Here is a 63,137-nt window from a genome sequence, read left to right on the forward strand (position 1 = left end):
TCTACTTTTAAGTAGGAGAATTTTTCTTTCCACCATCTATGAGGGACAAATGCTTATTTCATAAAGCAAGAGGGAACAACTCATGTTCCCTCCATTTCCCATTCACCCTATCAATTAAACCCAACAGTACATGTATATAAATTTTCTTAGTTAATCATAATTAATGATAATATTTTCACTTTAATTTGTAACTCTTACTATTAAACTAATTATTTGGTTTCGTATGAGACATCGAGTGGGTAAGTGTATTTCTCCCCTCTCAAACCTCGGATCTAGGACCGTTAAGAAAAATAAAATGGATTCACTTTCAATAATTTCATGTACTGTTATGGATACCCAATTTGAAAATTTTTTTCTGTGAGAAATCATGACGTACAAGGATAGCTTATGCATCGAGTGGTAAGTTCAAACTCCCACGAAATTTTACTCGTAAAATTCAAAACTTCAAGACAGTAATTATCTTTTTCAATGAGCTTGTACAATGAGCTTCACAAATTATACACGCAATGAATGCTTGTATCATGAGCTATATAACTTGTACACTTTATTCAGTTATTTTTATATCCCACGTAGACATATGTCATAGTACTTAATATTTATTCCCTTCTCGTGTATAGACGTATGTACTTCAAATTTTAATTCTCCTTCACAAATTTATTTCATCCGTTCACTTTAATATGTTCACTTTTGACTTTTCACATTCTTTAAGAATTAATAAATCCCACATGGATATATGCCATATTACTGAATATTTATTCTTTTCTCATGTATACATGTGTGCACTTCTATTTTAATTCTCCGACACATTTATTTTTCCTCAGAGCACTTTTACTTGTTTGCTTTTGACTTTTCACGTTTTTGCTGAATATTTATTTTCTTCCCATATTTCTAATATATATAAGTGGCTTGGGGGTATGAACACAGCTGCCCAAACTTGTACCAAAAGCTTAACAAATTGTCCACGCAATGAATGCTTGTACCATAAGCTATATAACTTGTACACTTTACCCAACTATTTTTTAATCCCACGTGGACATTTCCGTGGACAAATTGTACACTTTACCCAATAATTTTAATTCTCTGACACATTTATTTCCTCCGTGCACTTTTACTTGTTCACTCTTGACTTTTCGCGTTCTTGAAAAATATGATATGTGTGTGTCCAAATTACTTGTTCATTTATAAAACCAAAATAAAATTAACCCCATCTAATAAATATTCTTGAAAATAGTCTATTGGAGAGAGACTATGACAAATATCTAAGTGGGATAAAAAAGTAGTTGATTAAAGTGTGCAATTTATATAACTTTTGGTACAAATTTGCATTGCTATTGTTCGTCCTCTTTTCACGTTTAAAGTATTAAGAAAGAAGGAAACCCCGTTTTCCTTCTTTGTCAATACTTTACTTATCTTACTCTCCTTTGCATTCTCTGATTATTGTTTCTTTACATTATAAAGTGTATTACTTTATGTTTTCATTCGGAATTAAAATTTGGTGATTTACGATATAACATATCACATTTCTAATATGTCATAATACTTAATATTTATTCCGTAGACGTATGCACTTCAGTTTTAATTATCCGACACATTTATTTCCTCATATTTTTTAATTAATTTAATAAAAATATTTTATTAGTTTTGCTTTTAAAAAATCCAACATATACAACAATGGTTCTTATGTTTGGATTTGAACAGTTAATTGATTAAGATGAATATCAACTTGTCGGTATACATATAAGATATTAAACAATTTAAAAGAAAAAATCTAAAATCAAAATATTAATTTTCCCTCACCTTCTGACTAATTTTCTTTTTCACATTGATGAACAACTTTCATTGTCATGACTATGACAAATTTTTAAAAATTATTTACAAAATACAAACCTTAAAGACAGGTTAATTAAAGTAAATAAACATGTTCGGCCCGTGCATCACACGGGCATACACAGCTAGTTTCAAAAATAAGGCCGAAAAGTGATTTTCACCCCCTCCACCCGCCCCCACACGCCCAAATAAGTTAGACCTATTCATAGTTTGTTATTTAATCTCCATGGACAAGCTAAGTAACAAAGCTTCTCACATTGTGATAGTAAAGGGAAGAAACATTAGCTGAATAATAAGGACACTGAGATTATATTTGTTGCAATCCGAATTATAATATTTTACTTGACTTTTAATCATTTTTTTTCGTGGATTTCACTTCGTCTGGGGTGGTCTTTAATATTTGTCCCTCAAATTGGTGGTATTTAATTTTTGGCTTTCGCCTAATACTCCGAGGTTCTAGAATTGAACCCCAGCTCAGTTTAAAAAAAAAAAAAAAAATCGCAAGGCACAAGGTTGCCTTCAAAATACTGCCTAAGGCAGTATTTTAAGGCAGGCCCAAAACTCTACCTCAGGTAGAGTTTGAAACTCTGGACGAATCATGCAAAATTCTGTCTTAAGGCAAACTCTATCTTGTGAATCCAAACTCTACCTTTCGAATTTTATTTTTATTTTTTACTGAGCGAGATTTTCGAACCCGAAACCAAAGGGTTCTAACGAAGAGAAAAAATTAAAGACCACCAATTTAATGGCCAAATTAAAGACCACCCCAAAATAAGGGCATTCCTGCGGATTGCCCACTTTTAATGTGCACTGTAAATTTACAAATCATGCAGTATCCTTTTGTTGGGCCTTAGTTTGGGCCTAAATGAGAAAAGGTCCCTAGTACTAACCTGTATTAGCCTGTCGGGCCAGGTTTAAAATGGACAATACGTGAGATAAACAGCCCATAATGTTCTTGATTCCATTTTGGACCCGTCCAACCACTCTTTTTTGGAAGCCCAGTGGATGTCTGGATTGTGACAAAGGCCACTTTATAAGTTGTCTTGTCGAGGTGATCATGGAATTAACCACGTCTATATTGTCTTTTTGGTTCAAGCCTCAAAATAGAGAAATTCCTAGGAAAGGGCGTTTTTTTTTCCTTAAGCGATATTTGAGCCACGACGCAGTAACCAAATGAAAAAAAAAAATTGAAAAAAGGATTAACACATTTCTAAGTGTGTATGAAAAACAATGCAAAATGTTTAAGGTGTTACTATAATAAATAAATGGCAAAAGATATAAATTAACCCTTAAACTATATCTCAAATGTCAATATCACACTTAAATTTTATTGGTGACCTATTACACACTTAATATATAAAAAAGTGATATTATTTATTCCCTGAGAGCTGAAAACCAGTCACATGGTGAGAGGTGTTACACACTCTCTCACCATATCAGCGCCATGTCAACACTACGTCAGAAATCTTTTAACTTTTAATATTTTAATACTGAAATGAAAAATTATAATTAAAAAAAATAGATTTTAATAAAAACTCTTTTTATCATTCCTTCTTCTGCATTTCAACACCCGCCCCCCACCCCACCCCGCCCACTCCCGACCCCCCAAACCCTTCATGCTTCACTCCTGCAAACCTAAATCTTCAACAGATAAAGCATCCCAAAAATGGAGCAACAACGTTTGACTTCAAATTAAATCGATCGTTTTACTTTATTAGTATTATTATCGAACAGTGTTTTAGTGGTTCATGTGTACTTCTAATTTGTAAAGATGCAAGCATATCGGTATTTGGCTTCAAAGGAGTCAAGATCCGATTCTTGCGTACTCTTCCATACAATAAACTGGAAGGGGTTTTATTTCTCTCCCAGATTTTGTAAAATTATGTTCTCCTATTTCGAGAGGAATTCGAACCTGAAATTTTGGGTTGTTTGGTTGAGAATTAAGGTGTATTGGTTGAATATCTGTACTATTATTATATGAAGAAGATGAGTTTGATGAGAAAAAAAAATGGATTGATGAAGAAATTAAGTTGTAGAGAAGTATGATGAGAAAAAATATGAAATAGAAGACGATGGAAGGTGAGGCGTGAAGAAGAAGAGGCGTGGGGTGGGGGGTGCTCGTCGGAGCTGACGGGGAAAAATGAGGAAGAAAGGGACGGCTGGGGGTAGGGTGGGGGGTGCTCACTGCCGGAGACGAGCTCGTCGGAGCTCCGGCGGAGGTGGAAATGAAGAAGAAAATGAGGGGTGGGGTGGGGGTTACAAAAAATTGAATTTTACAATTAAAAAAAAAGAAAAAATAAATAATATATAACCAAAATGCGCTTTTTTTTTATTATTTTTATATATTGTGTCACATCAATTCTCAGGGGGTAAATAATATTATTTTTTTTATATATTAAATGTGTAATAAGTTACTAGTAAAATTTAAGTATGATATCGATATTTGGGGTATAATTTAAGGATCAATTTATGTCTTTTGCCATAAATAAATAGAAGAATTGTTTTGAGCTTAATTGACCGAAATATGACTGGTATTTAACTCGGCTAGCTTCAACCAAAAGTATTTACTTCCTCCGTTTCAATTTATATGAACTCATTTAATTGGACATGATATTTAAAAAAGAGGAAAGACTTTTAAAATTTATGATTCAAAATAAGCTTTGAAAATTTATATGGCTATAAATCATTCATAAAGTAAATTTGTTTTCAAATTAGGAAAGAGATCGTTTATTTTGACATGAATTAAAAAGAAAATAAGTTCAAACAAATTGAAATAGAGGGAGTATTATTCAGATTCGCCAAAATTTGAACAAAATTAAAATAAAGGCATCCAAGGTCAACATTTTCTTATTGTCAGCTTAAATCATGCAAATGGAAAAAATCTCAGTTAGGAAACATCTTTTTATGTAATAATACTCACATGACTCAAATGTGAATTAACTGAATCAGTATACACCGAATATCACAAGGAAAATTTTAAGTTATACTATTTTTAAATATAAAAATGTTTTTTTTTTTTAAGGATAGAGATTATTATACTTTTTCTGTCTTATAATAAGTATCATTTTAGTCAAAAATATGTATATTAAGAAATTAATAATGCAAGTTTATTAAATTACCCCTATATTATTTTTTCTTCTTGATTAGAGCATGCACAATTATTAGACTTTTGAACATCAGGAATCCAGTATTACTATGCGACTTTCAATCATCATTTAAATGTTATTTTAATTTATTAATTTTTATTTAAGGGTAAAAATGAAAAAAGCTAGCCAATTTATATCTTAATTTCCTAAGTTGATACTTATTATGTGATAAAATATTTTTGTTAAGGTAATATTTATTATGGGACGGAGAAAGTAATTATTACTAAAATAAAAAGGAGTTGGTAGAATAGAAAGTACCAATAGGTAGGCAGTGTGCCTAAGAGATAGATGTGACAGTTTGGTCAAGAGAGGCAATCAATTTACATCTTTGTTTTTACTACTGCGTTGGGAATGTACTCCTCTGTTTTTGCTGACAAATGATCGGGGGAGTTCAGTTGTCAAGGGCGGGCCTAAAGGATTACCATTCATTGGAATGCGGGTGGGCCCAATCGACAAGTCCATCATGTGTAGTGTATCTTCTCTTCCAGAGTCCTATAAATCCAGTACAAAAATAGGCTATCATTGCCACATGCAGCAAGAGTTCATTTACTATACTAATGTAGTACATACTTCCTCCTTATTATTATTTAAATTTTATTTTTTGACTTTTAAAATAATTTAATTTAAATAAAATATTTTATTTATTACATTTTCGTCAATTCTTATCTGACTTGTTTTGTCATGTTTTTTCTTGAGCCAAGGGTTTTTTGAAAACAACATCGCTATCTCCCAAGGTAGAGGTAGGTATGAGGTCTGCGTATTATATCCTCCTCAAACACCACTTATGCCATTTACACTGAGTATGTTATTTTTATATTTTATTTTTAATGACATAATTTATAAATCTTTATCGTCTCTCGGTAGAGTGGTATTGTATAATAATATGTAAGTTAATAAAATACCATTAATCCTTAATTGCAAACTAATTTTTTTTATATATATATATATAAAGGATAAAATAAGAAAGTAGGTGGTGGGGTAGGGGTGGTCATTGGGTGGGTGGTTGTGGGGTGGGTATGGTTGGCAAAAGGTTGGGTTCGGTGAGCGTGGGGGGTGGGGTGGGTGGCTAGGGGGATGTGGGGGCGGGTGATGGAGGGTGGGGGTGGGATGGGTTTGGGTGTGATGTGGGTGGGGTGGGCTGGGGTGGGGCCGTCGGGGTGGGTGATAGAGAGTGGGGATTCGTGAGGATGGGGTAGGGTGGGTTGGGGATATAATGGACAAATAAAATACTTAACTATGCAAAAATTACTAAATCTATGGTGACAAAAATTGGGTTTTTTCATAATTTTATAATCACATAATTAAAATAAGCTTACAACACCATTCAAAATTTTTAAAATAATGAAAACAAACATGATTTCTTAGAAAATAATGAAACGCGAGAAACAACCATCCAATCATAGAAACATGATTTCTATTAATCAATGTGAATTTCGAGAGTGTTGATTGATTACCATCTTCTTGTCCTTGAAGTTCTTCGGCTAATGAGGGGCTTGTTTTTGTAGCAATTAATTTTACGGAAAAGGCTCAAATATGTCATCGAACTATCGAAAATGGCTCATTTATGCCACTCTTCCATTGTTTGGTTCATTTATGCCATCGAACAATCGAAAATGACTCATTTATGCCACTCATCAATAGTTTGGCTCATTTATGCCATCGCCCATTACCAAAATGACTCATCCATGCCATTTTTTATTAACGCCGATTTTATAATACCAGATATGACACGTGGCCTCCAATTATGGTTGTGGGTTTAATTAAACCAACCCAATTTTATTAATTTAAATTTAAAATTAGGTTGTTTAATTAAACCATAAGACCTCTAATTAGAGGTCACGTGTCATATACGGTATTGTGAAATCGGCGTTAATGAAAAATGGCATGGATGAGACATTTTGGTAACGGGCGATGGCATATATGAGCCAAACTATTGATGAGTGACATAAATGAGTCATTTCCACCCACATCACACCCAAACCCATCCCACCCCCATCCGATAATTCGATGGCATAAATGAGCCAAACTATTGACGAGTGACATAAATGAGCTATTTCCGATAGTTCGATGACATATTTGAGCCTTTTCCGTTAATTTTATACCACAAATGTTAATTTTTATTTTTTTCCCAGTCAAATAAGGCCATATAAAATGGAAGGATGGAACTACTATTTTATAGGAGTATCATATTATTAGCTCTTCTTATACTCTCTGTGTGTTAGTTTTGCAGCACCATACGCACATCTTTTGGTTTCATGTCAAATCTCTTCAGGATTTTTTTTTATTCAACTTATAAAGTGTTACGTTGAACGATTTTCTCATTTTTAGTAGGGAGAGTTGAGACAGCTTATAGTGGCCTTTTTAGCTTTATATCATCATATCTTTTCGGAAATTACAAAAGTTACACCTCTAAAAATAAATTCCCACTAAATCATTTTTCGTTCTTCACATTTCCTGTAAACTCTATGAACTAAAATTTGTTAAATGTTTGACGGAGAACAAGATTTACACTTTTACCAAACTTAAGGACCAAAACTGATCACGAATATAGTTAAAAGACAATTTTGAATTACTCCAAGCATAAGGTGTCATTTTTTTCATTAAAAAAAAAAAAAAAAAACGGACATAGGAATTCATAAACTCTAATTGATTTTAAGATTGAAAAGTTGTTGTTTTCAACTATTAAGAAGCATTAGATTGAGACATTGGAGCTGACAAAGTTTGATTCAAACTTATTGTTCTTGCAGACAAAACGAATTTATAACCATTGGTTGAAGTGTATATATTGTCTATGAATCAGATGCCACGACCCATAGGCCATGAACCTGTTGGAAACTGTCCATTTGATTAATTCCCTGCACTTAAAAGGTTGATGTAGAGAAATAAAAAATTCCATTAGAGTATCGAAACATGCTAAAAATCTATATATAAGGATATACTCCGTGTATAGCTGATTGAAGTGAAGTTGAAGGGAAAATTATTGCAGGGGAAGAATATTTATTCTAATCCCAAATTGAGATAACTACAAGACCAAATCGATCTTAGCCATTATTGGCAGTGGGCTTAACCACGCCACACAACACAAATTTAGTAGCAGTGAGAATCTCTTGAATATTTAGAGCATGTGCTAGAGGCTTGCACCTCTAATCCATGGGGTACATGGCTAGTGAAATTATTTTTGATGTTGCATGATTGCTCATATGAAAACCATTCTTATGTATATCTTTTTGTTTTTATAACCTAGAAATTTTCAAAGGTTAATCGCGTTCGACTCAAAACTCCATAAACAATGGGCTTACCTCTACACTTTTTCAGTTCTTAAATACCAAAAACTTTTTGTTTGGTATGCCTAAGCAACATATCCTTCTTTGCACTCTCATTCCTAGACCAAAAACTCTAGGTACAATAACTTCGAAACAACCATACTCAAGTATATATCATCTTTTTAAGGTTTAATACTAAAGAATTAACATGTTTTTTTTGTGCTTAAGTTAAAGAATTAACATTCTAACTTGAACGTCAATGTAAAAATCCATCCTTTTATTTGGACTTGTCTTAATTAAATCTAAGCTAAAAAATCTTAACGTTTTTGACAATTGACCATACTTATGCGGCATCAATTTAATTGATGACTTGATGTCACAGGACATAAATGTTGCATCTCATCGTTTATTGAGGTACACTTCTAATTTTATTTGAATGACGTGAAACGGTTCTAGTTTCTATTCTGACTTCTATAATATGAACACTAGTTTTTTCTTATTTTACAAATTATAAAAGGTACTTTATCAACTTTACTTATTTAATAAATAAAAATAGCAGGAATTTTCTTTCAACTTTGGAAAGTAATAAGGATTTTATGCACGACCATCACTAGCTGTCTGTATTCTCTCTCTTTCAATCTTTTTCGTTCTGTATGTATATTCTTTTTTCCTACATTTATTTGTTTGACTTCTTATTCTTTATCACTTCATAGGTAATTGATTATTTAAGGCACTACTTGTTTGTATTTGTTAGGTCAAGCAGTAACGTCTCTTCTAATAAACATTGTAAGAATATTAGTTAATAAAACTGTACTTGCAAGAAGATAAAATCATTGGCTCCCAAAAGGATCCAATTAGAATTTAATAATTACTTATTATAAAGCAAATCTATATTCTTTAATGGATCATCACCCAATTTGGATTTGCAAAATGGTAGGAGTATTTATTTTATTCTTAGATTCTAATACCTAAATTCTAATTACCCACTAAGACTTTTTGACAGAGAATACGAATCTGTTCTAGCTTAGCTTTCATAGTGGATTGAATTGTTGAAAGGATAAAAAACAGGGAATATATTCTACTTTTTTGGACACAATTTCTGCGGCATATAAATTCTCTTTAATGATATACTTAGGAATTGTGTGATATTTTTAATTTTCTTCTTTTTAGTAAGTATATAAGTATAAAGTCGTATGGTAAAGCCACTTTACTCAACTCTTTTATCAGTGTATAGCATCTATATATTAAATTAAATAAAAATATATTTCTGCGCATTGTCCCCTGCAACAAGGACGACCCAAAATAATCCTTTTATTGAAAAATAATAATAATAATAATAATAATAATAATAATAATCTGGAAGGATATGTGTAGAGTTGATTGTTGTGAATTATTTTTATAAGTGAGAGTGTCATCCAGCAAGTAAATTCTTTTCAACGCTTAGTGCCATTTGGATTGGGAATTGTTAATCAGTTCTAGTCTTCTAGAAAACAATATAATGTTCTTAGAAGTAATTTTTAAAAAAAATATTGTAAGTTTAGATAACCTCTTAAGGAGATGTTTGAGAAGAGTATTTGTGTTAGTTTTAGCATAAACTACAATTGATATTTTATTATTTAGAAGAAAGGGTATAGGAATGCAAAATCTCCCCACACACAAAACGAAAGGGTATAGGAATGCAAAATCCCCCAACACACAAAACTACTCCATTTTTTGTTAGTTTAGTTTTAAGAAAAAGAATGCTTTTTAGTTTTCCAAAAATTTGGCCAAACAAATTATAAGTAAATAAAAAGTAAAAGACTCATGATATTGCATACTCCCTCCGTTTACTTTTACTTATCCGCTATAGTAAAAATAAATTTTCACTTTTACTTGTCCACTTTAGCATATGAAGGAAAGACAAACTTTATTTTCTTGTTCTACCCTTAACATTAATTACTTATTTCCAAACTATTCTCCAAGTCCAATGAGACTATATACCAATTAATATGGGTGTTATAATAAAATACATACTTTATTTATTAAATTTAAAGGGACGTGCAAAATCATAAATGGACAAGTAAAGTGAATGGAGGGAGTTATGAGTGGGCATGATACGGTATTTAAAACTTCGGTACGGTAATTTCGGTTTTCGGTTTCTAAAAACACTATACCATTACCATACCAAATTATTTCGGTATGGTTCGGTGTTTTAAAGTTCGATTTTGATATTTTGCGGTACGGTAAATCGGTAATCATAGTTTATTCGATTTCGACTTACATATAATCATATCGTAGAGAATTACGACTTCGTCTATTCAAGAAACGTCTCAATTATATTGTACTAACACCTCACACATGTAAAATTTAAAAGATAATACAAGCAATCCCTTTCGTAGATCAATTACACAAAAAAGATAATACAACATGTAAAATTTAAAAGATAATACAAGTAATCCCTTTCGTAGATCAATTACACAAAAAAGACATTTCAATCAAGATAGAGTAGTCAAAGTTCCAACGTTTAAATAATTAGTTTGTACTAATACTAGTTTATATATTTGTTAGTATTATAATACTCCTTTCGTTTCAATTTATGTGAACCTTTTCGGGGGTATGAGGGTCAAACTTTATAAATTTGACCGTAAATTTTGACATAGATTTTTCAAGTTTGTAAAAATAAAACTTATATATTTAGAAACTACATAAAAAGTACTATAAGTCATGATAATTAATAATTCAAATAATTTAGAAAAAAGCTAAAAAAAAAGGTGGTCAAAGAACCACTTCGTAGACTCCCCAAATAGTAATAGGTTCACATAAATTAAAACAAAGGGAGTATATAGTAATATCTATGAATTGTATATTTAACTATGTACTTCGGTATGGTATTCAGTATTATGGTATTTTATTTATAAATATCGAATATCATACCGCATACCAAACTTTTTAAAAATGTATACCAAATACCTTACCAAATGTCATAATATCAAAACCGCGATATAAAAAAATTTAATTTCGATATAATAATTGGTATATACCATATCATGCCCGCTCTTAGAGGGAGTAATTGTTGTAGAGCATCTAGAAACCTGAAATTTGTTCCCTTTCGATGCAAGTCCCATGTAGCTTTTATGTTTATATTTTAAATTTAAATACGAGAATAAGAAAAAAAATTCCTACCAAATTTATGAAGGAGACTCTCGAATTAATTTATCGAGACAAAGGGAGTATAACCTTTTCATTTCTTCAAGATGATTCTCAGTCCATTAGCTTAAGTCAACTAAGTGGTCGCTTGGTACGTAGATAAAATTATTTTAGGATTATAATTCTGAGACTAATTTATTCTATCTCTTGGGATCAATTTATCCCATCTAGAAGATGACATAAAATAATCCTAGGATTAATGGGATATTCCATCTTTAAGTTTGTGATGCACTTTATACTTTGTTTGGTACAAGATATAAATTACAAGGTATAAATTTATCCCAAGATAAATTTATACCATCTATCAAATATGGTATAAAATTAATCGCACAATTAGTGGTGGAATATCCCAGCTAATACCGTTTATCAAACGACCCCTAATAGTATTGACTGATTGTCATTTTATTTTCTAGTAAGAAAATCAAATTTATTTAGTTAGTCAAAATCTAAACTTTAATATGACATTTCTTTCATCAAATTAGTTTTAAATGGACTCATATTATGACTTGACTAATTGGAGATTGATTAATAGTTTTAAATGGACTAATACTCCATCTGTTTCATAATAAGTGATTTTTTAGGCTTTTTTTTTCTTTTCAAAATAAGTGCTGCTTTAAAATTTCAAGAAGACTTTGGCCAGATTTCAAGATTACCCTTATTTAAATAGTCAAGATTCATTAACTTCTTTTTCTTTTTCTAAAAAGCAGTAAAACTTAATTAAGGGTAAGTTAGTAAAAACATTCATTCTCCGATGTGTATATAAATCAATGATGTAGGTTATTTGTCTTTCACACATGTATTATTACTTAATTATGATAAAGTAATGTATTATTGCTTAAATATGATAAAATAATGCTTCATACGTTTCAATTTATGTGTCATACATCCATTTTTGGATTGTAATATAATGCTATATTTTTTTATTTAAAAATAATTTAACTTAAATTTTTTTATTTTATCATTATTGAAATGACAGCCACATAAAAAAAAAAATTAGCCTGTTTTTAAACTACAATGTTTTCAAAAAAAAAAATTTCTTTCTTAAATTACCTGCCAAGTCAAGCACTATCACTTAAAGTAAGACGGAAACAATCTATACTCTTAAATTAAATTAATTAAAATTTTATTATTATTTACTTTAATGTAAACATTAATCACAATAAGTATAATAACTTCTTCCCCCGAGGCTTAGCTCAATTGACAAAGATCGAGGGATTTGTGCCAATGGCGGAGGGAGGAAGGGCCAAGAGGGTTCATCCGAACCTCCTTCGGTGAAAAATTACACTATCTAAATATGATTAAAATTAATTTTTATACATATACAGTATATGATGAATTCTCTTTAATTTTTTTATGTGTTTACTTTTTTATATTTTGAACCTTCTGCCACTGATTTATGCTCTGCTACTGATTTATGCTCTGCGTCAAGCAACCTAAGTCTGATATTTAGAGGGGAAAAAGGTAAAAGGACGGGACTCATTATTCTTTAGTTTGGAAAATTATGATTGGTCCTGAGAGTTGGCTCGAGAGGGATTATTTTGCCATAATATTTTAGAAAAAATTTCTTGATGTTCCAATAAGAACAAAGCAATTAAAATCTCCATGCAGAAATTCATAAAAGTGGGCCACTTGTGAAAAAGATGGTGAGATTGGTTGGATACGAAGAAGAGAACAAAAAGAGTGGACTTTTTACGCAATGCCAAATCGGAGTCAGAGGGGAAAGTGTGTCTGTTTGGCAAAGGACACATACAGCCTTTGCCAATGGGCCCCAACAACGAACCATTTTCCAGAATCAGTCCTCGTAAAAGCACAATATCCACCCATGATATCTAATTCTTACCCCCATGGGCATAAAGCAATTTGTTGCCCACACTAAACAAAGACACACCTATTTTACACGTGCTTTGCAAGTGATAAAAGGATGCCTATCAACGCGAAGGTAAGTTGTAGAGAATTATTACAAGACAGGTAATGTTACATGATAATGAATGTTGAGCCAGTAAAGTTTAACAAATCTACAAAATGAGTGTTGTATAGGTACGAATGTTAAGATGGATTTGGTCATATTAGGAGCCCGTTTGGATTGGCTTATAAGTTGGCTTTATAAAATTTTCCTTTTTTTTGAGTGTTTATCGACCAACTTAAAATATTTTTTACGCTTAAAATAAGCTCAAAAAATAATTGAACTCATTTAACTTAGTTTATCTAAAAAAAGCATTTATATAAAAAAAAAATAAATTGATTTACCAAACTTATTTTTTTCAACATATAAGTCTGCAAACAAGCTTTTGCCTATGCCCAATCCAAATGGGCTCTAGAAATGATTACATGTCACATAAGGTGCAAGTACCGTGCATTGAAATGAAATGCGAAAAGGTCCTTTGAAATGATCTGAACGTGTTCTGATTAATCTACTGGTCATAGATGTGAAACTATAATAAGTGAAAGTGATAAAAGTGGACATGATAAACATAAAATCCCATAAGATAAATTTATTTTCAAAGAGATACTCTCTCCGTCCCATAATAAATGTCATCTTAATAAAAAATACGCATATTGAGAAATTAATAATGCAATGTGAAATTTATCAAATTATCCTTATATAATTAAAAAAAATTACTTTTACCTTTTGAGTAGAACATGCACAAGAAGAAAACATTTTGACATTGAGAATTCAACAATACCAAGTTACTATGTGATTTTTTCAATCATCATTTTGATATTAATTTATTGTCTAAGGGTAGAATTGAAAAAAATTAGTCAATTATGTTTTAGTTTCCTAAGATGACACTTATTATGAGATAAAATTTTTTGGCTAAAGTAATACTTATTATGGGACAGAGGGAGTACTAACATAAAAGTCCTTTCTAATCTGGAAAACCGCAACATAAAAATTGCACTGGACACACCAAATAACAAAAATGTAAAACCGCACATCCAAATTTGAGTTCTCATTTATTATTTTGGTACAATTTCCATCAAATCTAATTGATATACTAATTTGATAAAAGATCAAAAGTGTTCATTTAGAAAATTTAAAGGACCAAAATTGATAGTAAAGGATACTTTGAAATTACCCAAACATAATAATAGTAGTTATTTTCTGTGAATCAAAATCTAAAGCCATATATCAACTACACCACAGGCTTTCCTGACAGACTCAGAACCGTCAATCTTCAAAAGACCATTGTGGATACAATCACGGGAGCCGTCAGTAACGTACTCCGTTGCTCATCCAACCATTTCATGCCATTTGCTTCTAAAGTCTGCTGCTATAATCATTTTAGTTAAGACTAAAGAAAAAGTGCAAAAAATTATTCCCTTCAAATGTCATATCAAATTTTATTAATTTATCATAATTAATTAATTTAATAAAGTAAGAAAATACTCGCTAATCATAATTAATCGAGAGAACTCATATAGTAGTTTTATGTCATGCATTTCTTGACGTCTAATTATCAGAATTAGGTTTCAGTAATTTTTTAACAAATAATGTCGTGAGTTTACAGCGGATCTACGATTTCAAGTTTGTTCATTCAATCAAACTTTGATTATTCATCTTTTCGGGCTTTGATTCGGGTTATACGTCTTTTGAAACATTTATTTATAGCAATATCGAGAGAGAAAAACATAAAACTTCCAATAATATTACTAATATCATAAATATCCATCATTCATTTACTATTGTCCTCGACAAGGTTTCAGAAAATGATCAATGATGACATCATTACTTACATTTGTGTATTCAAATATTGATTAACTTCATTTTGGATCCTATTCATGGATGAGAATGCTCTCTGTGAAATTAATAAAATAATTTAATATAGTATTATCCACACGAATCAAGTTGGAGAACTTGGGAATGTGTTGAAATTAATAATAATATGTACTTCATGAAGAGGGTTTGTTTATTTGATATGAGAAGAAATGGTTTGTTTCTTTGATGAGAATTGAGAAAGAGAGAGGTTTTTTTTTTTTTTTTTTTTTTTATGAGAAGGAAGAGAGGGAAACTTATGTTTTCAACTTTAAAAAATAAAAAAGTCAAAAATTAAAAAATTAAATCAAGTCAACAACAATTATAGAAATAAGAAAAGAGAATATAAAGTCAATGGGAAATGTTTTGTATCATTTTGTTGCCGGCAAGGTAAAAATAAAAATTGTAATGAACACCAGCAAGTCAGTGAGGGTGCCACTTTAAATATTTGTATATATTTTCTGTATATATACATATATAGAGCCTCACGACCCTTAATGGATCCGCCCCTGTTCACCAGGGTGCATTTAAATTTTGTTTTTGTGAAAAAATAAGTATATATTTGAATCGATGTGTTGAAATTAATAATAATAATGATAGTATAATTTTTTTAATAAAAAATGCTCTTGAAACATAATTTATAAAGTATATTGTAATGAGAAAAAAAGAACGTCAAAATTAACTATGATGATCTGTTGGTTTTGTGCCAATCAAATGCGTAAATAGAGCCCCCTCGCCCCCCTCCCCCCTCCCCCGCCCGCGTCAAACAAACAGCCAAAAGCTATTCAAAAGGAAATTTTCAGTAAAGCTAACAGCTTAGCGATGACTTAAAGCTAATTGAGTATAAAACTGATTTAATATGTTTTTTAAAATATATTTACCATTCCCCCTCGTATCTCCACTTTGTTTACACTCCGAAACTTTATAATAAGTGGCAGTAGTAGAGATTTTGATTCTCCTTCCACTTTGGCCAAGTGCAACAGTAGTAAAAACTCAGCACTTCAAATAGCCTAAAGCCTATCCTAAAATTCGTACAAACCAGACAAAGCTAACACTGCAACAATGAAAATTTCCACTGCTTCCTTTCTCTTTCTCCATTTTTTCTTCTTTTTTTCTTTCACCATTAATGCAAACTCTGATCTTAATACCCTTTTGAAACTCAAAGAATCCATGGTTGCTCCTGGAATTTCTGGTCTTCTTGACTGGAACAACAATTCCACAAATACCCCTTTTGTTCATTGTACTTTTTCTGGTGTTACATGTAACAATAATTCTCGTGTGATATCTTTAAACATCTCTAATGTTCCTTTATTTGGTACTATTCCACCTGAAATTGGTCTTTTAGACAAGCTTGAAAATCTTATTTTATTTGGAGATAATATAACTGGTACACTCCCTTTGGAGATGTCACAGCTTTCTTCAGTTAAATATGTTAATATTTCTTACAACAATTTCTCTGGACCTTTTCCTGGAGAAATCTTGTTGGGGTTAATACAACTTGAATCATTTGATATTTATAACAACAATTTCACTGGTGAGCTACCTACTGAGTTTGTAAAGTTAAAAAAGTTAGAAACTTTACATCTTGGAGGAAACTATTTTCATGGGGAAATACCAGAAGTTTATTCTCATATTGAAAGTTTAAAGTGGTTGGGTTTAGAGGGAAATTCACTTACTGGGACAATACCAAAGAGTTTGGCTTTACTTCCAAATCTTGAAGAACTTAGATTGGGTTATTTTAATAGTTATGAAGGGGGTATTCCACCTGAGTTTGGTTCTATTAGTACCCTTAAACTTCTTGATCTTGGAAGTTGTGAACTTGATGGTGAAATTCCTCCAAGTCTTGGAAATTTGAAGAAGTTGCATACTCTGTTTCTCCAAATGAACAGACTTACAGGTATTGAGCCCACCATTTTCACTTATACTATCTCTCTATAATTGCGTCGTTTGTCTGTACATGTTTTGGTTGCTATAGTTGAATGTTATAAAAGTTATATAACATAATAAGTTCTCTGTTCTACTTTGTGGGTTGCTTTTCTCTTTTCAACATTAAAACTATGTAAACTTTGATCATATCGACATGAGAAGAATTGCAACTTATATTATTTTCTGTATAGTTTTTGGATATCTAAATTTTAATTTTAAAATGTTAAGTTGATCTAATTCAATTTAGCTTCATATTTAGTCAAATTGATTTTCTGAAAACGAAGAGTGCCACATAAGTTTTGACTGAGAATAAATAGATCATGACCGTTATAGAAAGGTCTTATTATGTCATTGATGTATATGTAGCAAATGTTATAGTAAATATTTAAGTTTTGAACTCATAATTTCAATGAATTTAGAATCTTGAACTCATAAAATTTATATCCTTGATTTGTCGTTGCTCTACAGGTCAAATACCTTCTGAACTATCTGGTTTAGAGAGTTTGATGTCGTTTGATTTGTCGATAAACCAACTGGCTGGAGAAATACCTGAGAGCTTCGTGAAGTTGCAGAATGTAACATTAATCAATTTGTTCAGAAACAACTTACATGGTCCAATTCCCCCTTTTATTGGTGATCTTCCAAATCTTGAAGTGTTACAGATTTGGGGCAACAATTTTACCCTCGTATTGCCCGAAAATCTTGGGCGTAACGGGAGGCTATTGTATCTTGATGTTGCTACTAATCATTTTACTGGAAGAATACCACCTGATTTGTGTAAAGGGGGGAAGTTAAAAACTCTGATTCTAATGGAGAATTACTTCTTTGGTCCACTTCCTGAACAACTTGGTGAGTGCAAATCGCTTACTCGAATTCGCGTTAGGAAGAATTACCTAAATGGTAGTATTCCAGCTGGATTTTTCAAGCTTTCTGCACTGGATATTCTTGAACTTGATAACAACTATTTCACCGGTCAGCTGCCAACAGAGATTAACGCGAATAATCTCTCGAGTCTTGTACTTTCTAACAATTGGATCACTGGAAAAATTCCTCCATCATTCGGAAACTTGAGGGATTTAGTGACTCTTTCACTAGATATGAACAGATTATCTGGTCAAATTCCTCAAGAAATCGCGAGTTTGAAAAAACTTGTGACCATCAACTTGAGTGACAACAATTTTACAGGTGAAATCCCGAGTTCAATTGCTCTATGTTCGGAACTAACATTGATTGACTTGAGCAGAAACCAATTGGTTGGTGAAGTACCGAAAGAAATCACCAAATTAAACAGCTTGAACGCGCTCAATTTGTCGAGGAATCAATTGAATGGCCCGATTCCTGGGGAAATAGGAGTGATGAATGGTTTAACTGTTTTGGATCTTTCTTACAATGATCTTTCTGGAAGGAGACCAATCAACGGGCAGTTAAAATTCTTCAGCGACAAGTCTTTTGTAGGAAATCCAAAACTCTGTTCACCTCGCGCGAATTTTTGTCCATCAGCTTCCACTTCACCACAAAATTCCCACAAAGGGCATTCCGGGAAATTCACCACTACGCAATTGGTGATTACAATAATCATTTTAGTCACTGTTGCTTTGCTGTTAGCCGTTACTTGGTTGTTCATCAAGAAGGAGAAGTTCAAAAATTCAAAGCTTTGGAAGCTAACACTATTCCAGAAACTTAATTTTCGAGCTGAGGATGTTTTGGAATGCTTAAAAGAAGAGAACATAATTGGGAAAGGTGGGGCTGGGGTAGTGTACCGAGGGTCGATGCCAAATGGCATCGATGTTGCAATAAAGAAGCTTGTTGGTGTAGGGCGAGGAACCGGACACCATGATCACGGTTTCTCTGCTGAAATCCAAACACTTGGAAGGATCAGGCACAGGAATATCGTACGATTACTAGGATATGTCTCGAACAAAGACGCGAATTTGTTGTTGTACGAGTACATGTCGAATGGGAGCTTAGGTGAAATGTTGCATGGTGCAAAAGGGGCACATTTGAGGTGGGAGACGAGGTATCGTATTGCTGTGGAAGCTGCGAAAGGGTTGTGTTACTTGCACCATGATTGTTCGCCTTCGATTATTCATAGGGATGTTAAGTCCAATAATATTCTGTTGGATTCTGATTATGAAGCTCATGTTGCTGATTTTGGCCTAGCCAAATTCTTGCAGGATGCTGGTGCTTCTGAGTGTATGTCTTCTGTTGCTGGATCATATGGTTACATTGCTCCAGGTAAATTACCACCCAGTTTTCCCCTCATTTTTTAACTTAAGATGTACTTAAAATATGCCAATATCTTTTTCTGGTGTTTCCACTACAATAATATGCCAATATTTTTAGGATTTAGATCGTAAACGCTGACTGTTAATTTTAAAAACTTTTACACGTACCTGCTATAACAGATTATTCTCCATAATTTTTTACACGAAATAGGTTTTAAATGACTTGATAGTGTATAAACTCTCTTTTTTTATTAATGTGTGTGTGTGTATATATAAACTTATATTTATGAATTTATGTTTTAGCACTATTGCTATTGAAATATTTATACAATTGGGTCACTCGTAATATAATTACGGGTAAAATTTATTGATAAACATTAGTTGACAATCTAAAAAAAATGGATACCGACTTTGCTACTATAATATATTAAATTACGGTGATAGCGTAAAGTTTGTACTTTGTTGTGCATATAACCTTACGCTTGTTCACACTCTTTTAAAATGTGGACAGATGTATGTCAGATCCTTAAAAAATAGTACAGTTTTGGACGATCTTACACGGATGCGTCGAGATTTTTGGAGAATCCGACCAACATGGACTTTATAAGTCCTTTTATATGGAAACATTAAAGCCCTCTTCTATTGGTCAATGTTTTGATATTCATGATAGTAGTAGGATTTAAAAGCTATGCTCCAGGACAAAATCTACATTTAAAAGCTTTGTCCAAGCATTAAATTGTGCAATAAATGTAGTTCTGAGTATATTTTTGTTTGAATATGAAACAGAGTATGCATACACATTGAAAGTTGACCAGAAAAGCGATGTGTACAGTTTTGGAGTTGTACTATTGGAACTAATCACAGGTCACAAGCCAGTAGGTGAATTCGGGGACGGTGTAGATATAGTAAGATGGGTGAATAAAACAATGTCCGAATTATCACAGCCGTCCGATGCAGCTTCGGTTTTAGCAGTTGTTGATTCAAGGCTTCATAGTTACCCTCTTGCAAGTGTTATCAATTTGTTCAAGATTGCTATGATGTGTGTTGAAGAAGACAGTTGTGCTAGGCCCACTATGCGCGAAGTTGTTCACATGCTCACAAATCCACCTCAGTCTACTACTACTACTCCCACGCTACTTGCCCTTTGAAATTGCGTTGATCAGGTGTCTGGTTGAAATCTCGTGTAGTTTGGGAAGGGAACACGAATTGGTACAAATACGGATGTCTATTTGGGTAACGTGAAGAAAAATTCGTGCAAGTACGGATATCTATTTCGAAATGTTTTGCTTGTGTGTTTTTTTTTTTTTTTTTGGGTTGATGTTGTAGGCAAGTTGTGTATAAAAGGAGCATGAAAAAGAAAAGAAAAGAACTCCTTTAATTTCTAACTGTGTATGGAGGTTGAAACTGTGGTCTTTAGGAAATAAATTTCAAGGTCGCACTTAGTCGATACTTTGTTCTATGTAATGTTTAAGGGTTTGAAAATTAAATAAAGAATAGGTTTTAGCGAATGATGAAATTCATAGCTGAACTCGATCCTTGTTAAAAACATCATTTAAGTTGCTAGAAAGTTTTTAGATGAACGATAAAATTGTGGTAGGCAAATTGTATAAAGGACAAGGAGAAAAAAGAAAGAACCTCCTTGAATTTCTAACTATGGCCATGAGAAAAATATATGTTAACGTAGCATTGAGTTGCTACTGCTGTTAATAAGATGTCCTATGATTTAGCGGTTTGTATGTGAATTTGCTACTGTTATGTGTTTACTAAGAGAATTCATTTTACTGATAGAGAAATCTGTATTAAATCCTTAAATTGGTCGTTAATTCAACTAAATATCAAATTAGCAATGAATTTCATATGCGTAGAAAAGATTTCCGTAGAATGATGAATTTTGCATTTGCCTGTACGAGTAGTGTCAAATTAGATATGGCCTATTTAGACATGCTCTTAAATCTTAATTTTATGATTAAGTCAAATCATAAGTGCAATTTTTACGGAATTTCAAAAGATTTTATGTTAAACACTCTTGTTTGTACTAAATCTTGAGAATACAGTGTGAAGATGGTCAGGGATGTAATGACATACTTGCAAAAGTAGAGATCTTGCACTAAATAAAAAAGTTACTGTTCTACCAATCAATAAGTCTTAGGTGCCGTTTGGCCATAAAAATTATTCACTTTTTTTCGGAATTTTTTCAATTTTTTCCAAAATTAGCATTTGGCCATGAAAATTCCGAATATAACTTGAAGTTGTAGTCCGGAATACCAAAAACTCAAAAAACTTATTTTTAAAAAAAAATTCACTTTTTTATAGCTACATTTTACCAAAAAACTATAATTTCAAAAACTATAGCCAAACACAACTCCAACTCCAAGATTCCAAAAAAAATGAAATATTTTTTGATATTTCTGGCCAAACGGCACCTTAGAGTAAACGCGGCCATTGATGCCACTCATAAGAAAAGAACAAGTAGAATGCGGCCGAACTAGGCACTCCGATATCATACAAAAGTTCTGTAATATTCTTTTCCAAGTCATATGAAATACTAACCTTATCCCCTACAAGTAAAAGATGTGCGAATTAACAGGATGAATATCCATGTTTGTCATCTCGATACTAGAATTCTCAGGTCCAAAAGGCGCCCCTGGACAATTAAGTAGTGCATTACTCATATTTGCAGCATACTTCATGACCCATAGTGCATCTTGACTACGGATATTGCTCTCGAGGCACCACACAGTAATCTCTGCCTCATCACACAATGCATAATAGAGAGCTCCACCCGATACTCCAAGAGCATAAGCGTCTCCGCCCACCATATCTTCAGTCAATTCCAAAGCCCAGAAACGCCTATTGACATTATCACAATAAACAATCATTTGATTATTGTCGATCCAAAAGAATACTCCATCGATTATCCCAACTGATGCTAATTTTATCCAACTAAAAAAGGAGAGGCTGAGAGGTACATCTAGCATGAGATCAATTGTGGTCCACACATTAGTCTCAGAAGATAAGCTTTCAATTGTTACACTCGAACAAAGATCAAACCATTGTTCATAACGAACTATAGTAAAGGAGATCACATCTTTTTCAGGGTCATCTACTTTACAATGAAATCCAATACATGCAACGCTTATGCAGGACATTTGAGTTGTAGGGACGACCACATGCTGCCTCGTTGCAGGATTATAAACATAGTAAGCACCCTGATTTCTTAAATCCTCAGCAATAAGAATGAAACCATTAGAGGATGCAATAATGTGCACTCCCCTGCCAAGAAAATTGACCGACTCATCCAAACTACCATCGACGACTTCTGAAGATTTCCTTGATGAGAGGAAAAAATGAATTTCTAAGACTATCATCTCTACCTTGACAAAAGAAACCCATCATGTAGGGGTGAGGACTCCATCATGGAGAACGACAATAAACTGAAGACGGATCAGCAATGTGCTTCTGCCAATGCTTACACACACATACAAACCTTGCCAGAGATTTTGAAGGCAAACGATGTAATATTTCGATTATGATATCCTCAGACAACTCAAGAACATGTTTATCAGGTGATTTGCATAAACGTTTCATACTGACACTCGTGTGATCTCAGTCCCCTGAAAATACAATAAAAAGCACTTCAATCTTCTCTGTCAATTCAAGCAAAATACTGAATCATGAAACAAGTTCTTTAACTTAAATACGAGACTACAAGGAAATCAAAACTCTCAATTCAATACAAAATAAGCACAAAGGTGAGATTTTTGTTTACACCATCAAACTCCAAACTTCCCTCATAATGCCACAATTTTCACTAAGAGAAGTCAAAATATAAAGAAGTAAGAACACGAAGAAGCAAAAGGGATTCAACATCTACTATATAAACATAAAATATATTTTTGAAATTGTATATACATTGTAATTTTCAGGAGGAGGATTTTCGGATGACCCCTTGTGCCCCCTAGCTTCGCCTCTGCTTAATAATTAGGAGCCTTCGAATCAAGTAATCAACAAGTTATTTAGCTCCAATACTAGACTAGAAGGAAATCATCACTCTCAATTCAACACAGAATTGTCACAAAGGTGAGATTTCTATACACAATCAACTCCAAACTTCCCCAGTGCAGGAATCTTGGATTCCTCTAATGAATTGGAATTTTATCAACAAAGAAATTTAATGTTTTGTCTTCAAGAAAATTTGGCAGTGATCGTATAACTTTGCATAGATGATCATGAAAACTATAGTTAGGGAAGAAGTCGTAATTCGTAAACCATAACTTATATATAAAACTAATATTCTAATTCATAGAGCCGAGGGTCTATCGGAATAACCTCTCTACCTGTCAAGGTAGGGTAAAGGTCTGCGTACACTCTACCCTCCTCAGGATATGTTGTTGATGTTGTTGTTGTATAGATTAAAAAAAAATCAGTACCCATGGTATCAAATATAATAATCTCAAACGTGCGTCGCAAGATAAGTACCTGAAGTAGAAGCGTTTGTACAGCAAGGAGAAAAACAAGGAGGCTTGTGAGGCACACTAACCCTAATAGTAAAGAGATGACGAATTTATAGAGCTAGTTTAATTTTGAGTTTATGTCCATCAAATAACCAAAGAAAGGACGAGATTATTTTTTTTACCTTTAAATTGTAGGGGTCGTTTCGTGGTGAACAAGTTATATTAAGATTATAAGATGAGAATTAAATAATAACGAGATTATACGGTGTGTATATTTTTATTTATTAACCCATCTGCCACTCTACTAGAATCTTCCTTAATTTTATAGACTTCTTGTAGCATCAAAAATTGTAAGTTCAAACTTAAATAATATGTTAAAAAACATGAATTATGAAAAAGTTTAAGAAATACTTATAAATTGCATTGTAATAACTATAATATTAAAAAATTATAAAATTTGTATAAATATAATGTTGGTTTGGTTTGATTTCGGTTTGACTTTTTTCAGTTAAAACTCAAATCAAACCAATTACGATAAGGGCTTTTTCCCCAATACCAAACCAAACCACAAGGCGGTTTTTTTTTTTTATCGGTTTGGTGCGGTTTGTCTGTTTTCTTTGAATACTCCTAGTTAGCAGTCATAGAACTTATGTAGCTTGGACTCGGATTCCGGGTATACGATACGGGTGCTGACCTAAAGATCGGATTCTTCATCTCAAATTTTAGGATTCGAGGATCTAGATCTGAGTGTAGATATGGGTCTTTGGTTTACGACCAATAAATGTATTTACGATATATAAAACATATCTCGATTAAGTAAAGCTACTGAACTAAAACTAATTAAAATGTAATTCTTTATAAACACTTAATATCTTATTCAAAAGATATGTTATGTAGTAGCAAAATATTCTCATTCTTTATATAACCTCTGTATATGAGATAAACTCAAAAACCAAACCAAATACTCAATTAATCTCAGTTATAGATGAGCTCAAAGCACCCAAGGTAAGTTGAGCAAATTCGGTGTGGATCCACACCCACACCCACACCTATGTCGATTGTTGTGTCTACACGGGTGTGACAATGACTTTGAAGAGTCCGAACAACAACGTAGAGTTGTTTTGGATTATTTCGTCAGCCAATGTCTGAAATGCCTCTTTGCGGATGTCATAACCCCTCGCTCTTTCTCATTCATTGCTCGAAGCATGGAATTTTATACCATGATGACATTTCGAGTTCAATCCATTGCAACTAGGGATGTCAAATGGGCAGATTGTATTGGATTTGAGCAGGTTAAAATGGGCTAAGTTAAAAAATGGCCGGATTAATGTGTTACTTGAGCTAAAATACGTTGGGTTAAAATGAGCTAAAAAGCGGGTCAAAACTCAATCCCCCAATTGTTACTAATTTTAATTGTCGTGTTTGTTCTTTTATAATTTTTTAGGTACCTAATAAAACTTTTTTGTCTTTTATTATTGTTGTATATAACATATCAAACAAAAAAAAAATGAAAATATTTCAATTTGGGAGTGGTCTTTAATTTTTGCCTCTCAAATTCTTTGGTCTTTAATCTATGCCCTTCGCCTAAAATACCCCAAGGTTCTGGGTTCGAACCCCGGTTTAGTCATAAAATTTTTTAAAAAAAATCGCAAGGCAAGGCTTTGCAAAATGCATGTGCGGGTAGACGGGCGCATAACTAAAAGTTTGAGAACTTAGACTTTTAGTTATGCCTTAAGGCAAAGTCTGCCGCATAAGGCAGAATTTTTCAGGCAAAGTCTTGCCTTGCGATTTTTTTTTTTTGACTGAGCGGGGTTTGAACCCAAAACCACGAGGTATTTTCGGCCACCTTTTTAAGCGAAGGGCAAAAATCACAGACCAGCAATTTGAGGGCCAAAAATTAAAGACCACCCAAAAAAAGGGCAATCCGTGCCAAAAGCTTAAATGAGTTGGGTTAAAATGGGTACGAGTTAATAAATAGGCAAGTCAATTTGAACGGGTTGAGCGGATCATGATTTCATGGGCTAATTTGTCATCCCTAGTTGCAAGCATATCTCATATTTGCTTACCAAGAATCACACTGGTGCTCTTGGCTGTAGCGTCAACTTGAGTAGCTTGAGTTATGATATGGTCATTATTGAGGTGAAAATGGGATGAAGGATGACATTGTGGCCATGAGAAAATAAAACTAGAACATGGCAATGAGTCTCTATTTGCCACTACTATTAATAACATATTCTATGTTTAATGCTTTGTAAAAGTGAAATTTGCTTCTATGAGGGGAGTTTTTCAATATTTGCGCCCCGTCTAATTAGGAAATGTCTTCTTAAGAGTACAATCCGAGAGACAAAGAGACCACTGATAAGTTCTGTTTAGTAAAAGGCTATAAACGGCAAATAAACAATGATCAGGAGAAGGACAACTTGTATGCATGTTTAGATAGGTAAATACTTACTGGCACCCTGTGCTATCTGATATAACCAACCTCTATTGTCAAGAATAGACTCAAAACTAAAATAAGTAAGAATAGCAGAATCCAAGATGTTGCAGCTTGCACTGTTAGTGTACAAAAGTTATACTTGTAATGTTTTATGTAGTTCAGTGTGTTGCTTCTGTAATCATGCTCTTTATAGTTAGCTATCTTTAACCTGATCCTATAGAACATGCTTTGTAAAAACAAATTCTCAATTTGATGGCTATTTGATCCCCTGCTTTTGTTGTCAGTAACCATTTGGTTTGTCAACAGTTTTACCTCAAAGAAATTGAAGATGGACTGGGATATAATGACGAAATTGCATCTGAAGTAATTGAAAAACTATGTCCTGCACTAAATCCTTGAAATGCAGATATACAGTTCTTCATCATCTCTTTTTGATTATTGAATGTATAAGATCAGACTTCCACTTCTTGATAGTCTTAGAGAACACATGGCCATTGATGCCACTCATAAGTAAAGAATAAGTAGTCTCCTTTTCCAATATTATAGAAAAAGTCCGCAATATTCTTTTCCAAGTCATATGAAATAGCCCGACCACGCATATTCAGATAAAAGATGTATGGATTAGCAGGATGAATATCCATGCTCACCACGTAGATACTATAGCCAGAAGCTTCTATACCAGGACAACAATTTCGAAGTGCATCGGTTAAATTCGCAGCATATCTCCTGACCCATACTGCATCTCACTACGAATATTGCTCTCAAGGCACCACACAATAATCTCTGCCTTGTCACACAATGCATAATATAGAGCCCCATCTGATATTCCAAGAAACCAAGTGTCTCCGCCGATCATCATCTCTAAGGGCAATTCCAAATCCCAGAAACACCTATTGACACTATCATAATAAAAAATCGTTTCACTATGGTCAATCCAACAAAATACTCCATCGATGACTCCAACCGGTTTTGATTGAATCCGATTTACATACCACATTCTGAGAGGCACATCTAGCTTGAGATTGATGGTAGTCCACGCATTAGTCTCAGAAGAGAAGCTTTCAATTTTTACCATGGACTTTATGAGAGGCTCATCTGACCAAGGTAGCGCATAGCGAACTATAGTAAAGTAGATGACATCCTTTTCAGGGTCATCTACCTTGCAATGAAATCCAACAGCTGCACGGCTTATGCTGGATGCTCGAGTTACAGGGACGGTCAAATGCTGCCTCGTTACAGGATTATAAACATAATAAGCCCTCTGGTTTTCTAAATCCACAACGATAAGAAGAAAACCATTAGAGGATGCAACAATGTACATTCTCCTGCCAAGAAAATTGACCGATTCATCTAAACTACCATCAATCACTTCTGATGATTTCCTTGATGAGAAGAAAAAACGAACTTCCGAGTATTCTTTATCAAACTCTCTAGCTTGACAAAAGAAGCCCACCATGTAAGGCTGAGGAATCCATCGTTGAGACTTGAGAGCGACAACTATAACCCAAAGATGGATCGGCAATGTACTTACGCCAATCCTTACACACACATTCAAACCTTGCCAGAGATTTTGAAGGCAGGCGATGTAATATTTCGACTAATATATCCTCAGACAACTCAACTACACTTTTATCAGTCAATTTGCATAGACATTTCATATAGGGATGGCAATAGGGCGGGTTAGGGCAGGTTAGGGCGGGGCAAAGCCTTGACCTGCTAAGATTTTGACCCGCCCGCCTCCCCCCTATGCATTTAGCTTTTTCAAGGAAATTGCCCCGCCCCCGCCCGCCCCGCTAAGCCCCGCCTGTACCCCCTTGCCCCGTTTATATTATTTTTCTTTTTTCCTCTTTATTTTTCACTTCGAAGCATGACATATTTTCTTAAAAACAATTAGATGAATGATTAGTTCCTAAAATTAATTTTTTTTTTCTTTTGATCATTCAAATTTCAAAATAGAACTAGAATTTAAATATTTTACTATATTTAGCATGAGAATACACAAAATCATCTTTAGTATAATTAAATAAGCTTGAAGGAATGTTTGAGTTAAAAAAAAAAAATGATTTATCTTAATTACTAAAGACAAACTTGTGATGTAAGTATAACTGGCAAGTAGTAGTATTTCTGTAGATGTCTTTTTAGTGATTTCTTCTAAATGAATATTGTTAATCGTAAGATCAGTTAATTAGGCGATCACTTTTGCGATAAATAGGAAACGTTTTGTACAAGCTTAAACAAATAGAATAGTTCTATTACTGGGTTTACTTCATAAGTTTAGTTTTATAATAAAAAAATATTGATTTTAATTTATGCTAGAAGTCACATTTTAAAAAATAAGAATTTAATAACAAAAATGAGAAATCTTACAAACTTCCAAAGAATCATGCTTATACTTTTAGTAATAAAGAACGACGCTTCAAAATGTGGATTCAAACTAAGAACAAGAATAAAATAGTCATTTTTTACCCAACCCACTTATAACCCATTTCTTGCCCTACCTGCGCCCCGTCCTATTAAAAATTTTCAAAAATTAAATTTTGCCCCCCCGCCCCGCCCCGTTTATATGTTTCCCCGCCCCGCCCTATTATGACTTTGCCCTACCCTGCCCCGCCCTGCCCTACCCTAATTGCCATCCCTAATTTCATAGTGACACTCGTGTGATCTCAGATCCCTGAAAATACAACAAAAAGCACTTCAACGTTGTTGTTACTTAAGCTCAAATTTCCTTAGTAGGTCTATGTTCTTTATTACAGGGCACAGAGGATTCAAACTTTCCAACCTAAAATTCATATAAAAAGTATTAGTACTAATTATGAGACAAAGTTTTGTTGAACTTACAAGACTATAAGGAAATCGTAACTATCAACTCGATACAAAATTGTCGCAAAGGCGAGATTATATATACACAATAAATTCCATAAGTTCCGTAAAGTAATAGGAGACTTACAATAAACAAGTTATTTAACACCTCATGTCTATACAGAATTGTCATAAAGGTTAAATTTCGATATACACAACCAAATCTAAATTTCCCTAGTAATAGGAGCCTCGGAATCCTTAAACGAATTGGAATTTGCTTTTATGTTTTCCTCATCTTCTGTCCCCTCTCAGTTTGTTCACTGTTAGATGGCTTTTTCTAAGAAAATATATATATTTTCAGATTAAATTTTATCAACTGAAAAAAAAAAAAAAAAATTGGATTGTTCTACCTTTTTAATGCAACAATTTGGTAGTACTCAATTTCTAATCCATTATTTTCTTAACAAGTCCATATATTAATTGTCTTATAATATAAAATTATTATGCTATACTATTATATATTAAGCAATAAACAACTAGCAGGATTAAAAAACAATAATTTCTTCACAAAAATGGGCATCACCAGATAAATACCTGAAGCAAAAGCCTCTGTATAGCAATGGGAATAAGGAGGAGCAAGGCTTGTGACGACTTGATCATAAAACTGAACCCTAATATAGTTAAGAGATGATGAAGTTTTATAGAGTTTTAGGTCCATCATAAAACTAAAGAAAATACGAGATTTGTCTTACATTTTAAATTTGCATATTAGTTTTTGGGCTCCCTTTAATCCTCTTTTGGGTGGTCTTTAAATTTTGCTCCTCATATTTGAAATCTTTAAATTTTGCCTTTTGGCTAAAACTCATGGGTTTCAGGTTGGAACCCTCATTCAGTCAAAAATTTAAAAAAAATTCGCAAGGCAGAGTTTAAATTTCGCTATGTTTCCACCGCATACCTTTTGTTAAGGAATTAAAAGTTATACATGACTAAGATACTTATGCCTTGTATGCGTACTTAGCATAAGTATACCAAGTCCGGTATAACTTTGGTAATTCCTTCATGCTTATGCCGGTCACATATATAAGCAAACTTTAAATAGTTTAATTCAATTAAAAGTTTTTCCAAGTATTTGCCTTATAGCAAACTTTTAATTAAGATAACTAAAAGATGCCTATAGGGCATAACTTTTCATAGGCATATAGACTTTGTCTTATAAGGCAAATTTTAGTATATGTCTTAAAAAGTTAAACGCCTACTAGGCATACTTTTAGCTGTGCCTTAACTAAAAGTACGCTAGCGCATAACTAGGAAAAAGACTTTTAGTTAAGGCTTAATTAAAAGTTTGCCCTATTAAAGTTTGCCCGTAAGTATCTTGGGGCCGACATATACGCATGCTTTGCCCATAAGGCAAAAGATACGGTGCTGCATAACTTTGGTAATTTCTTAATAAGTGTATGCGGGGTCCGCATACACGCGACCCAAACCTTGCCTTGCAATTTTTTTTTTTAATTTATCTTGAAAGCGGGGTTCGAAACCGGTATCTCGTATATTTCTCGCGTGTGCTCGTGGTTGCAACGCGAAGGGCAAAAATTAAAGACCAGCAATATGAGGGGCATAATTTAAAGACCACAAATATGAGGGGTAAAATTTAAAGACCACCCCAAAAGAAGGGCAATCCGCGCAAAAAAATGTTAATCAATCACAAACATAGTCTATTTGGGTTAAATAATTAAAAGTAGTTGATAAATATAAGTATTTTTTTATGACTATATTTCTGTGTCAACATGCATGCACCTTGAATACTTTGATGGGATGTAGGATATTTATTCAAACGTAAACTTCTATCATTATATTACTTGACATATTGCAAGATTCTTCCGACAAGCATAATCTGGAGCATCCCAAAGATATGAGAAAACAGTGAGTAATAAAAGTGAGGGTGATCTGGGAAATGACACTGAATTTGTAGGTACATACAATGTATAGTGTGCTTGAAAAGAAAGGTGAGCTTTAGACTGACATTATAGATCCTTTAGAAGTTGCCTGAGGCTTCCCTTTTTCATATTGGGGATTATGGTAGGAGTTTGTGAAATTGTTACGGATGAACAGATTTGAGCAACCATAAAGTAGGTTTTGCACGTTATACTCCTTAGGTTGCCAATTTGGATAAACACGGTTAGTTGAAGTGTGATAATTATTATATTTAAAAATATGAGCGTCCTAAATTGGATTACGAAGTGTTGAAGAACTTAAATATTGATTTACAACAGGAGTAAATTTAGGTTCCAATTTAGTTTAGACACAACTACTTGAGCGTAATTTTTCAGGATCTTTGGGTAAAAGTATAACCTAAATTAACAAATTGTTTGAGAATTTGAGTATTGATTAGAATTTTCATTGAGTAATGAAAAGTACAGAAAAAGTTCATCCAATCTTAGATAACTTGAAATCGTTAATTTGGTAAAGAGTAATTGACTTTTTGTTAGCTTAAAATCGAGGGAATCTAGAATCCACAGGTAGAACCAAACTAGGGATCCCCAGAACTTAATTCCAAAAGGCATTCACAAGTATTAAGACATTTGTAGAAAACTATATAGTCGAGATATCACCAGTTTATCTACAGGACTAGGAAAGTTGAATTTTAGATAATCAACAATGTGTAATCAAAATCGAATACATGTACAGATACATGCTTTACATCCAGTACATGCGCGAGTCCAAACAAAACAAATATGAGATAAAATACACTCCACAAAAATGAAACAAGAGCTGGGGACCTACTCATAAACTAACATGTACGATTCCTTCGTACAACTTTCTCAGAAATACCACTACAAGCTCAATATCAGCAATACTCTAAGAAACTACTTGCAGCAGGATCGTATCTTAGTTCAAGTCAGCATCAACTTGGCATTCCTTTGTTAGGAAAAAGGTATTCATGTTTGATGCACCTACCTTGTTCCAGTTACTTGATTTCCGGTTCATCGCCATGGTATTGCAAGTGTTACCTTCGCTTGTACCTGCACATTCAAATTATGTAAGAAAATCCGATACAGAAATATGAAAAATATAAAAACTGGAGTCTACATCACCGTTGCCTTCAGACGTATATTAACATTTTTCAAATAGACAAATAACCTACGTTTCCTTAGCTAATGTGGTACTAATTTATCTTCTAATAAACAATAAAACGCTAGTTATAATCGTGAAGATTGAGCTTAAAAGGGGGAAAAAATTTTAAATGAGTTATATACCGTGACTTGCTCTTGAATGAGGACTTCTTCTTTCCACCCGCATGAAGTGGTTTCCTTTGTTTTTTCTCACTCATATCATTTTGAAAAAGATCCTGCATTTCTTCTGTTCTTGATTCAGATACTCTGCTTTTCGGTTTCGGTTTGTTTCCTGCCTTTCTAACAATCTTGCCAGCATCAACTGCCTTGTTCACAGCCTTGACTGCCTTCGCACGACGATACGCAACATCCACTAGGGAAATTCCAGATTTCTCTTTCTTTGTTTTCTCTTTGCCCTGAAATGGTTCGAGGGGATAAATAGGTAACACTACAACAGAACCAATATTTATATGTAACAACAGCCAAAGCACATATACAAATAGCCTAGTTCATGAAAATGCAACGCGTAGATTGTTAAATTTTGCAATAGCCCTCATTCTGGAACTTTTTTTCTCTCAGGCCAATAGCTCCAATTTTCTCATAAGTACTTTCAAAGGAAGGAAGTTTTCGTAGAGAAAATGTCAAAGATGAACACAGGACCTGACAGTCTTTCCCATTCGAGATAACAGGAAATATGCAACAAGGTTGAAAATAAGTGAAGAAGAAACGATGCTTACTTCATCTAAGTCATCTTCATCTTCTAATTGTTCCCGGGAAGCCTCCAACCTCCTCCTTTTCTTCCTTGGCATATTTTTCTATAACAATCAGCTCAACAGTGAGAATGATGAATGAGAAGTCAATCGGAATTGTATGCTCAATTTTACAAAAAGCACTCAGGATGACTAGCACCTCTCGTTCTCGCTTCCTCTTTTCCTTCATCTTCAGGTCTTCCGCTTGATTAGCACTCATTACCTTGCTCTCAGAACCATTTTCTTTGGCTGCTGCTGATTCCTGGAATAGCTTTTGCATGTCAGCTAATATTTTAATCAACCAGAAGTGTAACAGCATAAGTTATATGTATTCAAAAAATTATGTCCATGGGCATTTATATATACGTGTCTACATATATATTAGTTTCTTTTTCTGTTTCTTTCTAGACACCATACTTACTAACAACAGATACGTGTGTATTACCTGCAGAATAAACCCTGAACAACAAAGAATAATTCCCAGCATGGTTAAGATTTTGTGAGCCTACTTCAGTTAAGCTTGAATTTTACAAGGATTTCAATAACAAGGTCAGAATTTAGGAAGTTCTGAGAATTGTATTATACTGCAAATTGTGAAAGGTATGATCATTGATCCATCAAAAATCCAAATTTACAAACTAGGTTAATAAATAACTATAACAAATCAGGATATTCTTTCTTATCGAAGGACAAAAAATCAGGATTTTCTTTGAATATAATATGGAGGAAGGAGTGCATGGACTATTTTCCACCATACTGTCCTCAAAATTTCTTGCTACGTCCTTTTTAATACTCCTGGTCAATTACGACCAAGCTTGTTATTCCTTATTTTTACTACTGATACATTGGCCAATCAAGAATTTAATTATTTTTAAATTCAAGAGCCCTACCAATGTATATCATGAAACAATGTAATTAGTTGTGCTACGACAAAACCAACAATAGATTCAAAGACTAACAAAACGAACAAGCATCATAAGTAAATGACAGAACAGGCATGCCATCATATAATCGCCCTGCAGCCAAGATGTAAATCACCTTTGCTGCCTTTTGATCAAGCTTTTTCTCCTTTTCTGTGACAAACCATGTTCGTTTAGGGCGTGAATAAATCTCATTCCTGTGGGCAATCATATTCTCTGCCTGCAAAGTCAAAACACCATGTCATACTAAGCCATACAGCATTTTATTGTTTTTGGAAGTACGCCTTGCAGCATTTATTTAATGAATTTTCTTCTTTTAGAGGGAGGGTCTTCAGACTTCTACAATTAGAGGCAATTATTCATCGTAGGGTTCCGCAAACTCTACTATGATAAATTACCTTATTAGCTTCCATTTCAGCTTTTCTTAGTGCCATCTCTTCCCTGCAGTAACCAAAATTTTAATAAGTTAATAAATAAAATTTTAGTTATCAAATTCAGTACAAGGTTAAGGTGACAAAATAACACCTTTCTTCTTGCATAATTGCAGCTACTTGATCCTCCAGCTGTTCAATCACTTGGGCCCACTTAACTATTGATTGCTCCGCTACAATTCGACTCTTTAGCCTTGAACCAGCTCGTTTAACCTGTAACACATTTCATTAGGTCTATGCACACCTTCTTTTCTTTTTCTTTTTCTTTTTTTCTTTTTTTTTTTTTTTTTTTTTTTTTGTGTGTGTGTGTGTGTGTGTGTGTTTGTTTTGGGGTTTGGTTAAGTCTTAATGCACATCTAGAAAAAATTTTAGTTTGTGGGTCTAGTTGGTTCTTGTATGTTACATAGACAGAAAAATGATTATTTTAATTTTATACCCAAATGATAACAATACAATTGCAATTAAGTGAATGGTCAGTAAGCACTTATTCTTAAAAGAAAATTAAACTGTCACTGTGTTGCTTTAGTCAGAGACCCAAAAAAAAAAAAAAAAAAAAAAAAGGATAATAGAACAACACAACCGAATACATTTAACCAATCAATAGTTCTGAAAATACAATTTCTTTTTGATAGGTAAAATGGTGCTCAAACTACAATTTTCATCTAACTGATCTAAAGTACATTTCCATAGAAAAAATGTACAGATGGTTATGCAGGTACTGCGTAGTCGGCGATACGACTATTTTAAATTTAAACTGTAAATAACTAACATGTATGAGCTTATGTAAAAGACGAACATGGACTTTTTTTTTTGACAATGATAACATACGAACATGGACTTATCTCCCAAAAAACAAAAGAAAAGAAGAGTGAATGGTCAAGATGTTGCTTTAGACGAGAACTAAAAAGATATGAGATACTTGAAACACCAGGCATCTAATTGGTCAATGATTTTAAACATACAATATCCCACCAGTCGAAATGAAATGACTCGTGGACTAGGAGATCTCAAGTGACTGAACAGCTAAAAGATGTTTGAACAGAGAGGACATAGATACTCACAATGGCTTTTAGAAGAGACCTATCATTATCTGTGACAAATGTAACGGCATACCCTTCTCTACCAGCTCTAGCTGTCCGGCCCACTCGATGAACGTAACTGCACAGAAAAAGGAAATCAGGACTGCATAAAGTACATAAAGAGTTAACTCGCACAAACTACCAGAACTAGAAGACAGAAAAGAAAAAGAGCACTACAAGCCTGACTTGTAAGAGAAGTTGCAACTTACCTAGTAAGATCACGCGGGCACGCGAAATTTATAACGGTTTGAACACCAATAATGTCAAGTCCCTGAAAAAGGAATTAAAAAAATTAGTCAACTGTAAAATAAGAGAAGATAATTCTAGTTCTGCTATGACAAAACAGCAAAAATACAGATGTCAGGAGGACACAAAAGGGGAATACAACATATTTCATACAACTTCATGCTTAGAATAATCATACAAAATCAATTAGATAGAATCATCTTACACGAGCTGCAACATCGGTTGCAATCAAAAAATCCACTTCCTGTCTTCTGAAAAGTTCCAAAGCCTATAGATATAAAAATCAGTACGAAATTTTTCCACAAAATTAAACTATGATTCCAGAAAACACATTTGATGGAACATACATCTAGACGCTGGGCTTGCGTAAGATTTCCATGTAGTTCAGCTGCTTTGAACCCAAGTAAACCAAATATAATTTTCAACCGATGTGCTGCATGTTTTGTACCACTGTCAAGATAACCACAGAATTTAGCCTTCTGGACCAAAAGATAAGGCAAGTGTAGGTCCAAAAGATAGATCAAAGGAGACAAATTTAAATTTTGCAAGAATTCAAAACGAATGTTGCAGTCTCCTACATCCATCAAGAGTCATGCCCCGAAAGATAATGTATGTTATAGGGCATGAAATGGAAGACCCGGCAAAGTATACCATATCACAATAGAAAATGCAACTTTAGATACAGTTAGCTGCAAACCTGAAAACAATCACTTTGGAAGTGAAGGTCTTGGTGCACAATGCAAGAAGAACCGCTTCGTGATTTCCTTCACGCATGCGCCGTATTCTAACTACCCTGCAAACAAGGTTTCATCAGCTTCCACATTTGAGAGATTTATATCTGAGATTCCATCTCAGGAAAAAAAAAATTAAATGCAAGGTAGATATTGCCGATGCCTTACTCTTCAGTCAATTTTGCAGGCCGTTTCGCAGATGGATCAGCTGATAGGCGCAAAGGTTTATTCAGAGAGAGCTTGATGAGCTGATCAACTTCCTCAGTCATTGTCGCAGAAAACAACATGGTCTGTCTCCGCTTCGGACACAATCTAACCTGTGTATAGGCCAGGTCATATTATTTCAGGAGCTGAAGTAATATATGTTTATAGGACAAATCCCCCACCAGAACAAAAACATTTATTCGCAGAAGAAGAAAGTGTACACCTTACTTATTGATCTTTTATCTGATTCATTGACTAATTTACTTCAGCATGATGAGAAATAGAAGTGGAAGGAACTTCTAGACATCCTTTTCTATCTAGATTAAACAGTTAATGAGGCAATATTCTATAGTTTGAAGGTTTTCATAGTAAATGAAATTACCAAAAGTTTTCCTTGACCGAATTGAAAGTAGAAGCTTATTGACATAAGTACAATTACGTTTTGTAATAAGATAGTTAAGATTTCGTGTGCACACAACAAATATGGCACACAGCTACCTTGGTTCTATAGAAAAGGAAACCACGATGTTGAAGACATACCAGCTCACGAATTTCAGCACTGAAACCCAGCTCCAGTAGACGATCTGCCTCATCAAGAATCAATACTGCAAGATCATCCAAATCAACTGACATGGAGTTCCGTAGATGATCTATCATACGTCCTGGAGTGGCCACGACAATATCAGGCATTGATCTCAAGGCTGCCTCTTGCACCTGAAATAGAGCATGACATTCCCATAATTGTTGGATGTAGTAGCTGAGATAAAAACTCAACCTTCAAGCTTCCCCTAGGAAGGATCAGGAAAGCTCTAAGCATACCTTGGTTGACAGACCACCAACAACCAGACAACATCGGATATCTGGCATAAATTGGGCAAGTTTACCTATCATACTATGAACCCTGGATAGCAGAATTAAGACATAGCCCAGTCAATCACTATTAGAGTACTTGAAGAATCAATCGACATACAATACAAAAAAATAGTAGCTTGTACATAAATTAGAGGCAAACATAGTATAAGGGGCAAACAATTATTGGAGAATCTTGTTGATTTTGTGCTATTTGCAATTTGGAACCAAATAGGTTCTAATTGAATCAGTGTAGGCATCTGATGCAAAATCTTGATAGTGTCAGTTGCACAAAAAGAGGACCTGTTTTGGCAAACCGGTAGTGGAAGCACCATAAAATATAATGAACGAGAACAGAAGAAAAAAAGAAAAAGCAGCATTCACGATTCACACGCACATTTTTTTAAAAGAGATAAGGAAACGTACTGAACAGCCAACTCTCTAGTTGGTGTAAGAATAAGAACCCTAATTGCAGGCCTATTTTTTGGACGGTACAACAGTCTCTCCAGTGTAGGTAAGGCAAAGGCAGCAGTCTGAAGAGGCAAAGGAAAGAGAGAAGGAGCAAAAAATCAAAACATAACCAACTAAGACAACTAGCTAAGTATGAGTACATTGGATCTAACATCACAAAATTGTACCTTTCCAGATCCTGTTATAGCACTACCGCATATATCTCGGCCGGTTAAGGCCAGTGGAATGCAAGCAGCCTACATTGAGGTAATGCACATTAACACCATAGTTAATATATTACATTTAAGGTGTTATAGAAAGTTGGCAAAGAGAGACACCTGAATTGGTGTGGGCTTACTGTAACCCAATGCTTCACAAGCCCGAAGCAACGGCCTTGAGATATGGAGCTCCAGAAACGAATTGGCATGAAATGAAACTCCTTCTGATGAGGCAAAAAATGGCTTTTTTTCAGCAACATTCGTATCCACATCATCATCACCATCACCATCATCCGGTCTGTACTCTTCCTGAAATTATCAAATATAATCAACCAAATTAAACAACCCGTTTCATCCCAATAATTACCCGTTCGACCATAAAAATAATTCACATTTTTTCTGGGATAATTTTTCACTTTCTATGAAAATCAGTGTTTGGCCATGAAAATTCCAAATCCAGCTTGAAGTTGTATTATAAGCTGTTTTACAACTCACTTTTCACTTTTGAAGCTGTATTTAAGTACAATCAAGCATGAACATATTCCAATTATTCTTTGCAAAAACTATAACCAAACACAACTCCGTCTTCAGCTCCAACTCCATAAATTCCAAACAAAGTGAAAAGTATTTGGAATCTATGACCAAACACCTACTAAATAATTTAACTTTAAGAACAAACTAAAGTTCCCTAACACTAACATTCGCTAACCAGGCTATAAGGACTATAATCGTACAAATTAACCAACTAAGCTTCAATCCCAACTATGTAGGTCCCCTACACCCATTCTGATCTATCACATTTCATTCCAATAATAAAGAATTTAACTTTTACAAATAATTAAACTTCTCCAACACTGAAATTCCACTAACCAAATTAAATTTTAGTCCCCACTAGTAAATATTTCCTATTAACTCTGTTCCTAGCTAAACGTATCAAAAATTAACTCGGAACACTTCGAATAACAAAAACAAAAACAAAAACAAAAAAAATCAATCAACAAATATCTAAAATTTTATAACTTTAGTTTGTCATAAATTTAACTTTTATAACAAACTAAAGTTCTCTAAAACTGACATTCACTAACCAAACTAAATTTTAGTCCCAACTAGTCGATATTTTCTATTCGCTCTATTCCTGGCTAAACGTATCAAAAATTTCCCCAAACACTTCAAAAAGACAAAACAAAAAACATCTATCAACAGACAGATACTAAAACGCAAACAGTTTTACTTGGCGATGTGGTTCTTCATCATCGGAAAAAGAATCTTTCTCTATTGGTTTAGCTATATGGGTGGACAGTTGTTGACGAGCTACTAACATTCACTAACCAGACTAAATTTTAATCCCAAACTAGTTGATATTTCCTAGACATTCTGTCCTAGCTAGAGCAAAACATGTACTCCCTCAGTTTCAATTTGTTCGTGCTACTTTCCTTTTTTCGCAACTCTTAATTCCAACTTTACACATGGACATGTTTAAGACCACAGGATCAAAGGGTATTTTAGTTTAAGACAACAAGATTCAAAAGTTTCTTTACTTTCTTAAACTATGTGCGAAGTCAAAACTAGACAAACAAATTAAAACGGAAAGAGTATCAACAAATAGAGAAAACGTAAGCAGTTTTACTTGGCGGTGTGGTTCTTCATCATCTGAATCAGAATCTTCCTCGATAGGTTTAGCTATAGGTGCTGAGAGTTGTTGACGAGCTTTTGATATCTTAAAATCAACTGAAGTAGTGCTACGTCGGCTATGTTCATCAGCAACTGATTCAGAATAAGCAGAAAAATCCCATGGAGATTGCGACTTTTTATTAGTTTTAGGTTTAGGGTCTGCATCTTCATTATCTTCTTCAGATAGTTGTTGTCCTTCTTCTTCATCTTCATTGTCGTTTTCATCGTATTCAACTTCTTCATCGCTAGGTTGTTCGAAACAAAAATCTGTAGCCATTGGAATAATGGACAAAGATGACTGCTGTGATTTTTGTGTGTGAGGGTTTTAAGAACTTGTTTGAGTTGCAGGGTTTTAGAATTTAGTTCTAACCTAGACGTTGATATATTTTAGGAAAATGGCCAAATATACCCCTGAATTATTTAAAATGAGTCAGTTTTACTCTCCATTATGTTTTTGGTTTAAAAATGCCCTCACCACTAAGTTTTTTACTTAAAAATGCCCTGCAACTAACAAAACAGCTCAAAAAATATCCTTTTTACTAACTGTTAAAACGGAAAAATTGATCAGTTTTGTCCTTGAACTATTTGACATAAGACAATTTTGCCCCTTTTTTTTTTTTTTTTTTTGATACGGATTGGGGGAGGGGGCTTGAATGTGTGAGACATATAATAACGTCTTTTTAATCTGTCCGAAAAGAGTGTCACATCTCTATAATTAAATAACTTTAATTTTGAAATTCCATTTTTAGCCTTAATTGAAATAATTTATTAGTACAAGGTTTAGGGTCGACACCTTCATTATCTTCTTCCTCTACTTGTTCTTCTTCTTCAAATTCATCTCTGGCTTGTTCGAAACAAAAATATGTAGCCATTGGAACGCAAGGTAGTACAAGGATGACTATAGAGTTTTAAGAATTTGTTTGACTTAAAGGATTTAGAATTTAGTCGCAACCTAGACATTGATATATTTTATTTCTTTACCCCTTCCCCTACCCACTATATAATTAAAAAAAAAGATATATTTTATTTTATTTTTTATTTTAATTGTATTAGTTTTGTTAACCTCCCAACTCTTCCCCTATATTTTGTTATATCATGGAAGAGCCCCTTTAACTTTTGGATACTACCCTTCACCCCCTCTCTTTCCTAAGCAAGATAATTATGTTATGAAAAGAAACTTTAAGAGGTGTCAAATGGGCGGTTTGGACTAAATTTAAGCGGTTAAAATTACCAGTTAATAAAACGGTTATCGAATTAATCTAAATTCTGTGTTGAAATAGGTTGTCAAAACAGCTAAAAAAGCAGGTCATAACTCAACCTACCTAATTCTTACCAAGTTTTAATTTCTTCGTTTGTTCTTTTATACAGTAACTTTTTAGTCCCTAATAAACTATTTTCTTTATTTATTATGACTATACATAATACAGTCAAACCTCTCTATAACAGCATCATTGAGTCCGAAATTTTTTAGCTGTTATAGAGAATGACTGTTATACACCTATAACAATATTGATACTTAAATAATATTTCGGTGTTATAGGCAACAAATTAAGATGCATAAAATCTAATTTTTCATTATTAATCGTCAAGTTCTAAGCTTACTCACACTTTGTATAAAGAAGGAAAATCTTTTAATGATGAAAGTATATATATTCATATGACATTCTTTGTCATAAATAGAATATTAAAGGATCAAATATTTGGTCAAAATCCCTACACTTATATATTATTGGTAATCATAGACATTTTATTTTTATAAAGATGATTATTATATTATCAAAAAAAGAAGATTGATGTTATATGAGAGTAATTTTACAAAGAGTGTACTGTTATAAAGTTGGTTGTTGCTATTATAGGTAAAATGTTGTTATACATAAGTAAAATATAACATGAAAAATCGGTTCCGTAAAAACTTGGTTATTATAGAGAGATGTTATTATACTATGATGCTAATATGTATAGGTGGATCAGATAAAGAAATAAAAATAAGTTTTTTTGAGAATATTTTTCAAAAAGATTTTATGAGTTAATTTAGGCTAAATATCACCTAACTTTTATGGGCTAAAATGGGGCTGCAGGCGAAATGAATCGATTTCGTCAATGATCACTAAACTGGAGGCGGGTCATTTTCCCATGAACTGATTTTGCCACCCCTAATTTCTTTGAGTGCATCTTTTCCATATTAGCAAATGTAATACATGGTCATGCCATTCGTTTACCAGAAAATGAGCGTATTGATTTGCCTTCCTCCAGATATATTTATTTAATCTTTTCAATATATCAAAAAAACTGTAATTAAGACCTTCTATTTTCAAATAGCATTTATATGATATTTTCTTTTGTTAAAACTTCACTTATTATAGAGAAAATCGCACAAACATCTGTTTGAAATAACTTAAATATGCGTACAACATTTTTCTGTTCTCAACTAGTCTATATAAGAGTTTTCACTTAAAAAAAGTTAGCTTCTTTATAATCATATGTTATTCAATATTTACTGGCCCAACTTATAATGTAAATACATGACGTGTAGAACCCATTAAAGGAATATCGTTTTCTGCTAGTAGTAGATTAAAACCCATATGGGTAGCCTTAACCGAATGTGTCTAATCCAATCGTTGTTCCATCTCTACAGGGAAAGAGGCCAGCCATCTCTCTTTTATACGCACCCCAAAACTTCAACCTTGCGTATAAACATACATGTATACGGGCAAAATCGAGGGCAAGGTTACCTTCGATTTCCCGTCAAGAAACTTAAGACTATGTTGGTCATTATTGGCTCGGATAAGTCCCAATCGGGGTCAAGATCAAGCGATGGATTGCAACAAGATCGAGCACATACGGGTCACTGAGCTCGGTTGGAACTGGATACCGAGATAGGACGAGAAGGCGGTTAACAGTGATAAACGAGAGTCCGAAATATCCGCTATCAGCCGGATATGGCGGCACCGATTTCGCTCATCAGTAACTGAAGATTTTATACCTTATTTAGACTTATACTAGGGCTAGGACTCCTCTACTATATAAAAAGGAGAACCCCTTTTACTTTAGGCTGGTTCTTTTTACACGCACAAACATACTAAGCAATACAATTTGATTCTAAGTGTTTATCACTCTCTCTAAGTGTTATACAATTGTTGTTCATTCATTGACCACTGTAACACGAGCCCGGTTCCGAGGACCCGAGTCGACCGATCGGTCGCTTCTAAGGATTAATCGTTGTTTTATCGTGGTTTGATTGTTCTTACTCGCTTTTACACCATTATGTGTTGCTCTATAATCATTCGTGTTAAATTAAACCGCATATCATTTGAACCGCGTACAAATTTAATTGTTATCCAATTTTTAGGGTAAACAATACAAACTCTTTTTTCAATAACTCAAATATGCAACTTTTGCACAACCTCTTCGATTATAAAATGATTTTGCATGATGTTTGTTATCCTTTTCGCAAGATTGAGTAAGGTTTACGTACACTCTATCCTCCATAAACATTACTTTGTGAAATTTCACTCGGTATGTTCTTGTTGTTGCATCATGCATGTTATCCTTATCAAAACATCAATCTTGCACACAAACGATACTATGTAAAATTGCTCAAACTTGAAACTCCTCACTATCTTGAAGATCAAATTTGTTAGATACAAATTTCACTTAACTCTTAGGAAATGTTATGATGCTATAACCATAAAGGGGAGTCGTTTTTCCTTATATCTCGGTCTGTATATTTAAAAGGAAAAAAGAGATTATCATGTAACTACAAAAGATTTTAACAAGTAATTATATTCCTTGTCTCACTTTTTTTTTTTTTTTTTTGAATGAAATAGCCAACAACGAAAATAGTGAGCACATTTGTCATTCAATTCGATAAGACTACAGGTTTGAATATTCTAAAATGATTAAGCTAGGAACATTTGTCATTCAATTCGATAAGACCACAGGTTTGAATATACTAAAAATGTTTAAGTTAGGAATATTTTTTAGGGTCAACATGAAAGCGAAAAATAATTAACGTATGATTCGGGGGAGAAAAACCAGGTCGTCCTTCGAGTCTTCCTTTAAACCTTTGGAATTTTCCAGAAACTAAATATTTTTTCATCCACGTCCTGTGAAGCAAGAGAAACCAATAAAATTCCGCCACGTAATTAAAAACTCACCACGCTGGCAACATCTGACCAATCAGAGAGTACGATCTTGTAGTGATGCTTGCCACGTCATCCTGGACCCCACCTGAAGAAGCTCACTATATATATACTCTCCGGATATAATGCAAAATTCCAGATCGACTCTCTACATCTAATAACGCCGTTTGTAAATCTGAGTTCAAATTCCGGTGAACGGAGACAATGAGGAAGTGGACGATTCCGTTCGTCTTGTTTTTATTATGCCTGATTTTTCTTGTTCCAGATCAAGGTGAGTTAGGCGTTTAGTACTTTAGCCATTATTTGGAGGATTTAGTACTTTAGCCATTATATGGAGGATTTACTACTTTAGCCATTATTCCGACCTTAATTGAAGTGAACGCTTTAGCTTTGTTAAAATTGTGAAGCTTTTACGGTGTGAGTAGTGACATTAGATTGAGATCTTATGGAACTTTACTGCAATGACTGGATTTTGTTGTGAAAATGCTTATTGAGACCTTTCTTCGTAGTCGAACGGTTTAGATTTATTTCAATTGTTAGGCTTTTATGGTGTGACTAGCCACGTTACATCGAGATCTTAAGGAACTTTACTGCACTTTGTTGTGATAATGCTTATATTCTGATAAGCCTTGAAAGTCATGTGATTTTTTTTTTCAGTCGATGTTGTGAACTTTTATGTGTTGAGTAGTCACATTGCGTTGAGATCTTAATGAAATTTAAAGATGCGTAGATGAATGCTGGTAGGTCCAGCATTATGCAGTTGATTTTTTCTAGTGTTTCTCAGTTTTAGTAGTTTTGGTTTAAGATTTTGCGAGGCTTTAATTGCTCTGTGCTACATAATATTTGAGTAGTAGCATATTTGCTTTATCAATAAAATTACGTGTTAGAAAAATAGGAAAACATAATTGATTAAGAAATGGATTTAGGGGTGAAAAGTCGACTTTGCTTAAAGAGATATTGCCAGTATATATATTGGGGAAAATATAAGCAATTCCTTTTGGATACAACAAAGCCCATGTTCATACCTTTACATTTTTCTTTCGCTACTTCGCGAGATTCATTATATTTATAGAACTTGAGAGATGAGAATAGTCACCCTCTTTCACGAACAGATGTGTCTCTTCAATTTAAGACCTCTATATATTACAAACTATCTAATATTGCGTGATTTGCTTACATGGAAGTGTGTGTTACTACTTGATAGGTCGAAAGATACACGCAAATGCAGAAGCTGATTCTGATGCACCAGTAGACCCACCAAAGGTTGAGGAAAAGATTGGTGCTGTTCCAAATGGTTTATCCACCGATTCGGATGTCGTTAAAAGGTTTGTGAACTGCTTTTGATTCATTTCATCTGCTTACTCTGATTTCATATGTTCGTTCATTATTAAGTATTGTATCGTCATGTGATTTAGGGAAGCTGAGTCTATGTCAAGGAAAACTCTCCGAGCTAGTGCGGAGAAGTTTGAGTTCCAGGCTGAGGTCTCTCGGCTTATGGACATCCTTATCAACTCCCTTTACAGTAACAAGGACATCTTCTTGAGGGAGCTGATTTCCAATGCTTCTGATGTAAGCGTGCATTCAGTTTTTGGAGTCTGTTCCACATGATCTGTAAAAGGTTTGTTTTGAAATTATTTGCTGTTTGATTCAGGCACTGGATAAGATCAGGTTCCTTGCACTTACTGACAAGGAGGTTCTTGGTGAAGGTGATAATACTAATCTTGAGATTCAGGTTAGTGATTCGTATCATATTGAATTGCTCATCTCTGTTGGTTAAACTTTGAGAATTTTTTTTGGAGCTCCATTAATTGTGGTTATTTCATGGATTGCAGATTACACTGGATAAAGAAAAGAAAATTCTTTCCATTCGTGACAGAGGTGTTGGAATGACTAAGGAGGATCTAAGAAAGAATTTGGGAACCATAGCTAAATCTGGAACTTCAGGTACTTTCTTATTCTTGACCTAGTTGCCTTGAGATTGTGGACTTCTATTTACAGTTATTATTGCTATACAGCGTTTGTCGAGAAGATGCAGACAAGTGGTGACCTTAACCTGATTGGGCAATTTGGTGTTGGGTTTTACTCTGTGTATCTTGTGGCTGACTATGTTGAAGTCATTAGCAAGCACAACGACGATAAACAGTATGTTTGGAGCAAATGCATATTTTTTTTCTGTATGATTGAAAGTTACTGGTGATGTAATGCTTGCTTGTAATATCTGTGTACAGATATGTTTGGGAATCAAAGGCTGATGGGGCATTTGCCATTTCTGAGGATACATGGAATGAACCTCTTGGTCGTGGAACTGAAATTAGACTGCATCTAAGAGATGAAGCAGGGGAATATTTAGATGAGTTCAAACTAAAGGTGAGTAGACAGATGTACAATGAAGGAAAATTTCTCCATATACATTTATTATTAACTAATTGGTGCATGTCACAGTTTCATCTTTTATGAGTCATCAATAACTCCCTTATTATCTGTTCTGGTGGCTATTGTATATGGAATAGTAGCTCATGAATTTCTATACTGCTGTAATAGTTGGATATAAATAAACTTGACCTTGATGTGAGTTAAAATATATCTTTTTTCTTTGTCCTCTACTATCTGCACACATTTTTTTAGAATTTCTTCTGAACAACTCAACAACTGTATCCGCAATTCCTTAAACTCATCATTTTTGTCAACTTTAGCAAAAGCGCACAGTCTAACAATATAGTTAGGGGTCGATCATGCTCCTTAAGTCTTGGGTCATGATAAGTGAACGGAAACGCTTATGGCTGATGGTAAATTTTCATTTCTTGAATTGAATGGAAGTACCCTGATTCATTGGGATGTTTCTGTTTTTTGCATATTCTATTTGTGCTGTTGTAGCTTGGACTGGACTGTTAGCCCCGTCTAGACGGGGAAAAAAGAACCCTGATTTCTGTTACCATTACTCTATTGGATCCATAAATAAATGAGCAGGAACTTTATCTTTCTTACTGTGAAAGTTGGTCTATGTGGTTGCTGTTCTAGCTTCCAGCTTTTCATATTTATGAAATACTATATTATGTTTGGAGGTTACTCTTGTTTTGGTTCTTGAAGTGGCTTAATCTATGGCGCCATGATTTCAGGAATTGGTGAAGAAATATTCTGAATTCATCAACTTCCCTATAAAACTATGGGCAAGCAAAGAGGTTGAGAAGGAAGTTCCTGCTGATGAGGACGAATCAGTTGATGAAGAGGAAACATGTATGCATGATTCTCCTATCTTGACTTGCCAAGTGTTGTCTTGTGTTATTTATAAAGAAGTATTGTTTCAGTGTTAATCGCAGTCTGAATGTAGCATATTTGTTGAATGAAAATTTTTGCCGTTCCATCCTTCTTTTGCTCCTGTATGGAGAAGAGTCAGGTGAGGACTGGGGAAAGCTGACAAAATAAACATATTAAGAGTAGGAAATGAAGAAAAAGTCTGCTCCCTCATTTCCTATCGTTTTTACTTTTTCTTCTTTCTCAGTGGTCTTATTATCTGTCAATATTGTGAACAGCTGAAAGCTCTTCTTCAGAGGAAGAGGGAGAAGAAGAAGATGCAGAGAAGGCTGAAGATGAGAAAAAGCCTAAAACTAAGACAGTGAAGGAAACCACATATGAGTGGGAGCTTTTAAATGATGTTAAAGCTATATGGCTTAGGAACCCAAAAGAAGTGACAGATGAAGAGTATACAAAGTTCTATCACTCTCTGGCAAAGGTAAACATTCATGTATTTCCTTCTAATAATGCAAGTGTGGTGCATTATTAAACTTTCTAGACCATTGTTTTCCATTTGATGAAAATCTATATGTTATTTTACCAGGACTTCAGTGACGACAAACCCATGGCTTGGAGTCACTTCACTGCTGAAGGTGATGTAGAGTTCAAGGCTGTTCTATTTATCCCTCCTAAGGCCCCTCATGATTTATATGAGAGCTACTACAACACAAAACAATCCAACTTGAAGTTATATGTCAGACGAGTCTTCATCTCAGATGAATTTAATGAATTGTTGCCCAAGTACTTGAATTTCCTAATGGTAATTTTTGTTCATCTAATACTTCACCGACGTTATATTAAAAACTTCTTCTTGGTCTTCTAATACATAACTGATTCTATTAAAATTTATGTCTGAGTGTTAACACTGATTGTGGTGACATTTATGCCAGGGTCTTGTTGATTCTGACACCTTACCCCTCAATGTCTCAAGAGAAATGCTTCAGCAGCACAGCAGTTTGAAGACAATTAAGAAAAAACTCATCCGTAAGGCCCTTGACATGATTCGCAAACTTGCTGAAGAGGATCCAGATGAATCTAATGACAAGGAGAAGAGAGGTAATTTATATTCCTAAATTTACAGTTGTCTAATTAGCTAAAAGTATCTAATTCTCATTCTTGGGTATGCCATGACAGATGTTGAAGAGTCCAGTGATGACAATGAGAAGAAAGGTCAATATGCCAAATTTTGGAACGAATTTGGAAAGTCGATCAAGCTTGGTATTATAGAGGACGCAACTAACAGAAACCGCTTGGCTAAACTTCTCCGATTTGAGACGTATGTCCTCTTTTTTACTCCTAGTCTTATACTTGATTGGTTTGTTTTCAGTTATTGATTTGTTGGATTAATGTGCATATTTACAGCACCAAATCAGATGGTAAATTAACTTCACTAGACCAATACATCTCAAGAATGAAATCAAGTCAAAAGGATATCTTCTACATCACTGGAGCCAGCAAAGAGCAGTTGGAGAAATCTCCCTTCCTTGAGAGGCTTAATAAGAAAGACTATGAGGTATGACTTCAATTTCAATATAAACGATCAAAAATGAATTCAGTTTCAGTATAGTTGAAGAAACAACCTTGTTTTTGTGCCAATGCTGCATAACAAAATTACAATCCATAAATGTTTCTCTTCATCATTGAATTCTCATTTATATACATTCATGAAGTCTAGCCATAAAATCTCGTTCTCTAAGTTGTCTTCTATCATGTTCTAGGTCATATTTTTCACGGATCCTGTAGATGAATACCTCATGCAATATCTTATGGACTACGAGGACAAAAAGTTCCAGAATGTGTCTAAAGAGGGATTAAAGCTTAAGGATTCGAAGACCAAAGAGCTCAAGGAGTCATTCAAGCCGCTCACTAAATGGTGGAAGAGTGCGCTCGCTAGTGACAATGTTGAAGATGTCAAAATTAGCAACCGTTTGGCTGACACCCCTTGTGTAGTGGTGACATCAAAATACGGTTGGAGTGCATATATGGAGAAAATTATGCATTCACAAACACTGTCAGATGCAAGCAAGCAGGCATACATGCGTGGTAAAAGGGTGCTGGAAATCAATCCTAGGCACCCAATTATCAAGGAGCTCCGGGAGAGAGTAGTAAATGACCCAGAGGTACGTTGCGCTCTATCTTGGTGAATTTTTTTTTTTTTTTGTAGGGTCAAGTTCTAACTTTCTTAAGAATTTCGTGGAGTTTATCTCTAACTGATTTATTTACTTGGTGTACAGGATGAGAATGTGAAGCTTACAGCAAAACTTATATACCAAACAGCTTTAATGGAGAGTGGCTTCGAACTCAGTGATCCTAAGGATTTTGCCTCCCATATCTACAGCTCAGTTAAGAGCAGTCTAAACATTAGCCCGGATGCTACAGTTGAGGAAGAAGCAGAAGAAGCTGAAGAACCTGAGATTGAAACCAAGGCAGAAGAGTCTGCATCCGAAGATTCTGAAGCCAAGGATGAGCTTTAGATGGTTCTAAGAAATGTTTCTTTTGATCGGAAGGAATACGTTATCTTGTAGAAATAGTTTAGTTCATAGTTTAAACTTAAGAATTTTGTCTGTCTTGCATTTCCAGTGGTTTAGTGTATGAGCTTGTCGTTAATTTGCTTCCATGTAACAAAACTGCGAGGTCTTATTTTTCCTTGTAAGAACTGGTAGTCTTCAAAGGAATCCAAGTTGCTCCTACCTTTTAATGTAATATGCTTTTTCTTTCTAAATTTACTATAAAATAAATAGTGGTTAACCCAGGATTTGATAGCGTCATATCAGAAATTATATTGCTATGATTGAAATGAATATGGATTCCCTGGAGCATTTTATATGCGATGGTCCTGTCATTCGACGAGGTTTCAGGTGTAACAAACACTTAAATTACTCAACGACAAGGAACTGATTTCTTTGATTGAAAGCTTAAACTATTACAACGGAAAGCCTAAAAGATTAATCCCAGGAGGTAGAAAGATGACGAGGTTTAACAATGAGGGTGACAAGGAGGAGATGAGATACTAGAACATAGCAGGGAGATGAGGGATAACAGACTCAACCAAAGCTTCACACAATACGCATAAGTCTATTACTTAAGGAATGAGGTTGCGCTATTTATCAACCTGGATCGCACACATAACCACTTAAGGGGTCGTTTGGTGTGAAGGATAAGCAAAAATAGTTTCGGGATAAAATTTTAGTGCCTCATTATCCCATGTTTGGTTGGAATAAAAATCCAGAATAACTATTCTCGGGATTAGTTATCCCGGGATTGTAGCATTATTTTATCCCACCTTGAGGGTGTAATAACTAATCCTGGGATAACTTATAAGTTGTTTCCCAACCAAACGAGTGAAGTTATTAGGCTGCTTTGCTATTATTGGTCTTGGCCCATTCATAACATCAGGTTTGGCCCATTGGTCCTGGGCATGAATAAAAGCCACAGTTTCAGTTAGGCCGAATTATGTGGTAGGAAAGAAATTGGGCCTTGGGAAATTCTCCACTGTTGTTGGGCTGATTGAAGATTATGTCCCACCTTTAAAAGTTCTGTAAATATAGCTCTTGTTTGCTCATATATTTCTCAATCTTAAAGACAAAATATTGACAGTGTCATTTACCATTTATAATAAGTTACAAAAATTTAGACTGCGGCCTAGTATTTTCTTATAAGATTTTCAGTTTGCTCAAAAGGATTACTAAACCTTGGTCTAAAAGGGTCGAGAAAAGAAAATCATTTACTAAACAACTGTTAAAAAAGGGGTGAATTGGCAAAAAATGGTGCTGTTGTCGGCAGTCTGAACCAATTACAGTCCCGAGCTTCTGATCCGCTCGGGGTATCATTCTTACTTTAAGAAAATTATCAAGTAGCTCACAAGTAATGGGGTTACTTTTTTCATAATGTAGCTCTTAATTAATTCGCAAATTGTTCCTCTTTTGCACAAGATAATAAAGCGAAAAGATAAAATTCAACACAAAACATGTTGAATTTTTTAACTTGTTCTATAACTTTGTTAAAGTGTAAGAAAGAGCCGGATGTGGTTAATCCACAAGTTGGTGTGAAAGAAGGCTGAAAGTAATTATTCATCGACAATGTGAGGAGAATTAGCCTGCTTTTCCCTTAGATAATATTGATAATTTAGCATATTTATTTTAAAGCTTATCAATAATTTTTTAGATGTCACAAAAGCTTATCAATAATTTTAGATGCTGAGAATTGAAGTAGTTTGATTGGTGATGCTATAAATTTAAGGGGAAAATGACATCGAAAGTGAAAAGTGTAATGCTGCTAGTGCATCTCTGATCAATGTTGAGCTGGACGCTTGGATCTTTTTTGTGGTTCCTTTTAATTCACTCCTATATTTTGTCAACCTGTTTATTCAATTATTTTTACTAGTGTGTGACCTTTTATTTGTTGGACTTCCTTTTCTATTAATTTAAGTGGAGTTGACAAGTTGACTTGAATACTTTGATTCTCGAAACTTTGTATCCTTTTTATCATCGTAGCGTTCTAATCAGTTTGCGCATATCTTAACTATTCTACATACTACTTGCTATCTCCCACCAACATTGATATCGAGTAACTTTAAAATGTTGTGTTTTTAGCAATGATCAAAGTAAGAAGCATCCAAAATCAAACTACCCCACAGATGAGCTCTGAAATTATGGGTATGACTTAGGAGTATGATTTAGTACATATTACCAAACTAGTAGCAGTTAGGAGGAACTTAGTCATTAGATAGCATCTTCCATGATTAACAAACATAATCGTAGCTAATCACATTTTAATATATATGTAGAAACTCGATCGATTCACTATGATTTTATAAAAAGACACAAAATCAAGCATCTACTTACTTTTTAATAGTTATTTTTCCGAATTTAAAAGGTATAGCTCTTGCCTCATTTTTCTAATGTCGGAGATTGTTCAAATTTAATACTGAGAAGGGCAAACAGAGGTAGAACCTAGATGTATCTTGCTAGACAAAGACAAGTTAGAACGAATAGATGAGATTGACGGAATAATCAGTAATCAAATGCGATCCAATACAGAGACAATAGCAGCATGTGAACGTCGTCTCTGAATTCAACATTTCTTTCTTCTTTTTTCTTTTCTTCTAATTTGTTTGTTTTGCATATTCTTGCTTGAAGTGAAATGTTTAGGAGAAACTTCAGGTACGTAGTGCTTTGTCTTTTAATATGCCCAACGTAACACAAATTTAAATTAGTAGAGCCAGTTGATTCTGAATACTTAATAGCTATACAAATAAAGAATTGAAAACATTGTTAATATCTCATACTTGTTTAATAAGTAAATAATTAAGATTTGGTATGAAGAATCATGTGTTTTTAGTAACATTAATTCTGGCTCCACATTGGACAATAATATATGTATATAGAAATCAAACGAGAGCAGCATGGCCACTTTGGCAGGCAACATGATTCCATCTTTAACTATATTTTTGTAGCCAAAAATCACACTAACTACCAAGCTTGCAATTTCAGTAAAGTAGCTGGGGTCATCTTAACCAATCACCAACCAACTATTTATTGTCCTCAAGTAAAGCAAAATGCTACGCGAGTACTTTTTCTTCTCATTATTCTGAATCAATTCCCAATGTTTATATGTATTCCCTCCGGTCCATTTTATACGTGTTATATTTTTCATTTCCACGTCCCTTAAGAAAGTAGTATTAACTAAAAGGGTAATTGTATTAGTTGATCTTAATTTAATACTACTCGCTATTTCACCATATTAATTTCTCTCTACATTTATCGAGTAAGATAACTATGAGAACTATTTTGAACCAGTTATTTTAGTAAGCATGACAACTATTTAAAATGGACAGGAGGAAATAGTACAAGGAAATTAAGGGAAAATAAAAACATCAAATTCAATAAAGTTCTCTCCTTTTCTGAAATCTTACAAATTTTCCTAGATGTTAAATACAAAAGTACAAAAGCGAAAGTGAACACTGAAATGGTAATTAGTACATTGAAAAATTGTAAATCTCTATACATGTGAAACTCTGAAAATTTGTGCTTTACGAAAATAAAAATAAAAATTATCAGCTCCATGAATGTGGAAATGTGCATGAAAGTGAATTGGAGAAATCAACGTGACTATGAAAATGTTAATAAAAAGTGAAGAAAATAAAAAACAAAAAATGCCATTGTTGAGTCAAAATAAGAAAATGTTGTTCGTGATGAGTCCCCCGTCATAAAGTCCGGTAGCCATGAACTGCCAAAGGGAAATGAATCCTCCGGCGGACTAGAACCCGAACCGGACCCGCCATTTCCGATAGAAAACCCTTGTCCGGACCCGCCATTTCCGCTGAAAGGCATTGAAGAATCTCTTGAAGATTTCTGACTGCAAGTAAATATAAAGTCGCATCAGTTTCAAGTTATCCCTTAAAAATGATAATATATATAGTCAATTTTAATTTGCTTGAGATCGAAACATAACTGCCGTTACATGAGTTTAAGTCATCAACCATGCAATATTAACTTAATTAATTCGAAATTCATCTAAAAATTCTTTGTAACCTATTTTAATACTTAGTTCATTATGATGCTTAATATTTACTTTAATAGTTGGTCATATGACATCGACAACTTTATAGAAAAGCTTTCCAAGAAAATTATGTTGATTGATGATGTGATGCAATACTGACAAGTTTATCCGGTGAAAAAAATAAAGTGCAAATGGACCTATGAGAAAACAAATAAATTAAAAGAAGATACTCAATTCATTTGTTCTAACTTTGACGGAAGAAAAAGGTGAAACAAAGATAGATGTTCAAGATAAGATTACAAAATGAAGCCACTAAAATTTTCTCTACATACTACTGTCATTCTTCAAAAATTTTATTATTAATTTTATTAATTAAAAGTAATAGGTCGCCTAACAACCACGAAAAACACTAATCACCTATCCTAAGATTTCGTCCTAGCTCTAATATTTGTTTTTCGCAATATTTCTTATATCTATTTATTTGAAAGTCTAATTATTTGAGAAATTAACATAAACAATTTTCCATCCAAAAAAAGGTTGGCAGATGTATATTATATGTATATATTATTTATTGACTAGAGACTGTAAATATTTTTTGTCGAGCTATCAACCGTGCGTAAACTCTCCTAATTTTTTATATACTATACCAAAAGAGGCTTTTAACGATAATATATTTTCCTTTTTAATTAATAGTTATCACACAAAAACATTTAAAGAATTGGTTAGTCTTATTAGATCAAGGTTGCTAAAGCCTTTAAGCGGCATTTATCGTTAGCTAAAGTTTAGATTCTTTGGTAATAATTGATTAGAATATAATTAGCGACAATTAAGTTATTGCCGTAAATTAATTGCCACTAAAAACATATTTTGTTGTAGTGTATAATTTGCCATGAAATATAAGACGGTACTTTTTTGAATGGTTTATATAACACATCTATCAGATCACGTCGTACACAATCAAATAGCAGACACTGATTACAATTTAAATTGTTTCCGCGACACAATAAAGAAACAACACTGTTCGACACTTCTTCAAGACGAAGATCAAAAGTATACAATAATATCTACTCAGCCTTGTGCTACAATGAGCTAAAAGCTAGTTAGGAATAAAAAGTATTTCCAATTACGAAAAGCGATTTTGATTCAGACAACAGGTCATTATTACATACTTTTATTACTTTATGAATAAACCGACGGACAACGACAAGGATAAAAAAAAAATATGACAAAGTAGCAGAATAAAATTTGAATAATAATATTACGACAATAAACAAATGAATCAAAAAAGACAAAGAAAAAAGGAAAGAAAAGAATTCCTTTTACCTTGTTAATGAAGGGCAGAATGTAATCGTATAATCAGCTCCTGTACACGTAAAAGTACTCGTAGGATCATCGTATGCGTAGCTATACGATTTTGGACACGCATTTTTGAACATTGCTGAATACGTTGACGGCTTACAAGTGGAAGGTGAACCGTACGCGCCACTGCAACAGTATTCAGGTGTACCAAATGCTTCACATGCACTCTTGCATGCTTGCCCATCCCCGACCCGTAATTCATTCGGGCACATTCGGTTCAAATCCTTCACACAACCCGTAGTATCGCATGAACCCGACCCGCCAACTGCCTGGATCGCCATTGGCAAATTGTATCCGTCAACTAAGCTGACGTCGTAGAAATCTTGCTTTGTCCCTGTTGAGAACATAATTAAATAAATTAAAGTATGTCCTCTCTAATATTTTAATTCAGAAAGAGATTCTGAATTCGAATTTCACTTTCATTTATTATGAATCTTTTTTACGTGCTTGGCCGGCCCATAATAAAAAATAAGGTCTGCATGCGAGTTATTAGATGATATACTACAACAACAACAAACAACCTCCCATTAAAGTCCTACAGGTAGGGTATAGAGAGGATAGAGTGTACGCAGACCTTACTTCTATCTTGTAAAGATAGAGAGGTTGTTTTCTATAGACCCTCAGCTCAAGAAAAGATGAAAGGATAGAGTTTTTAGATGAAATGATCATACAACAGTACCTGAGAAAATAGTGAATTCTGCAAGGGTGGCCGGGGGAGTTGCTCCGGCCCCATTACATTCCATTTGGTTCGATCCACAATCGCCGGTGGCACAATTTCCTTGACCGGTGTTGGGGTCGAAATTACAACCGGTTCGACCCCAGATCCGACCAGACCATTGTTGTGGAGCTTGGAATGCGCGTGAATCACCCGGAGCAAGCATGAACCCGGTACTATCCAATTTGTCAGTACCTGCATTGGATAATATTCCAGGCCATACGTTGTAGTCGCATCTGTTTATTAAATTTAAAGTAGCACCACAAATGCCTGAGAAGAAAAATCAGAATTAGTACCATCAATAATATGATAATACGAAACGCGTAAAAAGTAGTACTACATATGTAGTTTAAAACATGATACGTACCTTTGTTGATGGAGAAAAAAATGAAGATGATAAGAATGATGGAAGAAAATAATCTTGAGGACATTATATTGGAGAAAATATTGAATGATCAGGACTACGTGGATATTTATTTTATGTTGTGGTTTCTCTGTAGAGTGAAATTTTTAGAAGAGGAATTAAGGGGAGGGAGAGAGAGCAGGGGTTTATGAGATTATCGTAGAAGGCTTTAAATAGAAGAAGAGTGATGAGATTGGTGTTAGTTGTCTCAATTAATTTCCCATAAAATAATCAAGAACCAACTGTGCTTCTTTTGAAAAGAAAAAAAGAAAAAGGTGCATTCGTTTATGTGAATGAGAAGGAGAAAGAAAACTGTTGTAGCAGTTAAAGGGTGGAAAGCTGGGAACTGAAAGAGTGGAATAATGGAAGAGTTAAAGTTATATTCGATGGTGTTAGTTTATATTATCAGACACTTTAAAAATATCTATAGGTAAGTCTCATTAAGATGTATTGTAGAATTTATAATATTGAAAATAAATCAATTAATTGTTAAAAAATATAAATATTATCTGATGGTATAAAATTACTTACAAACCATACATATATGTAACTTAAACTCATATTGAAATACAAAAACATAGAGTAATTTTTTTTTTTTTCAAATGGTATGTGATACTAAAATCACCTAACAAATACAAGACTGATGTTTACTAAATATAGTAGATGACAATGCACATAATACAATATTTCAGTTCGAGTCCGTTGTCTTTATATTAGGGAGCGCTTTGCTCTCTAATGTGGGACTTTCTGACGTGAATTCAAATTTAGTCGGACCCCAATATGAATATTGATATGTCTATTTTTCGAGATATAAAAAACAAAAAAACATCATGAATATGTCTTCTTTATCAACTTTATGTAGAGGTGTTGGTCTAACTAACATACATGATCCCCTCTCCTTGTTGTGTTTCCTATTCATTTCTTAATAAATTTCAACGAAAAAAAAAAACAGTCTTTTCCTGAAAAAAATATTTTATGTTATAAGCTAATTAAAAGATATATAGAATTCACATCTGAAAATAACTTGGATCATGAAAATCTATCACTAGATATTTAATTTGTGTAGCTACTGGTCCAACTTTAAGTGAGTATAGTAACTTTTAGCAGGCTAAATCACATTGGTTAATTTCTCATTTTTTCCAAGCATAACAACGTCAGCAGACAAAAACAACAAGTTACGAACCAAAATTTATAGATCATTATCACATGCTACGTAAAGTTTTCTATATAGATCAATACTTTTAGGAGTAAACGATGAGCTAAAGTTTTCAAGATCTTGTTGTGATGAGCTAAAGTTTTCAAGATCTTGTTGCTTTTACTTATTAAAGCGTGAAAAGTGCTTCGTGAAAAAATTAATTAGTTGCTCTATACCAAAAAGATTTTTATGTTTCACCAAAAAAAAAAAAAAAAAAAAAAAAAAAAAAGAAAAAGAAGAAGAGTTTTATGTATTTACTTGAGTGTACAATGTGCTTTGATTAACACAAGGTTAAATATTAGTTTTGGTATAATATTGTTCTTAAATAGAAAAGGTAGTAATGTGCTTAATGTAAAAAAGTTTTGGTGGCTCTTGGAATTGTTATCACAAAATCGCACGTCTTTAAATAATTTTTTGGACTAATATATACATACATAGGCCCTTGAACCTTTTTCTGACTGAGCAGGGGCTCAACCGAAATCAAGGAATTTTTAGTGAAGGGTTAAAATTAAAGATCACATATTTGAGGGGCAAAAATTAAAGACCACCCCCAGCGAAGGGCAGTCTTGCAAATTGCGCCCCCCCTTTTTTTTTGGTTAACTAGACATTACTGATATATTACGATATATCTACAGAGGATACAAAAGAGTTAATGACATTGGAGCCATTAGATTGTCTGAAATTCACACCTTTATAGGCATTACATAACAAAATATTACGGTTAAAGACAGTTCCCACCCTGTCTGCTTAAAAAACTTGCCTAACAAACATTGGCGGAACTGCTAGGATTTCCCTTCAAAAACCCTCCTTGGCTAATAGGTCTACCGCCTTGTTCTGCTCTCAATAGCTATGCTTTAGCACAGGACGTCCCAGCTCTCTCATCAAGCATCTGCAAATAGAAATTATAGTGTTATAAGGCAGGTGTCCTTCATTTATCATTTTAATTAACTCAGTTGGATCAGCGTTGATCTCTAAAGGCTTTAGATTGTGTTCTAGAGCTATTCTGAGTCCCTGCATGATAGCCGTTAGTTCAGCAAGATTATTAGTGGTATGTGGACGTCCTTTCATATAGCCTAAGACCCAGTTTCCACTTTTATCGCTAAAGACTCCTTATATGCCTCCTGCTCCTAGGTTTCCTTGGCATGCTCCATCAGTATTGAGCCTAAAAAGAGTATGGTCTGGGGGTTCCACTTAATGGTGATGGCGGTTCTGGCCATAGGTGTATTCATTTGTTGGCATACTTGAGAATTTTCTATGGCTTGGCTGTATATATGAGTGAAGGAGGGGTATTCATGTTTGTGGTTAAAGAGGTTATTGTTTCTATTTAACCAAAGTCCCCAAAAGCAAAAGAGCATTAGGTTAGGCCAACTGATGAGACAGTTAAAGTCTTTTCCCCTAAGCATGTTTCAGGTATTTATCCAGTTGTCAATGTTCTGAAAGGAAGAGGTAGTGATGGAGTTTGAGTTATACTCTTGTATCACTTTAGCCCAAAAGAATTTACTGATATAACATTCAAAGAAGATATGATTGTAGTCTTCTCGAGGGGAGCCACATGCTTGGCAGGTAGGACTTATGCTGATTCCAATTGAATGGAGGAAGGAGACTGTGGGGAGCCTGTTATGGTTTAGAAGCCAGAAGAAAAAACTTGATCTTGTTAGGTGCTTTAAGTTTCCAGACCCATGAGAAATTCATTAAATGAGCTTGAGGTATGTCTGGAGGTTTTGTGTCAATATTGGAGTACGCTGTGCTTGAACTAAACTGTCCATTACTAGAGAATTTTCAAAAGTTGTAATCTTCTGCATTAGTGTTTTGCGACTAATAGGTGTTCTCTATGATGTCTTTGACAGACCTTGGAAAGACAAAGGAAAGGTGGTCGAAATGCCAAGTTCCATTTAGATTTATGTCACTAACTTTCTTAATGTCTTCATGCCTATTGAGGGGACCCTCTATCATTGATCTTAAGCTAGGGCTGTGAGAAATCCAATTATCATTCCAAAAGTTGACATTATCACCTTTGTTGACCACCAATTTCCCCCCTTGAACTACAGAATTGTATCATTAGCTAGTCTCTTCACATTTTCTAGTAAGCCAACTTTATAGAGTGAACCTCGTTATTTTACTAGATTGTGATTTTACTGTTTTAGGGTACAATTTAGTAACTTTATTGTTAGAGCAAGTAATGTTTAGTTACTTTAACGTGATAAAAGATAATTTTATACATTATAATTATAATGCTAAAGTCCAACGTCATATGTGAAATTATCTTTTATATGGTGTGAACTAGTGCTAGAGCCACCTTATCCAAATGAGTGCAAATTGACACCCTATTTAGATAGATTAACTTTTTGATGTATACATACTATTTGTTGAGTCACGTTAAATTCTTTGCGTGATTACGTTTCCTTTTTAAATATATCTAGTGCATATTCTGGCTCAGCCACCACCAATGTGAAGTCCTATTATTCTATTAATTTCTACTCAGCTCCTTAACAATATCACAGTTTAAATCTTAAAGTGTATCACAAGATTGAATCGTTATCAGTCATCAAGAAATGCAGTTCTAATTTAGAATTAAGTAACAGATGTAATTTCAAGATTCCATGTTTAGCCAATTATATTGAGACCAAGAGACCAGTTTATGTTATTCCCTTATTGTATCTCCACACTAAAAAAATGTTCGCAATACAACTAAAATAAAGGTGCAGCAATTTCCATTATATGAGTTCTTTGATTTGATTCCTCTCTCTAGTAAGGATACTGTCTAATATTCCACCTAACAGAATTTAGTAAAAAAAATTATGTAACAAAATCATGAAATAATTAAAAAAATGTCCAGTATTTTTCCAATGGAATTAGATTCTCACTGATCTGATGATTGATTGTTTTTGGAGCTAAGTTGATAATACATCGTATCAGAATCAAGGAAAGTGACTAATGATTTAATTGATCAAAAAGCTTTAAGTGAAAACATGTAGAATCTCAGCCTAATGTACGTTAAAACCTCAAATTGAATGAATATTCCGTAATTAAGTAGTTAATTAAAACTAATTAACTCTGAGCTAGCTCTAGCTAAGACAGTACGCAATCATTATTAGTCCATGCATTGCTAGGAAAACGTGTAAACCATGTGCATCTTACTTCCACAATTTATGTGCTCCTTTTTCTTTTCTAATCTATCCAAAGTGATTATATTTCAATATTTATAAATGATTCAACTTTAAATTTCTCATTTTGTTCATAATGAAACAATTTATAGCCATACAAATATTTACAGCTCGTTTTCGATCACAAACCTCAAAAGTTTTTTTTTTCTTCTTAAACTCAATACCCAATCAAAGTGCATTACATAATTCTTTGATCTCGTCACTCATTTCTCAGAAATTTCCAATATAATTTCATGTTAGTAGTGTGAACACAAAAATTGGAATATTATTACTTCTAATCGGTAAAGTTTTATATTTTCTTTCTATCCGTAAAAAGTATAGTGGGAGTAAGGCGAGAAAAACCAAATAAATATTTATTTTTTATTTATTAATTTGCTCCTGCAAAAAGCAATGGGCCCTTGGTAAGAAAAGCAATGGGCCCAGCATGTCGTAGCACCACTCAAATTTGTATGTCCATTGGGCTTAACGTCGGTACTTATGTCATTTTGGGTCCTTACCAATCTCTACTATGCACGAGTCACACTAGTTTGGAGGTCAAGTCAAATATGCAACTTTTAATTTAATACTATATAATAAAGTATTACTTTTAATATTAAACACAAAGATATTGCACTATATCCATGCTATTTCAGGGAAACAACTAAAGTAAATAAAAAGAATACGTACAAAAGAAAAGAAAGAAATAAAAAGAACAAAAAAGTTTTCACGTTGCATTTGTACGTATATATAGTTATTCAAAAGGACTCGAAATTATCTCATCTAACATCTTAAACAGTGAGAAAGAGACTTATTTATTTGTTGTTTCTTTAATACACTCTTTCATTCACATGCATGTTTAGTTCTTTTTCATGATAGCAATACTTGAAAATTCTTTACAATTATAAGAATACGCAGTGGTAGTGTTTGAACTCAAAATTTCTTTCTGATCTAATAGTATGTTAAATTGCATAATAATTATCTATGTAATTATATTTTCAACACGTAAAGATAAGGTATGTAAATGACACTTGCACATAAGTTAGTTAATCTTGGGGTCGAGAAAACCAATATTTTTTGGAATCAGATGTAGCGGTTGACGGCAGGTCCACGTTAAGGTGTAATGTGTATAAGCTGTCGTGGAACGCACTTTGACAAGAACGGACCCACACGATCAAATTGGTCATTTGGAGACTGGAGAATTCTTTATTAGGAAAAGAAGAAAAGAAAAAGATACGAAAGTGAAATTAATTAAATAAGAACATATACATGTGAATGTAACTTTATAATTAGATCAATCTTGTTAGTCATCAACCACAAAATAACAACTTGTTTCTACGATAAGAAGAGGACTAACTTTAGTTATTTTAATTTAATTGGGGAAAACAAAGGGTTCTGTGGTCTGAGTGTGCATGCAACGCATATAAAAATGCTAATACTAGTTCATGATTTCGTGTCAAGTCAATGTCGGTGTAGACATTTTTTTCCATTGTTTTGAATTTAAACTTTCATTCGTTAACCATATAAAACAAACTATACAAAAGTTCATAGTAGATAAGTATCCTCTCTAAGTATGGATGACTAAGTTGCCCTAATCGTATAATTTTTTTTTTTTTTAAATCTTTGGTGAATAAGATATCTTCATATGCTTTTCATTGTTGCCACGACTACTTTTTTGTCTTGTTTATACTAAAGGCCTCCCTAAAATACTCTCTACCTTCCCAATTCCCAAGACAGAGGTAAGGCTTTCGTACACATTTCCCTTCCCATACCCCACTTGTAAAATTATACTGGGTATGTTGTTGTTGTTGGTGATGGTGAATAAGATTTAAATTCTTTTTATTTGAAGGTTTTGGAATTAGAATACACAACCACTTGTATATAAAACCTAACCTTTTATTTTTCCATCCATGGTAGCATTTTCTATTTATTTTTTGAATTTAAGTATATCAAATAATCATTTTTCTAGGACGTTTCATGTAACTAGCATTTCAAGCAGGATATTGACCATGTTAAACATAAATAACATATTATATATTATCAAAAGATGTGGTAGGATGAATTAATTTCTCCATCCCTAATCATAGGTTTCTGGTTTAAAGAGTTAGGAAGTGTATTGTTCCCTCCCTCTTTAACAGACCCTATGTGGTGCGAATTGAATTAATTGGGCCAGTAAGTATCGAACACCAGATCAAAAGAATTGTTACTAAGTGCTTCCAATGTAGACCAAAATTAGTTGCCTCCTAAAGCAGGTAGATTTCTAACTATGAATTCGGCATAATTCAGTAGCGATGGTCAAAACCCTATATTTATATTAAAAAGGTTCACTGAATATATATATAAACAATTTAGCTATTACCCAATATTTTTTCTTTCTTCTTAAAATCTAGAAACTATAAACTCAAAATTGTGAATCTGCTTCCGACCGCCTATAACTTATCATGAGGTCTTCTCCTTATCTAATGGGTAAAATTGGAAATGAGGAAGCCAAAACATAATGAAAACCCTATTTTTTGTGAACAAAGTTTTCATCAAAAATCAGAATTTGATGTTTTAATTAGGATTAGATTGTGAGAAAGCATAAGCTGAAAGATGACAACTAGAGAGGTATACAAAACACTTCAAATGGAGAAAATCTCCAAAGTTATTTGACCTTGCAAAAATAAAATTTAGAGAAAACAAAAGGGTGGGATGATGATGGGAAAAGTAGCTATTC

At 33.7% G+C, this 63,137-nt stretch overlaps 5 protein-coding genes across 6 annotated transcripts; 2 read left to right on the forward strand and 3 right to left on the reverse strand.

Moving 5' to 3' along the window:
* The first annotated feature begins 16,069 nt into the window (after positions 1–16,069).
* Positions 16,070–20,835, forward strand: LOC132033111 (receptor protein kinase CLAVATA1). Its single transcript, XM_059422981.1, has 3 exons — positions 16,070–17,073; positions 17,571–19,337; positions 20,114–20,835. The coding sequence occupies exons 1-3, from the start codon at positions 16,239–16,241 to the stop codon at positions 20,473–20,475; spliced, it is 2,964 nt and encodes a 987-aa protein (XP_059278964.1). The 5' UTR covers positions 16,070–16,238; the 3' UTR covers positions 20,476–20,835.
* Positions 20,836–21,770: 935 nt separating this feature from the next.
* LOC132035267 (uncharacterized) lies at positions 21,771–23,950 on the reverse strand. The gene is made up of 2 exons (XM_059425540.1): positions 23,807–23,950; positions 21,771–22,941 (listed from the first exon to the last, which is right to left on the reverse strand). Exon 2 carries the CDS (start codon positions 22,693–22,695, stop codon positions 21,886–21,888), a length of 810 nt encoding a protein of 269 aa, XP_059281523.1. The 5' UTR covers positions 22,696–22,941; positions 23,807–23,950; the 3' UTR covers positions 21,771–21,885.
* A 7,679-nt stretch (positions 23,951–31,629) lies between these two features.
* Positions 31,630–40,045, reverse strand: LOC132033112 (DEAD-box ATP-dependent RNA helicase 28). The gene is made up of 19 exons (XM_059422982.1): positions 39,632–40,045; positions 38,125–38,313; positions 37,975–38,043; positions 37,763–37,869; positions 37,307–37,388; positions 37,028–37,201; positions 36,452–36,600; positions 36,250–36,345; positions 35,900–36,002; positions 35,758–35,820; positions 35,516–35,577; positions 35,289–35,385; positions 34,322–34,440; positions 34,195–34,237; positions 33,915–34,016; positions 33,037–33,138; positions 32,865–32,942; positions 32,272–32,543; positions 31,630–32,037 (listed from the first exon to the last, which is right to left on the reverse strand). Exons 1-19 carry the CDS (start codon positions 39,950–39,952, stop codon positions 32,022–32,024), a joined length of 2,244 nt encoding a protein of 747 aa, XP_059278965.1. The 5' UTR covers positions 39,953–40,045; the 3' UTR covers positions 31,630–32,021.
* Positions 40,046–43,950: 3,905 nt separating this feature from the next.
* On the forward strand, positions 43,951–49,811 carry LOC132033113 (endoplasmin homolog). The gene is made up of 15 exons (XM_059422983.1): positions 43,951–44,088; positions 45,022–45,142; positions 45,233–45,386; positions 45,469–45,549; positions 45,650–45,761; positions 45,833–45,959; positions 46,046–46,184; positions 46,934–47,051; positions 47,348–47,547; positions 47,653–47,868; positions 47,999–48,164; positions 48,243–48,384; positions 48,471–48,621; positions 48,827–49,228; positions 49,343–49,811. Exons 1-15 carry the CDS (start codon positions 44,022–44,024, stop codon positions 49,580–49,582), a joined length of 2,436 nt encoding a protein of 811 aa, XP_059278966.1. The 5' UTR covers positions 43,951–44,021; the 3' UTR covers positions 49,583–49,811.
* Positions 49,812–53,064: 3,253 nt separating this feature from the next.
* On the reverse strand, positions 53,065–56,241 carry LOC132033114 (thaumatin-like protein 1). Of its 2 annotated transcripts, XM_059422984.1 has the most exons (4): positions 56,051–56,239; positions 55,648–55,953; positions 54,933–55,302; positions 53,065–53,465 (listed from the first exon to the last, which is right to left on the reverse strand). In XM_059422984.1, exons 1-4 carry the CDS (start codon positions 56,112–56,114, stop codon positions 53,219–53,221), a joined length of 987 nt encoding a protein of 328 aa, XP_059278967.1. In that variant the 5' UTR covers positions 56,115–56,239; the 3' UTR covers positions 53,065–53,218. The 2 variants fall into 2 exon arrangements, with proteins under 2 accessions (XP_059278967.1, XP_059278969.1); XM_059422986.1 differs by lacking the exon at positions 53,065–53,465 and having other exon boundaries at positions 54,929–55,302; positions 56,051–56,241.
* Positions 56,242–63,137: the final 6,896 nt, after the last annotated feature.

This window comes from Lycium ferocissimum, chromosome 10 (assembly GCF_029784015.1).
Source record: "Lycium ferocissimum isolate CSIRO_LF1 chromosome 10, AGI_CSIRO_Lferr_CH_V1, whole genome shotgun sequence".
Lineage (NCBI taxonomy): Eukaryota > Viridiplantae > Streptophyta > Magnoliopsida > Solanales > Solanaceae > Lycium > Lycium ferocissimum.

Excerpts from the sequence above, each read along its gene's own strand:
- LOC132033112 (XM_059422982.1), bottom strand. The coding sequence starts at position 39,952 with ATGGCTACAGATTTTTGTTTCGAACAACCTAGCGATGAAGAAGTTGAA. Across the intron at positions 36,346-36,451 it reads CCTGCAAAATTGACTGAAGA|GGTAGTTAGAATACGGCGCA; the intron begins GTAAGGCATCGG and ends CCTTGTTTGCAG. Across the intron at positions 35,578-35,757 it reads CAACCGATGTTGCAGCTCGT|GGACTTGACATTATTGGTGT; the intron begins GTAAGATGATTC and ends TTCCTTTTTCAG.
- LOC132033111 (XM_059422981.1), top strand. The coding sequence starts at position 16,239 with ATGAAAATTTCCACTGCTTCCTTTCTCTTTCTCCATTTTTTCTTCTTT. Across the intron at positions 17,074-17,570 it reads CCAAATGAACAGACTTACAG|GTCAAATACCTTCTGAACTA; the intron begins GTATTGAGCCCA and ends GTTGCTCTACAG. Across the intron at positions 19,338-20,113 it reads ATATGGTTACATTGCTCCAG|AGTATGCATACACATTGAAA; the intron begins GTAAATTACCAC and ends AATATGAAACAG.
- LOC132033113 (XM_059422983.1), top strand. The coding sequence starts at position 44,022 with ATGAGGAAGTGGACGATTCCGTTCGTCTTGTTTTTATTATGCCTGATT. Across the intron at positions 45,143-45,232 it reads GATTCGGATGTCGTTAAAAG|GGAAGCTGAGTCTATGTCAA; the intron begins GTTTGTGAACTG and ends CATGTGATTTAG. Across the intron at positions 45,960-46,045 it reads AAGCACAACGACGATAAACA|ATATGTTTGGGAATCAAAGG; the intron begins GTATGTTTGGAG and ends ATCTGTGTACAG.
- LOC132035267 (XM_059425540.1), bottom strand. The coding sequence starts at position 22,695 with ATGATAGTCTTAGAAATTCATTTTTTCCTCTCATCAAGGAAATCTTCA.
- LOC132033114 (XM_059422984.1), bottom strand. The coding sequence starts at position 56,114 with ATGTCCTCAAGATTATTTTCTTCCATCATTCTTATCATCTTCATTTTT. Across the intron at positions 55,954-56,050 it reads TTTTTTCTCCATCAACAAAG|GCATTTGTGGTGCTACTTTA; the intron begins GTACGTATCATG and ends TTTTCTTCTCAG. Across the intron at positions 55,303-55,647 it reads AGAATTCACTATTTTCTCAG|GGACAAAGCAAGATTTCTAC; the intron begins GTACTGTTGTAT and ends TGTTCTCAACAG.